Source organism: Hylobates moloch, unplaced genomic scaffold (assembly GCF_009828535.3).
Source record: "Hylobates moloch isolate HMO894 unplaced genomic scaffold, HMol_V3 SCAFFOLD_3, whole genome shotgun sequence".
Lineage (NCBI taxonomy): Eukaryota > Metazoa > Chordata > Mammalia > Primates > Hylobatidae > Hylobates > Hylobates moloch.
Window position 1 is genome coordinate 102838684 of NW_026652278.1, and position 72089 is coordinate 102910772.

General features: G+C 41.6%; 1 protein-coding gene and 1 non-coding gene across 2 annotated transcripts; one reads left to right on the forward strand and one right to left on the reverse strand.

The window, feature by feature from the left end:
- Nucleotides 1–14130: 14130 nt before the first annotated feature.
- Nucleotides 14131–14234, forward strand: LOC116466140 (U6 spliceosomal RNA). Its single transcript, XR_004247393.1, has one exon. It is a non-coding gene; the product is annotated as a U6 spliceosomal RNA (small nuclear RNA).
- A 6401-nt stretch (nucleotides 14235–20635) lies between these two features.
- Nucleotides 20636–30059, reverse strand: LOC131383165 (uncharacterized). Its single transcript, XM_058437031.1, is given in 4 exon segments — nucleotides 20636–21459; nucleotides 21462–21598; nucleotides 29443–29739; nucleotides 29914–30059. Coding segments are annotated over 4 exon segments (1404 nt in total).
- Nucleotides 30060–72089: the final 42030 nt, after the last annotated feature.

Below are 72089 nucleotides of genomic sequence, written 5' to 3' on the forward strand. Positions count from 1 at the left end.
TCTATTCTGTCCCATTGGTCTATGTGTCTGTTTTTATGCCAGTACAATGCTGTTTTAGTTACTATAGCTCTGTAGTAAAATTTAAAGTCAGGTAATAAGATTCTTCCAGTTTTATTCTTTTTGCTCAAGATGGCCTTGGCTATTCTGGGTCTTTTGTGGTTCCATATAAATTTTATAATTATTTTTTATATTTCTGAAGAACATCATTGATATTTCTATAGGGACTGCATTGAATCTGTAGATTGCTTTTGGTGGTATGGACATTTTTAATAATATTGATTCTTTCAGTCAGTGAACATGGAATATCTTTCGTTTTTTGTGTCCTCTTCAATTTCTTTCATCGATGTTTTATAGTTTCCATTGCAGCAATCTTTTGCTTCTTTGGTTATTTCCTAAGTATTTTATTTTATTTGTAGCTATTGTAATTGGGATTACTTTTTTTTTTTCCAAATAAAGAATAATCTTTATTTAGAAAAATCTGTTTAAGAAAATATTATTACCTAACTGCTCACAAATATCTTGAAGTTCTGTGGCAAATCCAAATAGATCCTGGTTTCTCCACCTCGGGCAGACTCTGCTTTTCTAAATTCGTCTCCATTGTAAATACTCTCCAGGGCCAACAATTCATCCTCTTGAGCTTCCTGGTCTTCTGACAACATTAAATTTTCTGAGGAACGGTTAATAAAAATCAGAAGAAAAGGATATGAACACCACAGTCTGTATTTCAGTTCAGGAGGGAGTTCGGGCAAATCCCATTTATTCTCCAGCTGGTGGAGCTGAGACTGCTGAAGCTGGGTAAGAGGCTGAGATGTGGAACTCATAGTACATATGCAGTGGAAATCCTGCCATCGCCACCAGCCGAGCAGGCCTAGAGACACCCTGTGCAATCTGCACACTGCCTTTTCCGTTCTGGGGAACTGTCAGCTCAGGATTACGTTCCTGATTTCTTTTTTAGATTGTTCGCTGTTGGCATATAAAAAACAAACTGATTTTTGTATGTGGATTTGTATCCTGCAATTCTACTGAATTTGTTTTTCAGTTCTAACAGTTTTTTTTTATGGAGTCTTTAGGTTTTTCCAAATATAAAATCATATCATCTTCAAATAAGGATAATTTGACTTCTTCCTTTCCAATTTGGATGTCCTTTGTTTCTTTCTCTTGTCTGATTGCTCTAGCTAGGACTTCCCCCTTTATTTAACTCTTTACTACATAAATAAATGTTTCATTTTGACCAACTAAAGAAACATACAGATATATTTCACTTACCTCAGACAGGGAAGTTACTCTTTCATTTAGTAATATGTGTATAAAGCTCCTCCATGCCTTTTTATGGCTTGATAGCTTTATTTATTTATTTTGTTAGAGTCTCGCTCTATTGCCCAGGCTGGAGTACAGTGGTGCAATCTCAGCTCACTGCAACCTCCATCTCCCTGGTTAAGTGATTCTCCTGCCTCAGCCTCCCTAGTAGCTGGGATTACGGTGCGTACCACCATGCCAAGCTAGTTTTTTTTTTTTTTTTTTTTTTTTTGTATTTTTGTAGAGATGGTGTTTTGCTATGTTGCCAGGCTGGTCTTGAACTCCTGACCTCAGGTGATCCACCTGCCTTGGCCTCCCAAAGTGCTGAGATTACAGATGTGAGCCACTGTGCCCGGCCAGGTCATTTCCTTTTAGTGCTAAATAATAGTTCATTGTCTAGATGTACCAGTTTATTCATTCACCTACTGAAGGACATTGTGGTTGCTTCCAAGTTTTGGTACTTATGAATAAAGTTGCTATAAATATCGGTGTGCAGGTTTTTGTGGAGACATAAGTTTTCAGCTCTTTTGGGTGAATATCAAGCAGTGAGATTGCTGGATCATATGGTAAAGACATGTTTAATTTTGTAAGAAACTGACAAATTGTCTTCCAAAGTGGCTGAACCACTTTGTAGTCCTACTGTCAATGAATGAGAGCTCCTGTTACTTTACACTCTCACCAGCATTTGGTGTTGTCATTGCCAGATATGGCAAAGTACAAGTTGCAAATCAAAGGTCAGTCTTTAGGACATCAAAGTTGCAAATCTTTAGGGGTTTCACAGGATTGAAATTTCATAAGGCTGAAATCACACCTCGTATGATACATGATATTCCAGATCAAGGGATGAGAGCCATGAAATTAATTGAGCTGCTTTCAGAATGCATCAGATATCAAAATAAAGAACTCCTGAGTGTTTATTTTTTTTTTTTTAAGTTAGGGTAGCTAGTCTTTGAAAAGGATCAGGTACTATTTGGCTTGATTTCCCCAAATCAGACCACAGGTCAGACTATTAAATTAGTTATAGATTATATACCCCTGTTAAAAATGGGCACATTGAATTTGCTCCTAGATAAATTGATCTATATGAATCTTGAGAAGGGTTAAAGAAAAAAAATCCATTCATACATACACAGAAGAATGATTAGAAGGATATATGCCCAAATATTAAAGTAATTATCTTTAGGTGATAGGATTATGAGTGATTTTTCTTTTCTCTTTCTTTTTTTATCGATATTTATATAAGATTCTTTAATAGGCAGGGACTAATACATTTTATTTAAAATACATGCCAAGGCCAGATGTGGTGGCTCATGCCTGTAATCCCAGCACTTTGGGAGGCTGAGGCAGGCAGATCACCTGAGGTCAGGAGTTCAAGATCACCCTGGTCAACATGGTGAAACCCCGTCTCTACTAAAAATACAAAAATTAGGGCTGGGCGCAGTGGCTCACACCTGTAATCCCAGCACTTTGGGAGGCCAAGGGGGGCGGATCACGAGGTCAGGAGATCAAGACTATCCTGGCCAACATGGTGAAACCCCATCTCTACTAAAAATACAAAAATTAGCTGGGCATGGTGGTGCATGCCTGTAATCCCAGCTACTCAGGAGGCTGAGGCAGGAGAATCACTTGAACTCAGGAGGTGGAGGTTGCAGTGAGCCAAGATCACAACACTGCACTCCAGCCTGGGCGACAGAGCGAGACTCTGTCTCAAAAAAAAAAAAAAAAAAAAAATTAGCAAGGTGCACACCTATAGTCCCAACTACCTGGGGGACTGAGGCAGGAGAATTGCTTGAACCCAGGAAGTGGAGGCTGCAGTGAGCCAAGATCGTGCCATTGTGCTCCAGTCTGGGTGACAGAGCGAGACTCTGTCTCAAAATAAAATAAAATAAAATACATGCCAGACCACTGAACATTTTTTAGAATGGCAAAAATTCAAAACACTGACAATATCCATTGCTGGTGAGAATGTAAACAGGAACTTTCATTGACAGTGGGAATGCAAAGTGGTACAGCCACTTTGGAAAGACATTTTGTCAGTTCCTTACAAAACGAAACATATCCTTACCGTATAATCCAGCAATCTCCCTCCTTGATATTTACCCAAAGGAGTTGAGAACTTACGTCTCCACAAAAATCTGCACATGGATATTTATAGCAGCTTTATTCATAATTACCCAAACTTGAAAGCAACTACAATGTCCTTCAGTGGAAGAATGTGTAAACTGTGGTATATCCAGATGATGAAATATTATTGAGCACTAAAAAGAAATGAGCTATCCAGGCATGAAAAGGCAGAGAGGAACTTTAAATACATATTACTGGCTGGGCTCACGCCTGTAATCCTATCACTATGGGAAGCCAAGGCAGGAGGATCACTTAAGCTCAGTTATTTGAGACCAGCCTGGACAACATAGTGAGACTACATCTCTATTTTAAAAAAGAAAAAAAAAACACATATAAATACATGTTACTAAATGAAAGAAGACAATCTGAAAAGGGTACGTACCATATGATTTCAGCTATGTGACATTCTGGTAAAGGTAAACTGGTGAAAATTGGCTGGGCGTGGTGGCTCACGCTTATAATCCCAGGACTTTAGGAACCCGAGGCAGGCAGATCGTTTAAGGTCAAGAATTCGAGACCAGCCTGGCCAGTATGGCAAAACCCCATCTCTACTAAAAATACAAAAAATAGCCGGGCATGGTGGCGCATGCCTGTAATTCCAGCTACTCAGGAGGCTGAGGCACAAGAATCGCTTGAGCTTGGGAGGCGGAGGTTGCAGTGAGCCAAGATGAAGGATCAAGCCACTGCACCCCAGCCTGAGTGATTCAGTGAGACTCTGCCTAAAAAAAAAAACAAAACAAAAAAAACCAACCAAACCCAAAACAAAACTGTGGTGAAAGTGAAAAGATCAATGGCTGTCAGGGGTTGGGGGAAGGATGTGATGACTAATAGGCAGAGCACAGAAGATTTTTAGGGCAGTAAAACTATTCTCTATGATATTATAATAGTGGATACATGTCATTCTGCCTTTATCAAAACTCGTAGGATGCATAACACCACGAGTGAACCCTAATGTAAACTCTGAACTTTGGGTGATTAAAAAAAACCATGCTGGATATATATGCATGTTATCTATCTGTCTGTCTATCTATCATCTATCATCTCTCTAGATATATATATATTGAAATAGCCGTATCTACTGTCACTCTCCTCAATGCCTTTCCCTTTAGAGACAGAATGAGGAAAAGAAATAAGACCAATCTTGCTTTCCCAAGAGAATGTGGCAAATTTCTTTATACCCGCCCCATTCAGCCACCTGTGGGTCTCACTGGGGCTATTTATGTGCCTCCAATTCTCCATAGAGCCTTGTAATGGAGGCTTTGGGCCCCACTGTCCACTGTCCTACGCACTTACAAAAGTACGCTGGGTTATTCACAAGTCTGGCTGTGTTTTCTTTTTTTGGGAGGGGGGTGGGTGGGGTGGAGTGTGGAGGGACGGAGTTTTGCTCTTGTCACCCAGACTGGAGTGCAATGGCCTGATCTCTGCTCACTGCAACCTCCGCCTCCTGGGTTCAAGTGATTCTCCTGCCTCAGCCTCCCCAGTAGCTGGGATTACAGGCACCCGCCACCACGCCCGGCTAATTTTTGTATTTTTAGTAGAGATGGGGTTTCACGATGTGGCCAGGCTGGTCTCAAACTCCTGACCTCAGGTGATCTGCCTGCCTCGGCCTCCCAAAGTGCTGGGATTACAGATGTGAGCCAACGCACCCGGCCAGTTTGGCTGATTTTTAGCGCTGTGCTCAGCACTGATGTAGGCTCATGGAAAGGACTGCACTCAGGGAATGCTCACTGACTGGCACTGGGGGAAGAGCCAACCCTATCTGCTTACTCTGTGCATATTAAGTATATCCAGGAAATTCAAAGACAGCAGGCAGGGCTTAAAGAGAATGTCCACAAGAGGAACAAAAATCAGGCACTTTAAGATTAACTCAGGCCGGTGTGGTGACTCACGCCTGTAATCCCAGCACTTTGGGAGGCCAAGGTGGGTGGATCACGAGACTAGGAGATGGAGACCATCCTGGCTAACACAGTGAAACCCCGTCTCTACTAAAAATACAAAAAAATTAGCCAGGCATGGTGGTGGACGCCTGTAGTCCCAGCTACTCGGGAGGCTGAGGCAGGAGAATGGCGTGAACCCGGGAGGTGGAGCTTGCAGTGAGCCGAGGTTGCGCCACTGCACTCCAGTCTGGGAGACAGAGCAAGACTCCATCTCAAAAAAAAAAAAAAAAATTTGCAACAATCGCTCTTTTTTTTTTGGAGACAGAGTCTCATTCTGTCGTCCAGGCTGGAGTGCCCTGGCGCAATCTTGGCTCACTGCAACCTCTGCCTCCTGGGTTCAAGCAATTCTCCTGCCTCAGCCTCCTGAGTAGATGGGATTACAGTTGCCCACCACCATGCCCAGCTAATTTTTGTATTTTTAGTAGAGACAGGGTTTCACCATGTTGGCCAGGCTGGTCTCAAACTCCTGACCTCAGGTGATTTGCCTGCCTTGGCCTCCCAAAGTGCTGGGATTACAGATGTGAGCCACCGTGCCCAGCCTGTAACAATCATTAATTACACATAAGCTTTTACATTAATGTTAAATAATTAAAATATTATTAAAAGCTTATTTTACATTATTTAATTAATGTTAAATTAAAGGTTAGTGTTAAATAATGTAAAATAAGCTTTAACATTAATGTTAAAATCTTCAAAAACACACAGGTCAAGAAATATTAGAAAACCATTCTAGCTGTTCCTAAAATTTTCAGAAGTTCTTATGCAGGTGCAAATTAGGAAAAGTTTTCTGAACAGTCATATTTTAATTTTTTTTTTTAAGAGATGTTGCTCACTATGTTGCCCAGGCTGGTCTCGAACTCCTGGGCTCAAGCGATCAACCCACCTTGGCCTCCCAAAGTGCTGGGATTACATGCTTGAGCCACTGCACCCAGCCCCAAACAGTCATATTTAAAAAATTCAGTTTTTCTTTCCTTAGATGCTCTCAGTCAGGGTTGGCCATCCTCAACTTGCACTTCTTCCTAAAGTTGTTTTAGTTTTTGAGGAAGATTTTCTTTCCTGTCAGTAAATGTTTATATTTTCAGGCTGATTAGTGATTAGAAGAGTACGTCTGAGGCAGTGTAGATAAAAAGAAAGTTGTATATTTAAATTTGGAGAGGCTTTTGATATAGATATTCTTGGAGTTGTGCTGTCTCCCCCAGCCACTGTGGTGATGGATCTTGCCCAAAAGTCTCACAGAGGTGACTCACTCAGGCAAGAATTGCTGAAGTTCACATGCGTGTATGTAATGGGCACAGGCGTCATGTTGATGTAGCCAGTACACCAAGGGGAAGCTTCAGTGCTCTGGTGGTCACTACAAAAGTAGGTGGCAGAACTGGAGGATCCCCCCTGCATTAGTATTATTGTTATTATTCTAACAATTTTGAGTTCTTATTGATTTCTTTAATTTTTAATGTAATTCTATTTATTTATTTTACTCATTAAATTTCATAACTTTATGTAATAAGTACCGCTTATATTTTCTTTGTTCACTTGAGGTTATACCAGTTTAGCCCCTGGCTTCCTTGTAAAGCCCAAGAAATTACTGATTGTACTGTACTTTAATCCAGGGGTCCCCATCCTCTAGGCAGTGGACTAGTACCAGTCCATGGTCTGTTAGGAACCGGCCGCACAGCAGGGGGTGAGCAGAGGGCGAGGGAGCATTAACCCTGAGCTCCGCCTCCTGTCAGATCAGTGGGAGCATTAGATTCTCATAGGAGCCTGGACCCTATTGTGAACATGCCAGGGATCTAAGTTGTGTGCTTCTTATGAGATCTAACTAATGCCTGATGATCTGAGATAGTACAGTTTCATTCCAAAGCCATACCCTCTACCCCTGGCCCGTGGAAAAATTGTCTTCCATGAAACCTGTCCCCGGTGCCAAAAAGATTGCAGACCACTGCTTTAATCCACCAAATTGGTTAGATTAAATATATATTGTATTAGGGTTCTGCAGAGAAACAAACGAACAAGATTTATATCTGTCTATATCTATACCTATATCTATATATTCTATACAAGGAGATATATATATATATCTATTCTATACAAGATATATATATATCGTATATATATACACAAGATATATATATACAAGATATATATATATCGTATATATATACACAAGATATATATATATCGTATATATATACACAAGATATATATATATACAAGATACATATATAGGTATAGATATAGACAGATATAAATCTTGTTGGTTTGTTTCATATATATATATATATATACAAGGAGATATATATATATCTCTATTCTATACAAGATATATATATATCTCCTTGTATAGAATATAAAGATATTTTACATATGTGTGTGTATATATAGATATAGATATATCTCCTTGTATAGAATATAAAGATATTTTACATATATGTGTGTGTGTGCGTATATATAGATATAGATATAGATATAGATAGAGATATATCTCCTTGTATAGAATATAAAGAGATTTTACATAAGGAATAGGCTCCCGGTGATTATGGAGGCTGACCAGTCCCATGATCTACAGTCAGGAAGCTGGAGACCCAGGAGAGCCAAGGGTGCAGTTCTAGTCTGAAATCCAGCCAGCTTGAGACCCAAGAAGAGCTGAGTTTCAGTTTGAGTCTGAAGGAAAGAAAAAAATCAGTTTCAGGCCAAGGCAGTCAGGCAGCAGGAGTTCCCTCTTACTCAGCCCTTTTGTTGAGTTCCAGTCTTCAGTTGACTGGATGAGACTCAGCCACATGAGTGAGGGCCATCTGCTTCCCTCAGTTTCCTAATTCAATGTTAATCTCAGCCAGAAACACCCGCACAGCTGAGAAAAATGTTTGACCAAATGTCTGGGGACTCTGACCCAGTCAAGGTGACACACAAATTAACCATCACATATGGCTACATAAAAGGCCTGGAAAAACTTCCACTGATTGACAGTTACCACACCACAAAGAACAGATTGTAAATGGTTTGACAAGCTATAAGAGCGGTCAGAATGACCTTGTGACATTTGAATGTCACACGGGTGAGGCCCTCAGTTTGGACCATGATGAAGGGTAATCCTCAGAGCACAGAATGGGGTAGGAGAGGGAGGTGTGGCTCCTGTTGTACCTTTTTAGGTAGAGGGCATTGGTAGTGGTGCCAGCCTAACTCTGTCCAGTTGCTTACACCCATGGCTGTACCTGAGGAGTATCTGTGTCACAAGAGGCTTTTAGGCTCTGAGGAAGCCAAAAGCAGAGCTCTGGGGATAGGAGGGGAACCAAGGGGTTACATGTCCCTCTGCAATATTCCATCTGCATGCCCTCAGCCCTGGGGGAAAATTTTGTAACTTTACAAAATTAGATAGAACATGAGAACACGAAACCCGACAGCAGATGCTATATGCAATTGTGGAATGTAAGTTATAGTTTTGTTTATTCCACAACAATGTAAAAATCTTGGATTTTTCTTCAAGATGGAAACTGTATTAATTTGCTAGGGCTGCTATAACAAAATATAAACTGGGTGGCTTAAATGACAGAAATCCATTGTCTCACAGTTGTGGAGGCTGGAAGTCTGAGATCAAGGTGTCGGCAAGATTGGTTTCTTCCGAGAGCTGTGAGGGAGTAACCTGTTCCATCCCTCTCTACTGGCATCTGGCGCTTGCTGGCGTCTCTCACATTCCTCCGCCTCCGCAGCATCACCCTGATCTCATCACCCTGATCTCTGCCTTCACCTGCACATGGTTTTTGCCTGTGTCTATGTCTGTGTCCAGATTTCTTTTTTACAAGGATATCAGCTGTTTTTGATGAGGGGCCGACCCTACTCCAGTATGACCTCATCTTAACAATTCCATCTACAATAACCCTATTTTCAAGTCAGGTCACATTCTAAGGAACTGGGAGTCAGGACTTCAACATATGAAATTTGGAGGGACACAATTCAACCTCAACAGAAGCTAATAACAAGCAAAGCCATCTTTTGTAGAGAATTATCTTTATATTATAAGCTTGCTCTCTCTCCTCTCTGTTTAGTCATCTTTGTTGTATTCCACTTAGAGAGGAGCACAATCTTCCCAGTGATCCTTGCAGATATGTGGTGTGGTTGATGTCAGGCCTCTGAGCCCAAGCTAAGCCATCATATCCCCTGTGACCTGCACGTATACATCCAGATGGCCTGAAGTAACTGAAGAATCACAAATGACGTGATATTTAAATGGCCTGTTCCTGCCTTGACTGATGACATTCCACCACAAAAGAAGTTAAAATAGCCGGTCCTTGCCTTAACTGATGACGTTACCTTGTGAAATTCCTTCTCCTGGCTCATCCTGGCTCAAAAATTTCCCCCACTGAGCACCTTGTGACCCCCACCTCTGCCCACCAGAGAACAACCCCCTTTGACTGTAATTTTCCTTTACCTACCCAAATCCTATAAAATGGCCCCACCCCTATCTCCCTTCACAGACTCTCTTTTCCGACTCAGCCACTTGCACCCAGGCGAAGTAAACAGCCTTGTTGCTCACCCAAAGCCTGTTTGGTGGTCTCTTCACACGGATGCGAGTGAAAGTTGATACCATTAAATATTTATGTAGGTTGGGTGAGGTGGGTAGACCGGGTGCCGTGGCTCATACCTGTAATCCCAGCACTTTGGGAGGATGAGGTGGGCGGATCGCTTGAAATCAGGAGTTCGAGACCAGCCTGGCCAACATGGTGAAACCCCATCTCTACTAAAAATACAAAAACTACAAAATGCAAAATACAAAAAATACAAAAATACAAATATATATATATTTATTTATTTATTACTTAAAAGTTTCTTGGCAGTGTGTAGTGGCTCACATCTGCAACCCCAGTGCTTTAGGAGGCCAAAGGTTTGAGACCAGCCTGGGCAACATTTTTAAAGAAAAAAAAATTAGCCTACTTGCGAGGCTGAGGTGGGAGGATAGCTTGAGTCCAGGAGTTCTAGGCTGCAGTGAGCTATGATTGCACCACTGCACTCCAACCTGAGTGACAGAATGAGACTCTGTTTCTAAAAAAATATAAAAATAAAATTATCCAAGTTAACCTGGTTCAAAATATTTCATTACCTGTGCTTCATGCAAGTGCACGAGTCATGAAGTCATTTTATTTTCTTAGCATGGAGCTTGATCCTATTGTCTTCCTTGCATTAACAGTGCTTCTGACCTCATTCCTGTCCCTGTCACCTAATGTGTGGGTGAATGTAGTTTTTCCCCACTCCATACCCTATTTTAAGATTTTGGTCTTATAATATCATTCACTGGTCATAGAACTTCAGTGGATCCTTTGCATCAATTGTACAAATAAAGCTCCTGGCATTCAAGGATGGCTGATATGTATTCTTATCCTATTTATTCAATCCCCTGACTTCCTATAACTGGACTGCTGAGTACTGCTGAAGAAACACATGGATTGGCACTATTTTTTTTTTTTTTTTTGAGACAGAGTCTCGCTCTGTCACCCAGGCTGGAGTGCAGTGGTGCGATGTCTGCTCACTGCAAGCTCTGCCACCCGGGTTCACGCCATTCTCCTGCCTCAGCCTCCCAAGTAGCCGGGACTATAGGCGCCTGCCCCCATGCCTGGCTAATTTTTTTGTATTTTTAGTAGAGACGGGGTTTCACCATGTTAGCCAAGATGGTCTCTATCTCCTGACCTCGTGATCCACCCACCCTGGCCTCCCAAATTGCTGGGATTACAGGCGTGAGCCACTGTGCCTGGCCATGGATTGGCACTATTACAAACTCATTATCTTCATCTAACCTTATGAACTTTCCTTACCACCTGTAAATACATGGCTTTCTCTGCTCCACTCCTCGGTAACTATTTGAAATCTTCCTCAAGCATTAACCTAACATACTTTTTCTCAGGAGCCCATGTAGTTGTTCTGAAAAATGGAAAAATTGGGTGTGATTTTTCTCACGTATCTTCCCATGAGCTTACAAACTTATTGATGCTCAGTCATCTACAGCATGTAGGATGAGATCCACATCCTCATCGTCCACAACTAGTGTTTTTCTTTTTTTTTGAGATGGAGTCTCGCTCTGTCATCCAGGCTGGAGTGCAGTGGTGCGACCTTGGCTCACTGCAACCTCTACCTCCCTGATTCAAGTGGTTCTCCTGCCTCAGCCTCCCGAGTAGCTGGGATTACAGATGTGTACCACTACGCCTAGCTAATTTTTGTGTTTTTAGTAGAGACAGGGTTTCACCATGTTGGCCAGGCAGGTCTCGAACTCCTGACCTCAAGTGATCCACATGCCTTGGCCTCCCAAAGTTCTGGGATTACAGGTGTGAGCCACCATGCCCGGCCCTTCCACAACTTTTTCTATGACACTTACCCTTGTTCCTTGACCCTACTCCCTTGGCCTCTGAGCAATTTAGTTTATTGGTCAATTCCCCTTCTCTGCCAAAATCATCAATCTTTCTCTCATACTATTCTTCTGATTTCAGCATAAAAATAAATAAGCATTCACATCCTAAAGCATGAAAAGCTTTAGGATATAACAAGATGAATTTAAGATGCTTTGTAAACTTGGTGGAAGTGCAATTAGAAGTAATATGTAAATGTTTGTGTTGGCAGTTGTAATCAGAATTGTTTTAGGGTTGAATGTACACGAAAGTTTTAGAATGCAGGACTGTGGTAAGTACTTTACTCATTACTCATCCTCTCACTGTGTTTAAGAGATGAATTCAGGGTGCCTTAGAACAATTAGCATTTCTAGATATAAACTACATATTACCAAGAGATCTATACAAGCCAGCAAACATCTGCAGCTCTTCAGCATGGAAGGTGGCGGCTATAAGAGCAATAGCATACTCATAAGCATCTCTCCCAGGGAATTATTTTCTGGTCTTGAGCACTTTCTCCCTCTAAGGCCTACTAAGGGATCAAGAGGGCAAAAACCATGTACCTGTTAGCAGGTTTTGTTTGTTTGTTTTTTTAAATACAAGGTACAGGTCTTTTCTCAAAGGAAGAGATAACCAAACAAAGCCCTCACCAAGGTCTTCGTATACTCCACTAGCCCAGTTCTTTAAGCCCATCACTGTCCGCCTAGATTGTAGCTTCTTTAGGACACAAACATGTTCTACAGATTTTACTATGCCTTACGCACCTACACTTGTTACTAGCTGCTCAATAAAACTGAGATGCAAAAAACATGAATACAGGCAAGGCTGATGACTGACAGCCATTTGTGTAGCTCAAGAAGGGACTGCAGAGTGTATTGTTGAAAAGTAAGCATTTGTTTTCAGCTAATATTTTAATATAATGGCCTGAAAAGTTATATAATTGGTTGATACCTATGAGTATGCAGAAAAAGTATGCATAATCCATTTTGAGGCTAGGAGAACACTTTTTCTTTTTTTTGAGATGGAGTTTCACTCTTGTTGCCCAGGCTGGAGTGCAATGGGGCGATCTCGGCTCACTACAAACTCCACCTCCCAGGTTTAAGCGATTCTCCTGCCTCAGCCTCCCGAGTAGTTGGGATTACAGCACCCACCACCACACCCGGATAATTTTTTGTATTTTAGTAGAGACAGGGTTTCACCGTGTTGGCCAGGCTGGTCTTGAACTCCTGATCTTAGGGGATCCACCCGGCTTGGCCTCCCAAAGTGCTGGGATTACAGGCACGAGCAATTGCGCCCGGCTGAGAACACTTTTAATAAGCTCTATGCACATAAATAATTTTGCAAACTTGAAGAGTAAGTCAACACAATTAAGATTTGTTAAGCATGTATTGGGCCCATTAAGGAAGAAGTAGCCATTTCTAAATAGGCAGGTAGGAAAGCTCTACTCTGACTAGGAGAAAATCTTTTTCATTTCATATTGTCTTTGGAATCTGGTGTTTATATTATATTGATAACGTAGTCAACTTGGACTATTTACATTTCAAGTGCTCAGTGGCTATTTGTGTCAAGTAGCTACGATTTTAGACAATATAGGTGAAAAGGCACCTTAATATTGTTTGTTGACGGAACGTTCTAAAGACACTTATCAAGTTGGCTGGGCATGGCTGTGTGTGCCTATAGTCCCAGATGCGCAGGAGGCTGAGGTGGGAGGATTGCTTGAACATAAGGGTTTAAGGCTGCAGTGAGCTATGACCACCCTACTGCATTTCAGCCTGGGAAACAGAGTGACACCCTGTCTTAAAAAAAGAAAACACTTAACCCCCATTGTGCCCACTGCTTAAAGATTTTCTCACGGGGATTAATACCTTGCAATTCCAGTTTTGCACACGTGTCAGTGGCCTGCAGCTTCCCACAGGCATCTCTTTACGTGACACCAGGGAAGCTCCAAAGCAGGTGAGGCAAGGTGCTGTCAGATTACACTTGCTTAAAGTCTGGATATCACAGCAAAAACTAGAGTAAAACTGGGCAGAGAAGAAATGAGACAGGTTACAACATATAACTAGCAAGTCAGGAAGTTAAAATTAAAACAATGAAGAGATACCATTTTTTATCCTATCAAATTGACCAAGATTGAAAAGCAATAGCCCATATAGGAGAAACCGAACAAGAGCCCTGGGAATGAATGCAAAGGAGTCCAGTATCACTAGGTGGATAGGATCGACAGGGTGAGGCTATTGATTACATATGGGAAGTAAGGGAAAGGCAGGTGTTCTACCTGCCTCCAGCCTGAGTCACTGAAAGGATTCTTTTGCCATTAGTTTAGTTAGGCAGAGAATACAGGAAAGAGAGCTGGTTTTTCAGAAGCAAGAACGGATTGGTAATGTTGAGTTAAAAATTTGTGTTTGGGTGCTCACTTCGGCAGTGCATATACTAAAGTTGGAACGATACAGAGAAAATTGGCATGGCCCCTGCACAGAATAACACACAAATTTGTGAAGAAAAATAAAGTTGTATTTGAGACTTGTTAGTGAGATACAGGTTGTGAGTCACTGCAAATAAACAGCAGCTGAAACTTTCTCCAGAAGGACAGTGAGGTTTTAAAAGGACTTAAGAGAAATCATCAAATGCCAATTTTAGAGGGTTGTCTGAAGATTGGGGGCTAGTGGTAGGAGGAAAATGAGGACACCAGAGCATCATAGATTAGGGAGATACTTTCAAAGGAGTGAGTTTAACTCAGCTGAATGCTGCAGAAAGGTGGAGTGGTAAGAATGCCACAACGAGGTCATTCAACTTATTTAACAGAACATTATTTCAAACTTTTGAGGGAGAAATGTCTAGAATGTAAAATGAGCCAAAAAGACATTACACAGGCTTGGAATAAATAATACCAGCTCATATTGAAGGAATCACAAAGTGATCTTCATGTTAATGAAAGGAAAGAACAATTACAGTCTGTGGTAGGAAGTAAAACTGGTGAGATGGACATTGAAATCTGGAATTTTGAATATGCTTTTCTTAGAAATTTAATAAGAATTAAAACTAATTCTTCTTAATTTAATTTTTTTCTTTTTCTTTTTTTTTTTTTTGCAGTTTCAGTTGCAAGATTTAATAGAGTGGAAACAGAGCTCCCATACAAAGGAAGGAGACCCAAACAGGGTAGCCATTGCCAGCTCGAATGCCTGGTTTATATCCCAATCCTTGTCCTTCCCGCTGTGCTCTCAGGCAATAGGTGATTGGCTATTTCTTTACCTCCTGTTTTTGCCTAATTAGCATTTTAGTGAGCTCTCTTTACTATCTGATTGGTTGGGTGTGAGCTAAGTTGCAAGCCCGTGTTTAAAGGTGGAAGTGGTCACCTTCCCAGCTAGGCTTAGGGATTCTTAGTCGGCCTAGGAAATCCAGCTAGTCCTGTCTCTCAGTCCCCCCTCTCAACAGGAAAACTCAAGTGCTGTTGGGGAGGTTGGCCGACAACCGCTCTAACTGCTTCCTGCTGAATTGGGTCATAGTAGGGGTTGTGCAGTTGAGATTTCCTCGGGAGGGTTGCCTTCAATGTCATTAACATTAGAGCATGGGCTAGCAGGCTGGTCCAGGGGCCCACAGTAGATTTTAGTCATGGACTGCATCTGGGGCTCCATTTGAAGAACATTTGTAGCTTTACAGCTTCAATTATGACAGAGACAAACTTTACAAGGAGGTTAAAGATACAGGGTCCAAAGAGGAGTAACAATATTATAGCTGCTAGAGGTCCTAAGAAGGGGAGAATCCAGGGCATCTATTGGCTGAGGAGGCCCCAGGGTCCAGTGTTTTGAAGCTCCTCTGCTCTACATTGTATTCAATCTCAAATTTCTTTAACTTTCTCGCTGACGATTCTGGACTGATTAACATAATAGCAGCATTCTTCCCCTAAAAATAAAGAGGTTCCCCCTCTTTTGGCGGTTAGCAAGTCTAAAGCTCTTCGATTTTGAAGGACTACTGCTGCTAGGGAGTTAAGTTGATCTTGCAAGGTGACTAGGGAGTCGGCAACCTGTTCCATGTCACCATTTAGTTCTTGAGATAGTTTGTAGAACTGAGTAGAGGTTGAAGCTAGGAGAACACTTTTTCTTTTTTTTTGAGATGGAGTTTCACTCTTGTTGCCCAGTACTGCCAATGCCAGTACCTAGTCCGCTTAGCACTCCTGCTCCAATAACAAAGGAAGAATGGGTACTCTTTTGTTGCGGGGCTTAGGTACAACATGATTGTATAAATCTTGTTCAGTGTAAATGGTCATGGGGGGGCACCAAGAATGAGACGAAGCACATAGATTCTGAAGAGCCATTCAAACAACGATAGGCTGAGGTACCACAGACAAAAAATATTCCTGAGGGTAGGCAGAGTATTCGTGTGGGAGCAGTTACCCACCTGAAGCATTGGGAGTTGGTTGTGTCTATAGTATTGCTAAATTTTACACAGGTGAGGTTTGAGGTATGGTTTATTTCCAGATTGGAAACAGGAGGTCCTACTAAAACAGAAGTGGTGTTTATTTCTGTGCTGAAGTTGTTCCATTGTTCAGGTACAGGGATTGAAATGTATGGCCTGAAGTTCAGGGGGAGGCACATCCAACAGTTAGTAGGGTTTTGGGCAGAGACCTCATGGAGCCCAGTGAGGGTTACTAGGCCAGTACGGGTATGGAGGGTTTCGTGTAGTTTTGGGAGATCTAGTCCTTTGTAGGGGCTAGGGGTGCTGTGTACCTGGGTCAGTTGGGAGATTACTTCCTGTACATGTTTTTCTCTTGCGTGATCCTGAACTCCACCTCAATCAGACATACTGGTATGGGTGAAGTAAGTCCAACTGACGGTGGCTCCAAGTCCTCCAGGACAACTAGGATTAATCATTTTCCCTGTCCAATAATGAGTATTTACATGCATGCAAAGAGTGGCAGAGTTATAGCAGTTGCAGGGCGTATGGGTGTGGGCAGTGAAGGAGGGTTTCCCTTAGATAAACTTCTATACAATGGGGCATCAATATTTCCAGGAAGCCGAATTCTCCATAGACGCTCTTGGTAAGGGGAGCTACTGGTCATACAGTGGCATGGAGGGGGTGCAGTGAGAGTGAAAGAGGGTAAGAGAACAGTAAAGAGAAAAATATGATAAAGGAGGGTCATGGGGATTTATGACTTTAGTTACTTTCCTCCTGGTTGTCACTTGAAGAGCAGGTGCAGATCCTCTAGAGGTTCACAGGAATAGCTAGCATTGTCTCCTGGATTTTCGGGTTCCTTTGGAGGTATCTAGGGTTTGACTTGAGTGTGATGTATCCAAGACTCCACTCCAGCCACTTTTACTGCGGTTGGGGTAGATAAAATGACTGGGAAGGGTCCTTCTCAGGATGTATCTAGGGATGGAGAATTAGAGGGAAGGGACTTGACTAATACCATGTCACCAGAGTGGAATAGTTCCTTTCCCTTTTCTTGGGGACAGCCTCCTTTTAATGTTTTAAGAACTTGTTGATATTTGGCTAAGGAGGTGATGTCTGCAACTAAGTTGGCCGTCTCTCGGTCAAGCACAAGGTCATTGGTTAGGAAGGGCTGTCCATATAGCATTTCGTATGGGCTAAGTCCTGCTTTTTGGGGAGAGTTTCGGATTCTTAGTAAGGCTATGGGCAACAGAGCAGGCCATGCGAGGTGGGTTTCCTGGGTTAGCTTTTTTAGATGTCGTTTGAGTGTTTCGTTCATTTTCTCGACCTTCCCTGAGGACTGTGGCCTCCAGGCGCAGTGTGAGTGATATTGTATACCTAACGCCTGGGATACTCCCTGGGTTACTGTAGCCTTGAAAGCAGGGCCATTGTCACTCTGTAAGCCTTGGGGAAGTCCGAATCTGGGAATTATTTCATGAACTAATGCCTTTATTACCTCCTGGGACTTTTCTGTCCTACAGGGGAAGGCCTCCGCCCAATCAGTGAAAGTATCTGCCCAAACTAGCAGATACTGAAATCCCTGCGATTTGGGCATGTGGGTAAAATCTAGTTGCTAGTCTTCTCCTGGGTAATGGCTTGTTTTTTGTTCTCCTGAAGAAGCTTGGTGATAAGGCAGGGGATTATTTCTTTGGCACACTTCACAGGCCCTGACCATCTGCTTGATAGTTTTGAAAAGGCCTGGTCCAGTAAATAATGATTTGGCCATCCGATGGGTGCTATCAATGCCTAAGTGAAAGGCTTGGTGAAGGGTTTTAAGTAATTTCCGTTGGTTAGCGGCAGGCAAAAGTATTTTTCCTTCTTCGGTGGCTAGCCATCCTGAGGGGAGGAAACTATGTCCTCGTGAGGTTCCCCATTCGGTTTCTTTTTCTAAGTATTGGGGCTTGGTTTCCCGGAGGGGATTACCCCATACTAGGGGCCCTTCTATTAGCATTTCTAATGGAGGGTCCTGCCTTGCGGCTCTTTTGGCTTCAATATCCGCTTGGCGGTTCCCTTCTATTTCCCTTTCCTTTCCTTTCTGATGACCTCGGCACTGTAAGACTGCCACCTCTTTAAGTTTCTGTACAGCCAATAATAATCTCCTAATGGCTTCCTGATGTTTGATACGTGTTCCCTTGGAAGTTAGGCATTCCCTTTCTCTCCATATTGCTGCATGGGCACGGAGGACTAGGTAAACATACTTAGAGTCTGTACATATATTTACCCTTTTTCTTTCTCCTAATTCTAGTGCCCAAGTGAGGGCTATTAGTTCTGCCAGCTGAGCGCTAGTTCCTGGAGTGAGGGGATTACTTTCAAGTATTCCATTATCACTGACCACTGCATAGCCCACTTTTTGAAGTCCTTTTTCTACAAAGGAACTTCCATCAGTATACAAGTTGAGGTCGGGATCAGTTAAGGGAACTTCTAAAAGGTCCCCTCGAGCGGCCTAGGTCTGAGCAATTACTTGTTGGCAGTTATGTTCTATCTTTTCTTCATTGTCTGGAAGAAATGTGGCTGGGTTAAGAGCTGCACAAGTGCGCAGTCACAGCACTGGCCCTTCAAGTAATACAGCCTGATATTTAAGTAAATGGTTGTCTGACAGCCACAAGTCTCCTTTAGCAGTGAGTATGCCATTCACATCATGAGATGTCCACACAGTAAGATCTCTTCCCTGTATTATTTTAACTGCTTCAGATACTAAGACTGCTACTGCCGCCACTACCCATAAACAACGAGGCCAACCCTTTGCCACTACATCAATTTCCTTACTCAGGAATGCCACAGGTTGCAAGCTCATCCCTCAGACTTGTGTAAGGACTCCTAGAGCTATTCCTGTTTTTTTCTGTGACATATAAAGAAAAGTCTTGCTCCGTTGGCAAGCTTAACACTGGGGCTTGGGTTAGGGCCCTCTTTAGGGCCTGGAAAGCCGCTTCTGCTTCAGGTGTCCATCTTACTAAATGGGTATTCGCTTTCTGAGTTTCCTTAATTAGTGTATATAATGGTCTGGCTATTTTGCCGTACCTAGGAATCCATATTCGGCAGAAACCTGTTATGCCAAGGAACCCTCTTAGTTGCTTTAGGGTTTGGGGATGAGGATAAGCCAGTATAGGCTGGATACATTCCTCACTGAGGGCCCTGGTGACTTTGGATAATTTTATCCCTAAGTATTTAACCTGCTGTGAGCAGAGCTGAGCCTTTGGTTTGGAAACCTTGTAGCCACAGGTAGCGAGGAGATTTAAGAGTGCTTGGGTGGCTTGGTGGCACAAGGTTTCTGAAGGGGTGGATAAAAGTAAATCATCCATGTACCGAAGGACAAGAGTGTCCAGGTATGAGAATTGGCTCAAGTCTTGGGCTAATGCCTGGCCAAATAAATCGGGGCTATCCCTGAACCCTTGGGGTAAAACAGTCCAGGTGAGTTGAAACATTGCATTCAAGGGTTCTTCAAAGGCAAACAAGAATTGAGAGTCAGGATGTACAGGGATGCAGAAAAAGGCATCCTTAAGGTCCAGGACTGTAAACCATTCTGCTTCCTCTGGTATTTGGGAAAGCAGAGTATGAGGGTGAGGTACAGCTGGGTATAGAGGGACAATGGCCTCAATGATAATCCTGAGATCTTGCACTAACCGTTTCTGTACTCCTAAAATTGGAGTATTGCAGGGGCTATTGCATGATTTTACTAGGCCTTCAGCTTTTAGGTCCTTAACAATCTTTTGCAGTCCTTGTTGGGCCTCCAGTCTAAGGGGGTACTGCCTTTGGTAGGGAAAGGAGGCGGAATCCTTTAGTTTAACTTGAACAGGATGGGCATTCTTTGCTCATCCATATTGTCCTTCTGTTGCCCAGACTTCAGGATTAATTCCTTCCTCAAGCAGGGGACAACAAATGGGTGTTCCTTCTCCTATGTTCAGTTGTATAATGGCCCCTGCTTTTGCTAGAATGTCTCTGCCTAACAAGGGAGTGGGGCTTTCAGGCATAATTAGAAAAGCATGTGAAAAGAGTAAAGCTCCCCAGTCACAACTTAGTGGCTGAGAGAAGTATCTAGTGACTGGCTGTACTAGGACCCCTCAGATAGTGACAGATCTGGAGGACAGTTGTCCTGGATAGGAGAGTAAGACTGAGAAGGCTGCACCAGTGTCTAGGAGACAGTTAACCTCCTGGCCCTCAGTGGTCAAGCATACCTGGGGCTCTGTGAGGGTGACGGCATGGGCTGGCGCTTGCCCTGGGCACCCTCGGTCCTACTGCTGGATCATCTGGTTAGTGGCTTCTGACTCAGAGGACCTTCATCCCCTGGGGCAGTGGGCCTTCCAGTGATTCCCTTGCCATAAGGGGTATGGACAAGGGGATGGCTTACTTCTACTTGGACAATCTTTCTTAAAGTGTCCTTGTAGACTGGAAGCAAGCCCTATTAGGTATTCGATTTGCCCAGCTTTTCCCTTTTCCAGAGCCTCCAAAGTCCACTTGCCTGAGGGCCATGACTAGAGCAGTGACCCTTTTTTAAAAATCCCATTTGTCCCATTCTCCCTGCTCCTCCTGATCTCTATTATGAAAAACCAAGGTTGCCAAGTTCAATAGGGTTCCTAAGTTTTGTTCTGGGCCTAAGACAGACTTTTGAAGTTTTTTTCTAATGTCTACAGCTGACTGAGTGATAAACTTATCTTTTAAAATTAGTTGGCCTTCAATAGAGTCAGGTGACAGGGAGGTATGCTTCCTCAATGCCTCCCTTAGTCTCCCCAGAAAGGCAGTAGGATTTTCTTCCTTTCCCTGTGTTATAGTGGACATCATTGAATAATTCATAGGCTTCTTTCTAGTTTTCCTTAGTCCTTCTAGCACACAAGTTAGCAAATGTCTGTGGCACCAATCTCCATGTTCTGATTCTGTGTCCCAATGACGGTCTACACTGGGAACTGCCTGCTGGCCTGTGGGGAATCATTCTCCTTTCTCTGTTGTCATCCTATCATTGACCTGACTGAGATACCAGAGATCGCCAAACTCTCGGGCTGCAGTTATGGCGGCACGTCTCTCATTCAGGGTTAGTGTCTGATTTAGCAGTAACATTATATCTCTCCATGTCAGATCAAAGGATTGTCCTAACCCTTGTAAAACATTAACATAGCCATCAGGGTTATCTGAGAATTTACCTAGGTCTATTTTAATTTGCTTTAAGTCTGAGAGAGAAAAAGGTGCAGGCACTCTGGTTGGGCTGAATTCTCCTCCTCCCACTGCTTGGAGGGGGCATAATCGGGGAATATTGGCACTCTTTGGTTCATTGTTTACCCCTTTGTCTATCTCCTTTTGGACCATTTGGGTTGAAGGGGGTCCTTATTAGTTGGAGAAGGAGTCGGGGGGATGCTGGGGTAGGGAGGTAGACTCTGATCGCTTTTGGAGGTCCCTTTTTTGGTTGCCAAAATGTTACCAGGGGGTCCTTGCTCCCAGAGCTCCCAAGATGGTGGCAGGCCACTTCCAAGACGGCAGCAAGGCTCGTGTTCTCTGACCTGGGGTTCTTGGCCTCACAGATTCCAAGAAATGGAATCTGGGGCCACGTGGTGAGTGTTATAGCTCTATTAGAAGCCGTGAGTCATGGAAGAGAACCGTGGAACCTAGTGACTATTGTTCAGCTCAATTAGGACGAACCCAGGCACTTAGCCGTGCAGAAACAATGGCAAGCCTCTAGCCTGATCAGGAGTGACAATGGGCACCTCGCTGGCTCAGGAGCACAGCAGACACCCTGCTGGATCCAGAGGGATGGAAGTCAGCGGTGGGTCTGCGACGGCAGCAAACAGCAGTGGTGGACGGTGAGCGAAAGCTCAGCTTAAGCCATAACAGACACGGACCAGAAGTGAGTGCAGTCGCAAGATTTAATAGAGTGGAAACAGAGCTCCCATACAAAGGGAGGGGACCCAAAGAGGGTAGCCCAAATTTTTTAAAATTAAAAAAATTTAATTTAAAATTTAAAATTTAAAAAATTAAAATTAATTAATTTTAATAATTACAATTTCAGGTAATTAAAAATTTAGCCAGGTGCAGTGACTCATGCCTGTAATCCTAGAACTTAGGAAGGCCGAGGTGAGAGGATCACTTGAGCCCAGGAGTTCGAGACCAGCCTGGGCAACATAGTGAGACTGCTATCTCTACAAAAAAAAAAAAAAAAATTAACCAGATGTGGTGGTAGGCACCTGTAGTCCCAGCTACTTGAAAGGGTGAGGTGTGGGGATTGCTTGAACCATGGAGGTAGAGGTTGCAGTGAGCCAAGATTGTGCCATTGCATTCCAGCCTGGACAACAAGAGCAAAACTCCTTCTCAACAAAACCCCCCAAACAACAACAACAACAACAACAATAACAACAAAACACATGGAGCTATATCAAACTGAAAAGCTTCTACACAGCAAAGAAAACAACCAAATGAAAAGATAATCTACAGAATGAGAGAAAATATTTGCGAACCATTAATCTGGCTAATATCCAAAATATATAAGAAATTCATACAACTCAATAGCAACAAAACAAAACAAAAACCCAAATAAGCTGATTAAAAGATGGGCAAAGGACCTGAAAGACATTTTTTTCCAAGGAAAACAAACTAATGGACAAGTTATGAAAAGGTGCTCAACATCACCAATCATCAGGAAAATGCAACTCAAAACCACAATGAGATATCGCCTCACATCTGTTTAGGATAGCTATTATCAAAAAGTTGAGAGGCAACAAGTGTTGATGAAGGTGTGGAGAAAAGGAAACCTTTGTACATTGTTGATAGGAATGTAAACTGGTATAGCCATTAGGCGAAAAACTATGGAGAGTTCTGAAAAAATTAAAAATAGAGGCAAGGCATGGTGGCTTATTCCTCTAATCCCAGCACTTTGGAAGGCTGAGGCATAAGGATCACTTGAGCCCAGGAGTTTGAGGCTGTAGTGAGCTATGATTGTGCCACTGCACTCCAACCTGGGTGAAAGAGTGAGACCTCATCCCTAAAAAGACAGACAAAAAGGAAATAAAATCAATATCTCAAAGTGATATCTGCACCTGCTTGTTCATTTCAGTATAATTCACAATAGATATGGAAACAATCTAAGGTTAATTGGCAGCTAAATGGATAAAGAAAATCACACACACACACATACATACACTGTGAAATATTAGTCAGGCTTAAAAAAGGAGTAAATCCTGCCATTTTTGACAACATGAATGAACTTGGAGGACATTATGTTAAGTGAAACAAGCCAGACTCAGACAAATATTGTATGATCTCATTTATATGTAGAATCTAAAAAAGTCCATCTCATTGAAGAAGAGAGTAGAGCAGTGACTACCAGCTGCTGTGGGGTGGGGGAAATGGGAGATGTTGGTCAAAGGTTACAAACTTTCATTTGTAACATGAGTAAATTTTGGGGATCTATTGTACAGCATGATAGCTATAGTTAATAATACTGTATTGTTTACTTAAAATTTGCCAAGGGACTATGCCTTAAGTGTTCTTATCACACACACACAGTACATATATATGGTGATGGATGTGTTAATTAATTTGATTTTGGTAATTATTACACAAAGTGTATATATATATATATCAAATCAACAAGTTGAACATGTTAAATAGGTATAATTTTTCTTTGTCAATTATACCTCAATAAAGCTGAAAAAAAAGAAGTATAACATGAGTCACAAATGTGAGCCACATTGTAATTCTAAATGTTCTAATAGTCACATGAAAGAAGTAAAAAAAGGTAAAATTAATTTTAATAATATATTTTATTTACTAGTATATTAAAATCATTACCATTTAAATATGTATTCAATATAAAATTATTAATGAGATAGTTTACTTTTTTAAAAATATTGTCTTGGAATAGGTATGTATTTTACACTTATAACACATCTCAATTTGGACAGGCCTCACACTTCAAATGCTCAGTGTGTACCATATAGGACAGTGTATCTTTAGATCACTGTTGTCAATAGAAAAACAAAATATGTGAAAATCTTTATTACAAAAATTGAATTCATGATTTTCCTCAAATGAAGGCAAAGAAATAAAATTTTATGAAATAAGTATACTATAAAATGATTTATATGGTGTATGTGTCCTTATTTTATTATTCAACCACACATCAATAGAATAGTCAGATATACACATGTGTGAATATATTAGTTGTTTTTGATGTTTTTCAGGCACATAAAAAGCATAGCTTTACATGTTTTTTTACTTAGTCACTATAAAGTTATATTTATCAAGAGAGGCACCTAAAACATTTTATTTATTTATTTATTTTTAAAGTAACCAGTTTATTTTGTTTTATTGGAGGGTGTTGATTGGGCATTTTGTTTTGTTTTGTTTTGTTTTGCTTTGATTTAGAGTCGGGGTTTCGCTCTGTCATCCTGGCTGGAGCGCAGTGGAACGAACATAGCTTACTGTAGCCTTGAAATTCTGGGCTCAAGGGATCCTCCTGCCTTAGCTTCTGGAGTAAGGCGGACTAGAGGCCCATGCCACCCCACCTGGCTAACATTTTATTTAAGAGTTAACTAGGCCAGGCACAGTGGCTCATGCCTGTAATCCCAGCATTTGCGAGGCTGAGATGGGAGAATTCTTTGAGGCCAGGAGTTCGAGACCAGCATAGTGAGACCCCATCTCTAAGAAAAAGAAGTTTGCTAACTTGATTTCCAGCATTTAAATATTTGGGCATATAGTAGGCATTCATCTATAACCTTGCCACAGGCCCTGCAAAAGTTGGACTTCGGCCTGGCTTGGAACTCTGCTTTCAAATGTTGGCATGACTCATTCCCTCACTCCTTTGAGAATGAGCTCAAATTTCGTTTTGTCAGTGAGAACCGAAACTGTATACACCCACATAGCTTACTGTGTATATTTACAGGCCTTTGTTATTCTATGTTTCATCAACATAGCTTTACCACTCTAGGAAACTCTTGCTGAAGAAGATGAAAGTTGTGAATAACATTATCATTCATTTCATGTCCCAAAAGGCCATCAACTTTTCATGAAAAGCATCAATTTCTTCCTCCAGTCATGGGAGCCATATCAAGACTACAGCTGAAACCCCAAGACTGCTTGAACCCAAGACTCTTTGAAAACCTTGCCTTTACGTCTTCACTTTGCTGTGACCACAAATCTTAAACTATTAAGTCATAATCCTTACAGAGTGTTAATTAAGCACTGATATCGGATAAGATCTGTCTTAAACTGACTCAGAGTCCCAATAAATATCCCGACTTTGTTCTCCCTCTTCTGAGATGCTCTAAGATTCTGTGGAGGGAGTACTCCCTTACCAAGATCAATATAAGCTCAGCTTTGTCTTTTCGACAGGTTGTCAGTGATACTTTGGGGAGCCAGCATTCAGGATCAGTAAGTCTTTCTCTGAACATTCTTTTTTTTTTTTTTTTTTTGAGAGGGAAGTCTTTCTCTGTCACCCAGGCTAGAGTGCAGTGGTGTGATTTCGGTTCACCGCAACCTCCTAGGTTCAAGGGTTCAAGTGATTCTCCTGCCTCAGTCTCCTGAGTAGCTGGGATTACAGGTGCCTACTACCGCGCCTGGCTAATTTTTGCATTTTGAGTAGAGACAGGGTTTCACCCTGTTGGCCAGGCTGATCTTGAACTCCTGACCTCAGGTGATCTACCCACCTCGGCCTCTCAAAGTGCTGGGATTACAGGCATGAGCCACCATGCCAGGCCTGGTCTTGAACTCCTGACCTCAAGTGATCCACCTGCCTCGGCCTCCCAAAGTGCTGGGATTACAGGCGTGAACCACTGCGCCCAGCCTAGTCAAACTGTTTTATATAAGAGGATGTTAATCAAATTTTCTGATCAGGTGATCGTTCAAAAGCTAAAGCATTATATCAGAGCTTATATCAGTAAGAGTAGCCGGGGGTGTAGAGGATATTCTAAGCATAAATCTTTCTGATGATCTGGTTTGATCCCAGAGATGTGAAATTAATAACACATCAGGGTATAAAGAGAATATTCTTTCCACATGAATATAATTTCTCATAAAGGAGTTTTTACAGAAAGTTAGCAACTTCTCTGGAATTAAAGGAACATCACTCTGTTACCCAGGCTGGAGCACAGTGGTGAGATCATAGCTCACTGCAGCCTTGACCTCTCAGGCTTAAGCAATCCTCCTGCTTCACCCTCCTGTGTAGCTGGGACTACAGATGTGCACCACCACACCCAACAAATTTTTAAATTTTTAATTTTTTGTAGAGACGGGGTCCAACTATGTTGCCCAGGCTGGTCTGAAACTCCTGGGCTCAAGAAATTGTCCACAGGCTGCAGCTTTAATTCATACAGAATTGTCCTCAAAGAATGTCATATTCTGGGCTACATTTTGGACTTATTTCCCTGTCTTCTTTATGGGGGATGTTCAATCTGTGATTTTCTGAGTTCCTCAGATGAAAGGCTTCTGCAAGTCTGTCAAGGTTTTTTAAAGTCTTGAATTTAAGATGAAGAATTGTTGAAATTAGTCTGGGACATCTGCTTTGATGAAGAGTCTTGACAGCCAATCAAAAGATAGCAGGTTTTCAGCTTCTCTTTTTAGAACCAAGACTATCTTGAACTTACTCTCTTTCAGCAGGATTTTTCTGTTCATCATTTAACAAAGAAAGACAAAAGGGATGGAACAGGGTGAATTGAAGCTCACAAGGACATCCTTGAAGAATTATGGGTGTACAAGCAAACTTCGGGGTAGGAGAAAAGAATTATGGGCGAATGCTTCCTTTAACATTTTACTAAGTGGGGTTCTGAAGGCAAGAGAGAGGTGAGGAAAAGACTTGAATCAATAGAATGGATGTAGAGTATGTGTTACTCAGGGTCCAATAAGGAAAGGAGAAACCATAACAATTATTTTAACAAGGAAGTTTAACATAGGGAATTGAGCCAGGTGTGGTGGCTACGCCTGTAATCCTAGCACTTTGGGATGATGAGGCGGGCAGATCACTTGAGGTCAGGAGTTTGAAACTAGCCTGGCTAACATGGTGAAGCCCCATCTCTACCAAAAATACAAAAAAAAAAAAAAATGCCTGGCATGATGGTGGGCACCTGTAATCCCAGCTACTTGGGAGGCTGAGGCAGGAGAATTGCTTAAACCCAGGAGGTGGAGGTTGCAGTGAGCCAAGATCATGCCACTGCACTCTAGCCTGGGTGACAGAGTGAAACTCTATCTCAGAAGAAAAAGGTTGGTGGGTGGAATTGGTTAAAAGGATATTAGAGGGAATTCAGATAACACAGAGAGTAACTGCAGGAAGCAGCTTGAATCCCATAGTAGTGGTAGAACCAAGAGGAAAGATTGGGGTTCTCAAAAACTTATGGGCTTGGAGGAGAGGCACTGTTAGAACTGCTTGGCTTGTGCTGATATCTCTTGGCTTGTGATGGGTATCATTATGAGGCTAGTTCTAATAGGTGGAAAAAAACTAGAATCTGGAATCATTTGCTTCTGCAACAAACTGTGCTTCTGGGGTGAGGATGCATTTCTGTGGTGACCAGAGAATAATAGAAAGCAAATAGAAAATTGTGAATTCCTTCTCCCTCCTCCACTTTCTTGTCTCCCTCTAGTTTCTTCTACCAGAATAACCTAACAGGAAAACAGATGGCAAAGGAGAAAAGTGTTTGCAGAATCCTAGTCCCAGCATCACAGAGCTAGAAGAGAAGGTTTGAAGCTGAGAGACAATAGCTTAGTAGCTAACACAGAGATGCCACATGTGGATTAAAAAAAGAGAAGAAAAATCTGAAGACTGAATTACGAGAGAAAAGCTGGGAGCTAGAGAGGAGATACATTTAAAGATGTATTTAAGAAAACTGCATTAACTGACAATGCATTTTGGAGTAGGGTTGCAATAAAGTGCTGTGATTTTATTTCACTCTGAGTATGGAGTAGAAGTTCAGCCCACCCAACAGGGTCAGTCCAGTCACAGTTGCCTTACTTGTGGATAAAATGAAGTAAGGTAAGCCTTAGCTAAAACAAAGCAACCAAATAAAAAAAAAACTGTAGAAACTATTAATACATTTAATAGATTCTCAAAGGATCAGGGCTCTTTCTGCTTTTTTTTTTCTAAAGTAAAAGCAACCAAAAAAAATAGAAAATACTTGTATTGTTAAGACTAAGGTGATAGTGAACAAGTCCACTCATACTAGAGAGTATTTATGGGAAATTTTTTTGTATGGAACCAAATAATTTAATAATAGCCACTGTAACGGGTGATCTCAGACAAATTACATCTTTGGGTCTTTTTTTCTTCTTTGTAATACATGAATTGAACTAAATGAGTTTTACCCTCTCTTTTAGCTTTTGACTGTTTATGTATATTAAAATGACTGCTTTTCCCCCAAAGAGCTATTACCTCAGGTATTTATAGTCTAAACCCAGAGAACTGGAGATTCTCTTTTAGTTTTGATTTTATCATTCTTGAGAAACATTTTTGTTAACACTTTGGAAAATATAGCCACAGTGTGCGGAACTGAGCAATAGCAGGCTTCTACTTCATTCCCAAATCCTTGGATAACAGGATTCAGTGAGCGGTAATGGTACCAAAAATTATGAAAGTGATGAGTCAAGACAAGAACACATGGCACCCAAGGAAAGACTCAGTTTTAATTTCATGATGTGACAAGTTCCGTGCCAATTTTCTCTGTTAAGATAATATATTCAGTATTTTGAGAATTCCAGGCACTTGAAAATCTTTTCAACAAGAACACTATAAAAAAAGGACACAAAGCCATTTGAAAAATTATTTTTTGACTACAAAAATCTTAACTATGTGAGGTAATAAATATGCTGATTGGCTAGATCTACTCATTCCATAATGTACATATACTTCAAAACATCATGTTGTACATGATACCTATAATTTTATGTCAATTAAAAAAATAAGGTGTTTATTAAATAAATACATGGAGAGACATACAGTGTTCATAGATTGAAATGTCCAGAATAATAAAGATGGTTTTTGCTGTCTGCCTGGGATGGCCCTGCAGGTCTACATAGCTGGTGCCTTGGTGATTGTGGCACAGCTGCCTGAGGAGCTGCCTGAGGAGGGGTGGTGCCTTCCCAGAGCCGGGTCCCCACGAGTGAGTGGAAGTTCAGCAGGCAGGGTCTTGTGGAGAGGCAATGGAAAATAAAGGCCTGGAAATCTCTCAGATAGGCCTGAAGTTACAGGCCCACCCCTACATCCACGGCAAGATGTGGAAGTATTGCAGCTTGGACACCAATACCAAGTCATGAGTCTTGCCATGGAATAAAATCTTCTGCATCTGCCTGGCACAGATCACCTATTCTGAAACACCTCCAACCTGTCCTACCACCCGAAGGAGATGACCTCCAAGAGTTTTACAGTCACCCAGCAGATTTGGGAAGCCTTCACTCCCACCTCCTCCAAACCCAAGCCCAAGTCATCCCAGCAGTTGGCGCAGGACCCAATGGCCACAAAGGCTGGCCACAGTGATGAGAGCAAGCAGTAGCAGGAACTGATGGCCACTGTCCTTGGACTCATATGCAAGGGGCAAGGACATCCAGAGAGGACGAGCCCACTTCCAAGGTGCTGGCTGACCCCAGGTACCAGCTCCTGATCAGGAAGTACATCTCCACCAAGGCCATCCCTGAGAAGCATGGAGGGTCAGAGAGGTGATCCCGAAGAAGCTGGCCAATGCGTTGTGGTGTGGCATCTCCAGGGGCAAGTGGAGGAGTGAGAACCAGAATCGAGCCTTGGTGATATTGGCTGTCCACTTCCTTGGTGTTAGCTCCCCCAACAGCCTGTCTGTGGGTTCCGGTGCCTGAAGACGTTTGAGGTGCTCGAAAAGAACACAGCAGAAACCATCATGCCGGTGCTCTTCATCAAATGGGGCATCAGCACCAAGGAGTGCAGGGCCACCACTGACCACGGCAAGGACATCATGAAGGCGTGCTCCTTGCTCAACATTGCCGTTCAAATGCCTTACTTGTGCAGACCTTCTATGCTGGCATCCAGCAGGCTTTCCAGCTCCCTAAGCTGGAGAGCCTACTCTCTTGGTGCTGTCCACTGGTGGACTACTTCCAGCAGCCCACCATGGCCTTTGACATGCTCTCGTGGAGAAGCAGACACAGCAAAACATGGGCACTGCATGCTGGTGAGCAATCATCTCCTGGTGGGGAAGCATACTGGCCATGCTGCAGCCGCTCAAAGAGCAGCAGTCTGTCCTCCCTGTTGTATCTGAAGACAGCAACAATCACAACCTGATGTTGAAGGCTACCAAGTGGTCCACCATCCACAGGCTGGTGGAATTCCTGCAGCTCTGCAAGCAAGTGGCCGAGATACTGTCTGCCTTGAAGTATCCTACCATCAGCACAGTGAAACTGCTGTTTCACATGCTGCTAAATACCACGTTCAACAACAAGGAGACTGACTCCAAGGAGATCCCCATGGCCAAGAAGGTGATTGCCAAGGAGCTCTACGAGAACTGCCAGGAGATGCCTGAAATGGGCATGTTTCCAAATGCCACCATCTTCCTGGACCCATGCTACAAGAGGCTGCCCTTCCTGCTTGTCTTCGAGAGGCAGCAGATGGAGAACTGTGTGGTCAGGGGCCAAGGCCTCCTGGACAAGGTCAAAGACGGCAGCTACTGGCTAGCCAATGCAAGATATACCCTTTGACGGAAAAACGTCCCATGAAGCTCATGGGGATGTCGATGCCTCAGCCCTCCCGCATGATCAACAGCATGCTGGCTGAGATCTGCTGCCAGACCAGCGGCCTGGAGGACCAGGAGGAATGGCATGCCCAGGTGGTGGAGGAGATGAGGAACTTCAAGTCTTAGAAGGCGCTTGGCCACCTGCGTTGTGCTGGAGCATCTCTTTCGCTCCATGCCCAAATTTTCAACACCAAGAGGAACAGGCTGGCCCCCAACAAGCAGGTCTTTCTGTACCTGAATGACCTTAACCAGGCAGAGGCAGAGCCCGAGGCCCAGGACAAAAAGCAGTGGGGCTTGGCTAGAGAGTAGGTGTTCCCTTGGGAAACGGTGTCAGCCAAGCTTCTTTGGCATCTGGGACAGTGGCTTCCTGTAGAAAGGAAGCCTTGTCTTATGAGTCATAGCCTTGAAGTAGTCTGTTGGATGCATTGCTTGTAAATACTGTGAATACAGCTTGGTTTTGAACCTTAAAGACCAACCGTGGCCTTTGAAATCTAAAGGGAAAGGCAGACAACAGAAAGAGACGTTAGAAGAAAGAGATAAAGGCTTTGGGTTGATGGGTCCTCTTTTCCTCTGGTCCATCAGGCAACTCCTGCTTGAGAATTGCCAAGGAGAAACTCCCCAAGGAAAGCAGAACCTGGAGGAGGTTTTGGATCACAGATACTTGGGACACGGCACATGCGCACCATTTGCGATTTCTGATTGAAGTTCATCCTGGGAGGGTTTAGAATAAAGCCAAGAAAATTCTGAGTGGAATCATCTGAGGGATTTTGGAGATTTCTAGATGAATGAATTCATGTTTACTTTTTTTTTTTTTTTTGAGATGGAGTCTCACTCTGTAGCCCAGGCTGGAGTGCAGAGGTGTGATGTCCCCTCACTGCAACCTCCGCCTCCCAGGTTGAAGTGATTCTCATGCCTCAGCCTCCTGAGTAGCTGGGATTACAGGTGCTTATCACTACACCTGGCTAATTTTTGTATTTTTAGTAGAGGTGGGGTTTCACCATATTGGCCAGGTTGTTCTCGAACTCCTGACCTCAAGTGATCCACCTGTCTCAGCCTCCCAAATTGCTGGGATTACAGGCATGAGCCACCACGCCGGGCCATGTTTGCATTTTAATGGAAGCAGAGATCATGCTTCTGGGAGATTTGAAAGAAATCCTTTAGCCCAAATGTCTTTGCTGCAAAAGAGAGATCAGTTTTATGTTTGGTTAAACGTGTGAATAATGAGCAAAAAATGCAGGCACTTTTAAAACACAGGGGAAAAAAAAGGCCGAATGTGTTGTATTTTTGGCTTGTTGCAGGCAATTAGTCTTTTTTTTCCTCAAAATTCACTTTGTAGACTTGGTTCCTGAAAGACAAGTCAGGCTGGGCGCAGTGGCTCATGCCTGTAATCCCACCACTTTGGGAGGCTGAGGCGGGCGGATCACCTAAGGTGAGGAATTCGAGACCAGCCTGGCTAATATGGCGAAACCCTGTCTCTACTAAAAAATACAAAAATTAGCTGGACTTGGTGGCGAGCGCTTATAATCCCAGCTACTCGAGAGGCTGAGGCAGGAGAATCACTTGCACCTGGGAGGCGGAGGTTGCAGTGAGCCAAGATCATGCCATTGTACTCTAGCCTGGATGACAAGAGTGAAAAACTCTGTCTCAAAAAAAAAAAAAAAAAAAAAAGTCTCTTTTGAGATCCTGGTTTTCTTGTGTGTCTGGTGCCTGAATGATCCAGTGTCCCAAGAATCATATTTTTTTTGGGGAGTTGGAGGTGGCTGTGTGAGAATAAGACCCCTCCTTTCAAGTACTATTTTAAAACCTGCACGCAGCCGGCTTTTTGGCATCAATAGGGGTGTTTTAGATTTGATTGCTGGAAAGAATTCTTGAATTCTCTCTTTTCAACTCAATACTATAGGGGCAAACTACCACTGATGGTTTCACTATGGGGGGTCATTATGGGTTGCTTCTAATGATGCAGGGAAATAGACAATTTCCAACATTCAGAAATACTTTTTAATCTGGAGAAAAAAAATACTTCCACTGAGTGACAGCCTTGCTCCACCAGAATCAGCACATCCCTTCAATTTCCATGTGGGATGATTCTGTGCCTCCGTGAATACAAGCCAGGTTGGAAAGGTCAGTGTATAGAGAGGAACGCAGTTTAGAAATGACACATTTCAGGTATTGGCAATATTCTGCTGGAACCCCAAGATCTGATTGGATCATGAAGTTTAAGCAGGAAGCACCTGCGTTTAATGCCTGGTGACTTTCCGTGGCTGCAAGCAGTGGAGAATTTTATGTCCCCAGTGGCTGTGTGTTTTTAGAAAATTGTGTGGAAGAAAGTTACTTAACCTGTGCCTTCTTTTTAAGGAAAGTGATTTCTCCACAAACTTTCAACCATCAGCTCTGAGTGTTCTCAGTAGAAGGGTTGCCAGAAGGGACATAATGGGGCACGCTTTGGGATTTGTCTCCCTTCTGCTCAGAGGCTGGAAATGCAGGGCAGCACACGCCTCCGTGGGCTCTATTTTGTAGTATTGTAAATGTTCCCTTCAAGTTTCTTAAAATCATTTGCTTTTTGTAATTTATTATGAAAATGTGTATTGCTCCAACGAGATGCCTCTGTCTCATTTTTATTTTTAAGTCATTGTTGCCCTCCTTATTGGTTATCTTTTCTTTTATTTAATGTTTTAAAATTTGACTCATTTGATAAACCAGAGAAATAAATTAGATCCTAATTTCAAAAAATAGCAAATATAATAATCCCCACCCAAGTAAAATTAATTTTTGAACTTCTGAAATAGAAATTCTGGAGAGGGAAGATGTTATTCTATCAGTGTTCTGTTGTTTTCTGTTTGCTTACAGCATCATTTGTTTTCCTTAAGTTACTATTTCTTAAGTCTGAGAACCACGGACACCTGAAACTATATCTGCAGATTCCAGTATGAGAAGTCCATTTTAAGTCATACCGTAAACTTATCAATGAATCAGAGGAGAGATTATCCTGATGACCCAGCAAGAATCAATGAGATTTTTTGCACTGTCACAGATAAGTTATTGATTTGTTACTATCTTTGTTTTGTTTGTTGTATTAATTTGTTACTATTTATTGTTGGCACGGAGGAATGGAAAAACAGAATAAAAGTTATTTTTCCTGTTGTGTTTCTGGATGTCAAGCCAGCTCTCTGTGTTCTGAATGTGTCATGTCCACTGAGATATACTGAGATTGTTTTGAAGAAAAAGAGAAAGGAAGCATTCGCTTGCCCAGAATAAGAGAGCAATGTGGGGTTGCTTTGGAAAGAGGGTTGTGGGCTCACCTTGGGAAGATACATGGATTTACAGAAACTAGAAGGGGCAAGGGGTGGTGGGTTCTGTGGAGACCAGTGCACTGGTCTGAAGGTGTTGACTGTGTGGATGCCTGGAAACTTGGCATTCTCATCTGGGACAGGTAGATGCAGACATCAGCAGTGACCATATGGACCGCACACCAGATCTTCCTCAATTTTCCCAAGCTGTATAAATACTAGGAGTCTTGTACAATATTAAGAGAGAGGTAGGGGACCCAAAAGTGATCCATATTGGATTTCCTTCCAACAAGTGCTATTAACAACTAGGGAAATCAAGTTCTATGAGCAACAAATTCATACCTTACAAATGGTACACACTTGCTGAAAGGCACAGAGAGGTGTTATAATCTAACTGTAGAAAAGTTTTCTTACTAATAATTTTAAATTTATAAATCTATCCATAATTATTTCTGAACTCATACCATGCGGCTAGTATGATTAGACACTTATGAAAAATAAATTAACAACAACAATAATAATGAAAACAATAATGGAACTTTGTGGTTTGCAGAATACTTTCACAATCATCATCTCTTTTCATCTTCCAACAATTATATGAAGTGTCATTGTTCCTCGCTTATAAGTAAAAAAGATGAAGGCCAACAGGTTACTTGAGCTACTTTGCATAGTTATAAAGTGAATAAATCTATGAGTCAGATGTTGTCAACCAGGTATCTTTGAAGTCAATACTGTTAGGGTTCTCATTTTACAAAAGAGGAAACCAAGGCTCAGAAAAATGAAATACCTTTCTAGAGAGATCTCACAATCCCTTGCTCGTGGCGTAATTGGTATCTATGACTCTAAACTTTACCACGATGACAAACTCTGGACAGAGGGTGAAGGGAAAGACTTCCAGGAGAAAGTACAGCTTGCAGGAAGTACTGAAGTGAGAGAGAGAGAGAATATATTCTGCCTCCCCTCACCAGCTTTTTATTTTGAAATGTTTTAACTCAGAGGCAAATTATGACTCTTTCAATGAGCATCCTTCCCTTAGATTCAAAACTTCAACATTTTGCCAAATTTGAAAACAAGTTGAAAAGGTGTACAAAGATACAGTTAGATGGAATAAGTTCTAGTATTTGATAATACAGTGGGGATGTTATAGTTCACAATAATGTATAGTTCAAAATAACTAAAAGAGAAGAATTGCAACGTTCCCAACACAAAGATAAATGTTTGAGATGATGAATATACAAATGATCTGGATTTGATCATTACACATTGTATACAGGTATGAAAATATCATATGTACCCCCAACATGTATAGCTGTTATATATCAATAAGAACTATAAAAAAGAAAATAAGTTGCAGATGTAATTACATTTCACCTTTGAATACTTCTCCATGCCCTTTTAACAATATGGCTATTTTTGTAAAAGAAAGTTCTGAGCTGAGTTTTGAAGAAGAAAAAGAATGTATTTTAATTTAAAAAAGTAGGGACACATTACTATACTACTGCTTTAATCACTGATATATGAAACAGAGTAAGTCTGACTTTTTCAGGGTGTTGGTTAGCTTTTGGGAAATAATAACTATTTTACCTTAATTTTAATGTGTGTATGTGTATTTGCGAGTGTGTGTGTGTGTGTGTGTGTGTGTGCATATGCGTAATTTGTACACACCATTGCTATTGATTTTCTTAATAGGCTTTGAAGACAATTAAGGCTGATTTTTTTAATCATGTAAGAAATCTGAGGTGCTAGAAGCTTAAAAAAAATCCCAGGTCATTCACATATTTGGCAAATACGTGAGCAAGCTAGGTCTTAAGTTGTTGCAAACAACATTTCTCCAAATTTTCCCAGCTTCTGTAAATGTACAGATTGTATCCAAAAAGAATTCTACAAACCAGGAGATTTTGGCTTAGTTATGTCTCTAGATGCATACTTCTTGGTTGACTGCTTACTTTTTAAAACATTTTACTTAGCTTTCTGTTAACTCGAAACATTGTATGTATGTATGTATGTACGTATTTATTTACTTATGACAGAGTCTCGCTCTGTCACCCAGGCCAGAGTGCAGTGGCACGATTTCAGCTTACTGCAACCTCTGCCTACTGGGTTCAAGCATTCTCCTGCCTCAGCCTCCCGAGTAGCTGGGATTACAGGCATCCACCACCACGCCCAGCTAATTTTTGTATTTTTAGTAGAGATGGGATTTTACCATGTTGGCCAGGCTGGTTTTGAACTCCTGACCTCAAGTGATTCGCCCACCTTGGCCTCCCAAAGTGCTGGGGTTACAGGCATGAGCCACTACGCCTGGCGGGAACATTGTATTTTAAACTTCAGTCTTTGAGCTGGTGTCATAGCTCTTGCATGCAAGCACAGCATTCCCCTATAGCTGTCAATGCAATTGGTTCTTGAGGTCTTTATAGTAAACACAATACACATGCTGTGCCAGTGTGGGGTTTTAACAGCTCTGGGTAGCTCTTTGCATATAGATGTAGAAAGGTGAAAGAAAAGTGGAAACATATCTATATTTCTGGGTAGATATTTAGAGATGAACAATGAATCAACTGTTCAATGGACAGTTGGCATATGTGATAAAAATGTTTCAATAGAAATAGGATGGCTAGACACTTGCCAGAGAATCTGATGGCCTGGGTTCTCTTAAAGGCTTGTAATTGACACCTAATGTTTCTTCAATTTTGTCATTTGTCTCCAAATAAGGAAACAACCAACATAACATTTTCTAATTGCTATAGACACGTGGAGAGAAATCTTATTTTTTTTGCATAGAGTTTTTGAGGTCCTGATAAAGGTATTAAGAAAGGTCTCATTCTCCTCACATTTTTTTTCCTGAATTAGGTATAGAGAAATAAAGTATTGAATCTTTTTCTTTCATTTTTAGATAATTCAGTGAAACTTAGTCCTGGTCATGAGGGACAATGAGCTATGAGTAAGGAGAGAAAAAGAGGAGCTAAAAATACCCAGTCTTCTGGATTTCTTAGAGGCACAACTTTTCTGACTGGTTGTAAACCCTGCCAACTAACCATAGTCAAAAAAAAAAAAAAAAGAGAAAGAGGGAGGAGGAAGAAGAGAGGAGGAGAGGAGAGGAGAGGGGAGGAGAGACAGAGAGAAAGAGAACACAACAAGGAGGATATTTTCTTTTATGGACCAAAGAGGATGGCCTTGTAGGCGAGCCTGAGGCCAGGCAGGGAGCAGTGATGAGCTGGATAACAGAGAGGAGCCATTGTGGAACTACCAGTCTGATCCATAGAATATATGGATGAAGAATTCAATCTAAACCTGAGGTCAAGGACTGTTCAGTGCTTTAGAGCACCACGCGTTCATGCCTGCCATGAACTAACTGTGAGATTGTTCCTATTGGATTTTTACCATTTCTTTCTTTCACAAATATACTGAGGCAAGGAATAGACCTAGGATCACAATATAGTACATGCCTAATAAGGGGAAACATTCACTTCATCCTTTGGGTTTGAGGGTGGGAAGAAAAAGATCATGGGCATTTAAAATCAAGCATAAGAAATGGCAAGGAGGAGTCTAGGGAGGTAGGAAGAGGCCTGGTAATACAAGATCTCACATGCCGTGCTCAGGAGCTCACACTGTTTTCTATAGGTAATAGGGAGCTACTCAAGGGTTTAAAGAGAGAAGTAGCAGGGTTTAGTTTTAGGTATTCAGTTGGGGGAAACATGTGGGAAAGTGGACTGGAGTCTGGTGGCTAATGCAATAGTCCAGATGAGAAATAAGGCCTGTGGCTGAGCGTGGTGGCTCACACCTGTAATCCTAGCACTTTGGGAAGCCAAGGTGAGTGGATTACTTAAGGCCAGGAGTTCAAGACCAGCCTAGCCGACCTGGTGAAACCCCCATCTGTACCAAAAAAAAAAATTAGCTGGACATGATGGTGCTCCCTTGTAGTCCCAGCTATGGGGGAGGCTGAGGCAGGAGAATCACTTGATCCCAGGAGGCAGAGGTTGCAGTGAGCCGAGGTTGTGCCACTGCACTCCAGCCTGGGAAAGAGCGAGACTCTGTCTCAAAAAAAAAAAAAAAGAAAGAAAAAAAGGAAAAAAGAAAGAAGGGCCGGAATTGGGGGAAGTGTAGTAGGTTTACAAAAGAGGAAGAAAACACTAGAAATAATTATGGGGTAAAATTACAGACCTTTATGATAAAATTATTTTAATTTTATTAATAGGGAATTAATTATAATCATAACATCAATGAATAGAGAAGAGGGAATTTTTTAAAATGACCCCAGCTTATCGGGTAAAGGAAGTTGTCACTTACCCAGACAAGACAGAAAGACTAGCTGTGCTCACCAGGGTAAGGAGGTGGGAGGGCAGTGGAGGGAGTGGGTAGAGATGATGTATTCAGTTTTGGACCTGTTGAATTGAATGTATTAAATAGTCACATAGAGATGTCCATCAGGAAGTTGGGGATGAGTCTAAAACTTAGAGATGAGGTCAGAATTGTAAATAAGAATTAGAAGTCATTTGCACTACGCGTGCTAGTTAAAATTATGAGTATGGATAAGATCAGCTAGGGAGATTATTTTTAGCAAGAAGCATTATATAGACTGAGGAATAAAACCTGGGATAAGATTATTCCAACTATGTTTTAAGACTGACTATAGGATAATGAAGTCCATATAGTGACTCTGGAGAGCAGTCATTTTTCTTTTTTACTTTAAACACTTTTTTTGAGGTATAGTTTATATACAGTAAAATGCAGTCATTTTAGGTGTTGAATGCAGTGAGTTGCAAGACTTGTATAAACCTGCATAACCATGACCCAAACAAATTATAGTATGGTGCCACTGTACCCACCCTGAGTGATCTGCTGCCCTTTTCTAGCCAATCCCCCCACAAAAGGAAGCCACGTTCTGATTTGTATCACCATAGATTGATTTGGCCTGTGCTATAATTTCATACTAATGGAATACAGTTTGTCCTCCTTTGTTTCCAGCTTTTTTTGCTCAACATAAAGTTTTGAGATTCGTTTTCATTGCTCTCATGTCTTAGCAGTCTTTTATATTGCTGAATAGTAATCCTTGAATTAACACACCACAAAATGATTTGTCATTTAAGTTTGGAAGTCTGGCACATTTTTCATTATATTTATTCCAATGTGTTTCAGGTTTTTTGATGCATATGACAATTATCTTTTTAAAAATTTTGTTTTCTAGTTGCTATTGCTACTAGGCAGAAATAAGATAGATTTTAGAGGAAACAGTTTTATAAGATATAATTCATATTCCATACAATTGACTAATTTAAAGTGTATAATTCAAAGGTCTTCAGTATTTTTACAGAGTTTGCAACCATCCCCATGATTAATTCTAGAATATTTTCATTGCCTCAAAAAGTAAGTCTGGGCAGGGCATGGTGGCTCACGCCTGTAATCCCAGCACTTTGGGAGGCCAAGACGGGTGGATCACTTGAGGCCAGGAGTTAGAGACCAGCCTAGCCAACGTGGTGAAACCCTATCTCTACTAAAAATACAAAAATCAGCTGGGCATGGTGGCAGGCACCCGTAATCCCAGCTACTCGGGAGGCTGAGGCAGGAGAATCACTTGAACCTGGGAGGCGGAGGGTGCAGTGAGCCGAGATCGCAGCATTGCACTCCACCCTGGGTGACAAGAGTGAAACTGCATCTCAAAAACAAAAAAAAAAAAAAAAAGAGAAAGCCTGTACACATCATTAGCTATCACTTACCAATCCCCTCCTTGCCTCCAGCCCTAAGAAACTGTGAATCTACTTTCTTTCTGCCTATTTTGGACATTTCATGGAAGTGGAATCATATACCAGGTAGTCTTTTGTGATTGGTTTCCTTTACTTAGCATAATGTTTCATCCATGTTGCAGTATGTGTCAGTACTTCATTACCTTTTATAGACAAATATTCTATTGTACATATACATCACACTTTGCTTATCCATTTATTAGGTGATGGACACCTTGGGTTGTGTCTATCTTTCGACTATTATGAAGAGTGTTACTGTAAGCATTGGTGTACAAGATTCGGGACGGACATATATTTTCATTTCTCATGGGAACATACCTAGGTATACATAAGGATTCTCATGGGTGTACATCTAGAAGTGCCAGGTCAAATTGCAACTCTATAAACTTTTGGAAGAACTGCTGGACTCTTTTTTCAAAGTGGCTGCAGTTTTACATTTCTATTTTATACTTCCATTAGTAGTTTATGAAGATTCCAACTTCTCTACATCCTTAGCAACACTTGTTATTTATTTTTATTTTATTTTTTGTAGAGCGGAGTCTCACTATGTTGCCCAAGTTTTTCTCCAACTCCTGGCCTCAAGTGATCCTCATACCTCAGCCTCCCAAAATGTTGGGATTACAGGCATGAGCCACTGCACCCAGCCAACACTTGTTATTTATTTATTTTTGGGACAGTTAGATTTCACAGATGCCAAAACTTGAATGAGATCTGCAGAGGCTTCTTGATGAGCATTTGAAAACCACTTTCACTGCTTTTGTGGCAGGAAAATAGGGTCTGGAGGCAGGGAATATAAGGCCAATTCACACTTCAGCTATGACAGGAAATATTCTCCTCATAGGGTATATGCCGAGTAAATGACTTTGTACCTTTACTTCATCCTCTCAAATTACATCGGGTGTATACCACATTGTGCAGTGTACTTACTTTCTTTATTTTTTTTTTGAGACAGAGTCTTGCTCTGTCACCCAGGCTGGAGTGCAATGGCATGATCTCGGCTCATTGCAACCTCCGCCTCCCAGGTTCAAGCGATTCTCCTGCCTCAACCTCCCAAGTAGCTGGGATTACAGGTGTGTGCTACCACGCTGGGCTAATTTTTGTACTTTTTAGTAGAGACAGGGTTTCACCATGGTGGTCAGGCTGGTCTTGAACGCCTGACCTTGTGATCCGCCAGCCTCAGCCTCCCAAAGTGCTGGGATTACAGGCGTGAGCCACTGAGTCCAGCCTGTACTTCCATTTTCAATAAATCTCTTTGCTCCTTCCTTGCTTTGTGCGTTTAGTCCAGTTCTTTGTTCAAGACTCCAAGAACCTGGACACTCTCCACTGGTAACACTTGGAAGTGAATTCACTGATGGAAGCGTTTTCAACTTCAAAATTCCACGTTTTGTCGTGAACTTTAGATGGATAACCTGTTTCCTTAATGCTTCAGGTTGTGGTCATGAGTGTTTGTTTCACCTTTCCTGACCTTTGGTGGTGAGTTCCCTGAAGGTGGCTCCCTCAGCACTTCTACTCTTCAGGTAAGTCCTAATTCTTATATTAAACCCTTTATTTCTGGCATTTTTGGAGTGGATTTGCTTTCTTAACCAAATAGACAGAAAAAGATTCAGTTCCCAGAGCAGATGATTTGATAGTTGTTGTTCAGGTGAGAGAGCCTAAATGCCAACAAGAAAGATGGAGGTATTAGAAATAAGAATGTGAGAGGCGTTGAGGTCCTGGAGAAGGCAATACAGGTAAAGTCAAGAGGATCGTTGAAGGGATTATCCTTGAGCAGGAGGAGGGAAGGAAATAACCTTCAGATGAGAAAGAAGCTCAGAATGGATGTTGTGTTACGTTGGCTCCTTTGGGGAGCAGACATCAGGGTGCAATTAAATGTGCAAGATATTCATTAGGGAAAATGCTCATTAGAGAAAATAGGACGGAAGGGAGAGGAGACTCGGAGAACTTTGATTTGGGTATGACTCCTGTGAAGGAGAGATGGGGAAAGAGAGGTTGAGTAGAAGGTGTCTTCGAAGCAGTACAGTTCTGAGAAAGTTTTGACAAGAGAAGTCCTCCAGTCAAAGTCAGAACAATCCTGCTTTCTTATCTCTGCCATTTCCATCATGGGCTGCCACGTGGGAATCATAGCCACACCTCAAACTCTGTGGTAGATTTGGAGTACAGCAGTTGGGACCATCAGCCAGTTATGCTCCCTGCAGTCAGGAAGCCAAGAGGCACATTTTCATGTTCACTACAGGTGGAAATATCGATGTTGGTGTAGGTTTTGAAGTGAGGAACAAGAGGTTGAGGTGGTCTATGCCTCAGTTTTTTCATTTATGCAATGAGTTAACTGGAATAATAATCTGAAAAGTTTCTTACACTTCTAAATCCTAGTATTTCCAAGTAAGTATTTTTTTCTTTTTTTTGAGACAGAGTTTTGCTCTTTTTGCCCAGGCTGGAGTGCAATGGTATGATCTCAGCTCACTGCAACCTCCGCCTCCTGGGTTCAAGTGATTCTCCTTCCTCAGTCTCCCAGGTAGGTGGGATTACAGGCGCCTGCCACCATGCCCAGCTAATTTTTTGTATTTTTAGTACAGATGGGGTTTCACCATGTTGGCCAGGATGGTCTCGATCTCTTGACCTCGTGATCCACTCACCTTAGCCTCCCAAAGTGCTGGGATTACAGGCGTGAGCCACCATGCCCGGCCTAGTCTTTTTTGTTTTGCTTTTTTTTTTTTTAAATAAAAAAAGCCAAAGTAATTAATCTATGGTTTAAATGATATCAAATACATAGACAAGCCTATAATGTTAATATAATGTTACTAACAATAATGATGGTGATAATAATGATGTCTAACTTGTCCTGGGTGCTTTCTAAGCAGTTTTTATGAAGTTACCCAATCTAGACCCCACTCTTTTCACACATAATTTTGCTTTCTGGGGCAATTTCTTTTAGCCATTTCTATTTTGAGTTCTCCTAAGGGTGACTTCCATATCCCTAAAATAATATGTTTAGATGGCTATTTCTTGGTTTATCAAATTTATCTCTTATTTTATGATAGGTGATCACTTTTGAAAGCTACTTTGATGGTTCCGAGCATTAGGTGCTATAAAAAGGCAGCTTACACTGAAGGAAGATGGATCAAAAGGATTTGGTGTGTGCAAATAAGAAATATGTAATAGATTTAGGGCTACAGATGAATACATATCAAATACATCTAAAACGGTCACATCTAGAAATAGCCAAATACAATTAACTAATCCTATTAGGTAAGATGCACCAAAGTGTAGATTTTCCTTATTGCCTTGAGGAAATAAAAGATTGCACAGAGCTGTCATTCCAAACCTTATCCATGATATACTATAAAGGGTCTGGGATTAATTAAATACAGGATTGATGTGTGCCACGTGTCACGAAGGGCACATGTTGAGCATTTGTAAAATAATGAATGTCTCTTTATAAATTAGTTTTAACTATATGTTCATATTTAACCTAATTACTGAGTAATACATTTATAAAAGTGTTCATTTCTTTTTTGAATTATAAATATTAAGACTTACTCATGATGTAGTTTGTGTACTATATGGAACTATTTTGTTTTTTCTTTCTAATAAAGGTAAAGGATTCATTAAAAACAAAAAACATCAAAGAAAATGTGAAATAATTATACAAAATTTTAAATTATTTATATTTAACCTTCTCTCACACAATATAAAATGGTATAAATAATTTTCCTCCACTGGAAGTACAGCTTCTAAAAGAGAGGAGGAAAACCTTTCTATATATTTCTAGCCAAATTGCTGGCAATTGAGGCACTACTTTGCTCATTTAATTTTTAAAATTTTTTTTAGTTTTGTTCTTTTTTAAGTTTATTAAGAAAGTAAAGGAATAAAAGAATGGCTATTCCATTGGCAGAGCAGTGTGGTCATTTTAAAACTGTCATTTAAACTGATTTATGCAGGGAACATTTTGAACAATTATGCTGGCTGTTTAAACTAAGCTCTGTCAACACTGAACTGCATTATTTCAATAGTTTATTTTCTCTCTGTGTGACTTTCTTTGTGCAGCTAGCCAAAATGGGGAGGATAAGATGGGCCCAACATTTACATTGAAATTATTCCAATTAGGACTCTGGCAGCAGAACTACAATCTCTCCAGCCGTGGGTTAAGTGTTTTAGAGATATTTGCATGTGGTCTAGGCATGCACATGGAACGCCTTTGGCAATGGGTAGAGGCCATCCAGAGCATGATAAATTAGCCCGTGATCTTTATTCACTCTGGGTTCATGGACTGAAAATACTTTTGTCAGCTAGAGGACTTTACCATGTTCACTGGAGAACTGATGATATCAAAGTTTGGTCATGCCCTTTTCCATTTATGCCAATGCCATGCTGTTATCCATATTGATATAAAGGAATCCGGATTGTTAAGAATAGCAAAAAAAGTCTTAGATTCTGACTTCTGGTGAATACACTCACTACTCTTTGTAGTGGCTTAGAGCTCCTGATTTTAGGTGCACACAAGTGAATTTTATTTGATTTAATGTATAATAACGGTACATTATGAAGACCTTGTCAACAATAGATCCTGCCACTGGAAAAACTCCTGAATAGGTAACATAACTGTAGGCAAATTACAACGTTTGTTAACAGTTCATTGTTTTTTTCTTGTTCCAAGTTCGTGTTTTTCAAAAAATTTTCTTAAGGCTAATAAAGGAGAGTATATTTCAGACTTAACACTATTCAGTATGATAGCCACTAGCCACATGTAACTGTTAAGCATTGAAATGTAGCTAGTTTGGATTGAGATGTTCCTTAAGTGTAAAATACACCCTGGATTTCAATTTAAACGTGTAATTTTTTTTTTTTATTGATTACATGCCAAATTGGTAATATTTTAGATATATTAAATATTATACACAAGTTAATTTTTTTTTTTTTTTTAGGCAAGGTTTCACCTGTTGCCCAGGCTGGAGGGCAATGGTGTAATCACAGCTCACTGTAGCCTCCACCTCCTAGGTCCAGGTGATTCTCCCACTTCAGCCTCCTGGGTAACTGGGACTACAGGCACACATCACCACAGCTGGCTAATTTTTTGTATTTTTTTTTTTTACAGGCAGTGTTTCATAATGTTGCCCAGGCTGGTCTCAAACTCCTGGGTTCAAGCAACCCATCTGCCTCGGCTTACAAATTGATTTTAACCCTTTTTTTACTTTAACTTTAGGCTGACTTTTTACTTTAACTTTAGAGATATTTAAGTGAGGGAAATGTGCTCACGAAAGAAAGAATATGTTTTTCCATTTTTCAAGCTATTCTGTGTTTTGGATGTTGGCATGTTGTATTTAGTCTCCTCTCCTTATTCTAGAGTCACTGACATACTATTCTGGAGTGAGGCAGGTGGAGAAAAATTTTAGAACTAGACTGGGGAGGAAAAAATAGATTTCATTTAAAATCATATTTTATTGTGAGACATAAGGAACTATATAATAGCTAATCATTTCAATAGTATTATCACTCTGAATAGTATATTACTACACTACCAATTTCAAAGCCTTTTCTTTTTAATTTCTGAGATTCTATTCCTAGAAGATTAACTTGCAGACTAGCATTCTGAAAATATGCAAGGAATTATATGAATAATTGTTCAGTTGAATAGGAGAAAGGATTATATTTACTCATGTTTATTTAATATGTAAAAGAGTCGGACCCGATCGGGCTCAAACCAAAGACACGCTGGTCGCGGTCAAAAGATTTTTATTGGAGGTATCGAGCGAAGAAGGAAGAGAAGAGAGAGAGGGCTGCTGGTGTGCTGGGTTTTATATCCCTTGGGCTTGCATGGATTGGGTTAGGGGCAGGCCCAAGGGAACGCGGGAGATGCTTCTTTCTGATTGGCCTTCCTTTGGCGGGTTCAGACAGTGCCCGGTCAAGGAGAGAAGAACCCGGAACTGGCCCCATCTTAAGGTACAGTGCCATTTTAAGGTACCCCATGTTACCTAACATTCCTCCCTTTTTGTTTTCTTAAATGGGGGAAAATGGGTGTCGTGGTTCATCTGGCTGCTTCCTGCTGAGTGGGGGCGCTGTGGGGAGGGGGCACAGGGAGAACTGCCAGGGTTGTGCATGGGGTACAGTATGAGTATGAGGCCAAGCAATAGGGCGCTATACATGAAGACTTCGTTAGACGTGAAGTCCATGAATGTTCCTTGTCCTCCAGTGCCGTGAGCCAGTTGAGGGGCAGGGACGGGTTGGCGATGAGCCAGCTGTCTGAGAGAAGGGTGTTTAAGAATTGGTAGAATCGGCTTGCTGTAGCCATCTGGAGTACTAGGGGTAGAGATTGTTCTGCCCGAAGAGAAAAGAAGGTGGTAGTTAATTTAGGGTGCGAGGGCAGGCCCACCCCATCCCTCCCCAATCCTGGGTATCTGTTGCTGGTCGTTGGCCGTTTAAGAGGTCAGCAGGGTGTGAGACTGTCTCTGGAGTCTGCCGTGTCTTCACAAGTCGCTAGGAGTTTCTGAGGAGAAGCTGGTTAAAGGTTTGGTTAGAGATGGACTCTTCGAGGGAACGGGAAATAGTTACGGTTTGAGTTGGCTATGCCCAGGCATTGCTGGGATATATGCCTCCTGTAACTGACTGGCCCCAGACCGGGTCGGCGGGGTTGTCCATATGCATGGCTCAGAAGGAGGCGTTATTTTTAGTGGTATAATATAGGAAGGGGGTGTGTTTGTTGATGTGGAAGCCAGACGGCGAAGTGGAACATGAGGAAGAGAGAGTCCCAGCCGTTTTCTATCATAGTGAGCCTGGGAAGGGGAAGATCCACCGTGGGGCTGATGTAGTTGGTGTGTGTCCTCCTGTGAATGTTGTATGACTCTTTAACTGTGAAGAGATAATAGGGCTGGGAAGAGGGCCTGCCGGCGGAGGAAAGTGTAAAGATGTGAGAGGCAGAAAGCCAGAGAAGAGCACCTAGGAGATGCATGAGGGCGCGGCGTAAGCAGTTTGGTTCTTCGTGTGGTCCGGGTTGGTAGCCGGCTTCAACCGGTTAAGCGGAGACCAGAAGAGGAGGTGGAGGGTGGTGGTATGGGGGGGCGTTCATCGGCCGGATCAAAGTCGGGAGCGGAAGGAGAGGTTGGTAGCTTGAGAGCAGCGATAAGGTGTTGCAGCTTGCAAGGGAGGCAGAGGTTGGGCTTGTCCCGTAGAAGAAAGAAGCCATGAACGTAGGGGATCTCCGCCCATTTTCCTGCTCGCTCACAATAGTTGTAGAGATCCTGGAGAAGGTTGGGATCAAAGGACCCATAAGTGGGCCATCTGTTTTGGTTGTCTAGGGGGTAGGTGGGCCAGTTTTGAGTGCACAATTTAATGAAAAGGCATTGTCAGGGAGAGTCGGCCAGCAGGGATGCAGAGGCTCCCATTACGAGAAGAGGGGGTTTACGGAAATATATGGCAAAAGGCTGGGCAGGGCATCCCCTACCAGTCGATGACCATGCTGTGAGTCAGACCCTTCAAGTCGGTCGTCACCGAAACAAAAGGACTGAGGGCCTCTAGGAGGCCGAGGGCCGTGGGCCACCTGGTACCAGGATTTTCAGAGCGAGAAAGGGGAAGGGGCCCAGGCCTGGCGAGTGAGGAGGAAAAGGAGGGAACACTGCTCCCTGGAGGCCGAGTCTAAAATAGGATTTACGGCAGCCCTGTGGGCGGCTGAGGCGGGAGCCTGTCGACTGGTGTTGGACACTGGAAGGGGAGACTTACTGAGATGAGGCCGGTGTTGGGCGTAGAGGTCGGCGAACAGAAAAATGAGCGAAGACCGGCCAGGGTCTGGACTGAGCCCGAAAGGGATCGGGGTCCCACCGAGGGGGATGAGGAGTCCCGATCCGAGTCACGGCACCAGTGAAAGAGTCGGACCGACTCAAAGAGTCGGACCCGATCTCACTCAAACCAAAGACACGCTGGTCGCGGTCAAGAGATTTTTATTGGAGGTATTGAGCGGAGAAGTAAGAGAAGAGAGAGAGGGCTGCTGGTGTGCTGGGTTTTATATCCCTTGGGCCTACGTGGATTGGGCTAGGGGCGGGCCCAAGGGAAGGCGGGAGATGCTTCTTTCTGATTGGCCCTCCTTTGGCGGGTTCAGACAGTGCCCGGTCAAGGAGGGGAGAAGAACCTGGAACTGGCCCCATCTTAAGGTACGGTGCCATTTTAAGGTACCCCATGTTACCTGACAGTATGTTGTAAGTTAAACATGCTTATCTGTAGGAGGCGATTGGTAGCTAGTGACCTTAGACAGTTTACACTTTTAGTTTTGACCAAAATCATCCAACATGTGGCATTTTTGGTAAAACTAAACAGAGTTATAATTTGCAGCAGTAATAGAACTGATGATTTATTAGCTCAGTAAAATTTTCATTTGGATTTAAAAGGGGGAGAATGTCTGAATACCATAAAAAGGACATTTATAACCATCAAACCCCTTAAAAATCTAATGAAGAAGTGGTGTTTCTGGAAAAAACATGACTTGTAAACAATTCAAAATATGTAGTTGAAATGTCAAGACCAGTTATAGAAAAGAAAGGCTTTGACAGAGGAATTGTTTTTGGATAATTTCTTGCTTATATAGTAAATTAATTTTGAATTTAATATTATAAAATAATAAAACTGTTTACTCCAAATAACTTACTTTAAACCTTGTCATCAATTTACTTTATGCAGAGAATAATACCATAAAATGCCATTTCTATTAGATTTTTTATTCATTTCTTCATTCAGTAAGTATCTACCACAAAATATCACATGTACCCCATAAATATGTGCAACTGTTATGTATCAATAAAAAAATAAATATTTACCTATTATGTGCCCATAACTTAATACTGTTCTGTGTTAAAAATTCAGAACAGCAGAAGACATGTTTCCTGATGTCACATTGCTGTGAATCTGGTGGAGGAAATAGTAGTATAAGCTGAGAAGTCAAATCCAATTAGGGAACGGGTGAAAGAGGGAGCTGAGCCAAGCACAGTGGGCACAGAGGAGAGCAAGTTACCTGCCTGGTGAGCAGGAGGGAGGGGCTTCGAAGAAGGGAAGCCATTTGAAGCAGGTCTGGAAGGATGAGTAGGAGCTGGTCATTCTTGCCAGGAGAGGAGTATAGTCAAAGCAAGGAGACATGAAAGAACTTAGTGTTGTGGGGAAAAGACGGGTGAGAGAGTGGTCGGTTTAGACCTTGTATGCCACAGATGAATTTATGAGCTATCAACAATTTTATAAAAGACAGAAAACTTCATTTTCCTTAAAAAAAAAAAAAAATTCCTGGCTGAGTGCAGTGGTTCATGCCTAGAATGCCAGCACTTTGGAAGGCTGAAGCAGGAGGATTGCTTGAGGCCAGGAGTTCAAGACCAGCTTAAGCAACAAAAGGAGACCCTCTCATGACAAAATATTTAAAAAGTAGCTTGGTGCGGTGGTGTGCACCTGTAGTCCCAGGTACTAGGGAGGCTGAAGTGGGAGGATCACTTGAGCCCAGGAGTTCGAGGCTGGGAGGCTGAGGTGGGCAGATCACCTAAGGTCAGGAGTCCGAGACCAGCCTGGCCAACATGGTGAAATCCCACCTCCACTAAAAATACAAAAATTAGCCTGATGTAGTGGTGCGTGCCTTTAGTCCCAGCTACTCAGGAGGTTGAGGCAGGAGAATCCCTTGAACCCATGAGGCGGAGGTTGCAGTGAGCCAAGATCGCACCACTGCACTCCAGCCTGGACGATAGTGCAAGACTCTGTCTCAAAAACAAACAAACAAACAAGATTTCTAATTAGATGCTATAGGTGGGCCTGTATTTGTGAATAGATAATTTCATTTCCTTCTATGATGTACATTGTAGATTAAGAGTACATATAAACAGAAGGAAAATCCCTGTGTAGCAGGAGGAAAATAATTTCACAGAGAGCACAGTATGCTGAAGCTGAGCTTCCTGCTCCCAAGTAGCAAAGAAATGGTTACAAAGAAAAGGGCTCCAGTCAGATGGCTTATACAAGTGGCAACCAGCCAACATCTGCTTTCATTTATGTTTACATAGTAGTGAAGACCACAGAGTTTGGTGCCAGTCAAGCCTGGGTTAATGTGTTCTGGTTTAGCCATTCACTAATTGTGAACACTTGGGAAAATCAATCAATTTCTTGAAACTTTTGTTTCCTTAAATGAAAAATGAGAATATTAATAATACTTCATAAAGTTGTTGTGAGGATTAAATGAAATGATTTCAGTAAGACTCTTAGTACAGAACTTGGGACATATAATGTGTTTAATAAATGGTAGATATTATTATTAATTTTTTGTTAAGTTATTTTTAAAATCTTCACATTAGTTACTGATCATCTGGCACTATATATAGGACTTTTCCTCTTTGAGGCTGGAAGGCGATCAAAAAAGGGGAGGAATTGTGGAGACCTGGCTTCAGATCTAATAGAAGTGACTGCGTATATCATTGGCTTTCTCTGATTCTCACTTTATTTATCTACAAAGTGTTAGATTAAATAATCTGTAGCTCTAATTCTGGATTATATTAGTTAGAATTAGTGTGGCTATTATCAAAACAGAAAAATAAACAACACAAAAGTTTATTTCTCTTTCACCAAAAAAGCTTAGGGCGTTGCCATTAGGGATGGTATGTCAGGTCTGTTCTGCAGAAACCTCCAAGGCCTAAATGTCTTTCGGGGATACCCAAGGAATAGCCCTATTCTCTTCATTCAAGACAGTGGCTGGAGTGCCAGAGCTCCAGCCAGATGTGACATCTATACACCAGGCATCAGGGACACAGTGACAAAGAATAATGGTCAAAGGGCTCACGGGCCATCTCATGAGGAAGGTGCCCCATGACATTTCTATGCACTAGCCAGAGTTACTCATAATACTGCTCCTGGCTCCAGGGGCAGTTGGAGAAATTTAGTCTTTATCTTGGAAAGTCACGTACCAGCAAAAACATATTACCATTGTTAAAGAAAAACTTCAGCCCAATTAAGTGTAAAAGAGTTTAATTGAGCAATGAAAGATTCACAAATTGCGCAGTCCCCAGAATCACAGCAGATTCAGGGAGACTCCAGAACAAATTTGTAGACAAAAAAAAAGGGAAGTGACCTACAGAAATCAGAAGCGGGGTACAGAAACAACTGGATTGGTTACAGCTCCACATTTGCCTTATTTGAACCCAGTTTGAACACTTATCAGTGTATGAGTAGTTGAAGTATGGCTCTGGGATTGGCCAAGACTTAGCTGTTGTCACAGGCTCATACTCCCAAGTTAAGTTTTCAAGCTTGTCTACCTATTAAGTTAGGTTGCAGGTTATCCACAAGAACTCAAATACAGAAGCGTGGAGTCCTACTCAGGCCACATTTAGTTTGCTTTAATACCATGGAAAAAGTGGAGAAGAGTTACTGGGAGATAATTAGCACTCTCTGTCACATAAAATATAGGACCAGTTATTGTTTCTGCTTCCAACAGGCCATGATGTAGCCACTGAAATCTGCGTTGCTTTGACACCTTTGGGCTAAACAGATCAGCTCTTCCTATGCAGTTGGGAAGTCGCACTACTGCATAACAAATAAGGATCCTAAGGGGAAATCACTTCAAATTTAGTGCCAACATCCTTTTGATCCAGAAATTTTTGTTTAAGAAACTTATTGAGCTCCTGTCCTCATTTTCTGCCCACCTAAAGCTGCTTCTCTACAGTGGGTCTTATCTTGGTTAAGGACAATTCCACTCTTCCAGTTGCTCAGCTCAGAAACCTTGGCATCAGCCTTGCATCCATCTCTCTTTTATCGCATCCAATTCACCAGCAAATCCTTCTCACTCCCTTCATTGCTATCACCTTGTCTCTTACCTGTGTGATGGCAAAAGTTACCTAAGTCTTTATCTTTTCCTCCTTTTCTATCAATTCCCAGCATAGTTGCCAGAGTGATTCTGTAAATACGTAAGTCAAAAGGCTTATCTTTTAAGAAACACAATGAAGTATTTACAAGCAAAATTGTATGGTGTTTGGGATTCACTTTAAAACACTGGAGCAAAAAGCATTGCACCACTGCACTCCAGCCTGGGTGACAGAGCCAGACCTTGTCTCAGAAAAATAAAAAATTGTTTTAAAGTGTACAGCTTAGTGGTATGTAAGACATTGACAATGTTATACAACCATCACTTCTAACTAGTTCTAAAACGTTTTTTATCACTCCAAAAGAAAACACTCTGTCCCCATTAAGGCAGTCGCTTACTCCAGTTTAAATCATAACTGCCACACTCTGTATCCTCTTTCCCTGCTTTAATTATTTCTGTGTAGAACTCATCACCATTGTAGTAGTTTCCTAGGACTGCCATATCAAAGTACTAAAAACGAGGTGGCTTAGAACAGAAATATATCATCTCATAGTTCTGCAGGCTACCAGCATGAGATCAAAGCGTTAGCAGGGTTGGTTCATTCTGAAGGTTTGAGAGAGAATCTGTCTATGCCTCTCTTTTAGCTTCTGGCTTTGTTGACAATGTTGGTGTTCCCGGTTTGTAGGCCCATCACCCTGATCTCTGCCCTCATGTTCACATGGCATCTCCTTATGTGCGTGTATCAGTGTGCAAAGTTCCCCTTTTTATAAGGATACTAGTCATATTGGATTAGGAGTCCACCCTACTCCATATGACCTCATCTTACCTTAACTAATGAAACCTGCAATGACCCTATTTCCGAATCAGGTCACTTTCTTAGGCTCTAAGGGATAAGACTTCTACCTAGGAATTTGGAGAGGACACAACTCAACCCATAACACCATGCAACATGATATAGTTTTAATTAATTATTTTATTTTATTTTTGGAAATGGAATCTCACTCTGTTGCCCAGGCTGGAGGGCAGTGGTACAATCTCAGCTCACTGCAACCTATGCCTGTCAGATTCAGACGATTCTCCTGCTTCAGCCTCCTGAGCAGCTGGAATTACAGGCGCCTATCATCACACCTGGCTAATTTTTGTATTTTCAGTAGAGATGAGGTTTCACCATGTTGGCCAGGCTGGTCTCTTAACTCCTGACCTCAAGTGATTTGCCTGCCTCGGCCTCCCAAAGTGCTGGGATTACAGGCGTGAGCCACCACTCACGGCCAACATACTATATATTTAAATTGTCATGCTTACTGTTTGTTTTCCCCCGATTGACAAGAGGGCAGGGATTGTCAGTCTTCCCAACCTAGCTAAAAAAAAAAAAAAAAAAAAAAGGAATGAATGAACAACCAACAACTGGAACATAAGTTCCCTGAAGACAGGGAATTTGTCAGATTTGGATTCTGTTGAATCACCATCATCTACAACAGAGTGTGGCACACAGTAGGCACCCAATAAATATTTGTTGGATGAACCAATGACATTTAGAGTCAGATAGACTAATGTTGCCTTTATTGAATAGACCCTATGATAAGCAACGAACATAATAATCACTTATGGGGAAAAAAAGGACATCTACGTTTCTAAAAATCAGGACATAAGCACATTTTTACTGCGGGAAATATTCTATTATCTTTACTCAGGACCGTTAAACATTATGTCAAATAACTAATACGCTAGAAGAACTGGGATTACTACCTTAACTCTTTCCTTAAGTTTCCAGAGATGAGATCTGGATGAATTATTTTCTTTTTTATTTAAGTTATAAAAGTCATTATATTATTATATTATTATAAAACTCTATATTTAAGTTATATAATATCAGTTAGACAATTTTTTGGGTGGTGATTACAAACTTACTTTGTATAGAATACATACAGCCAGGCGAGGTGGCTCATGCCTGTAATCCCAGTGTTTTGGGACACTGAGACAGGCAGATCACTTGAGCACTGGGGTTCCAGAGCAGGTTGGGCAACATGGCAAAACCCCATCTCTACAAAAAATACAAAGACTAGCCAGGTGTGGTGGTGCATACCTGTAGTCCCAGCTACTTGGGAGGCTGAGGTGGAAGGATCATGTAAACTCAGGAGTCAGAGGTTGCATGCAGTGAGCCAAGGTAACGCCACTGCACTCCAACCTGAGCCAGACCCTGTCTCTAAATAAATAAATAAATGGAGGTAAGGTAGTTTAGTTCACCTGAAGGATAGTATGCTCAAGGAGACAAAATTTTGTCTAAATTCACAAGGACATTTTCAAGAAAAAGAAACCATTTGTGCTTGGCAACATTGGGGGCCCTTTGATCTAATGTCCGTCTCATTTAGTCATTCATAACTTGAATTATCTTGAAAAACTCCACTGACTAATGTGAACCTGCTAGGAGGTGCAGTCCAGGCCAGAGAATTGTGATTCATGCCCAAGTATTTCCACTGCACAACAGTGTCATTTCACTTCTCGAAAGCAGTTGAAATCAGAAGTAATTTAAACTATAAAATGTTGAAATCACTGTAAAGGTGAGTGTAGTAATGTATTTTGCAAGACGGATAAGGAGAAGAAAAAAGAAGGAGAAGAAGAAAAAAGAAGAAGGAGAAGAAGAAAAAAAAAGAAGAGGAAGAGAAGGAGGAGGAGGAGAAGGAAAGACAGAAAGATAAACTTTAGATTGCCAGATTAAAAAATTTTGTGTGCAGCTAGGCTCAGTGACTCACGCCTGTAATCCCAGCACTTACGGAGGCCCAGGCAGAAGAATTGTTTAAGGTTAGGTGTTCAAGACCAGCCTGGGCAACATGGCAAGACCTCATTTCTACAAAAAAAAAAAAAAAATTGCCAAGTATGGTAATGGCGTCCCTGTGGTCTCAGCTACTTCGTAGGCTGAGGTGGGAGGATCGGCAGGTGATCGAGGCTGCCATGAACCATGACCGCGCTGCTGCACTCCAGTCTCGGCGACAGAGTGAGACACTGGCCGGGCGCGGTGGCTCACGCCTGTAATCCCAGCACTTTGCGAGGCTGAGGTAGGCAGATCACGAGGTCAGGAGATCGACACCATCCTGGCTAACACGGTGAAAACCCGTCTCTACTAAAAATACAAAAAATTAGCCAGGCCTGGTGGCAGGCACCTGTAGTCCCAGCTAGTCTGGAGGCTGAGGCAGGAGAATCGCTAGAACCTGGGAGGCACAGGTTGCAGTGAGCCGAGATCGCGCCACTGCACTCCAGCCTTGGCGACAGAGCGAGACTCTGTTTCAAAAAAAAAAAAAAGAAAAAATTTTTGTGTGATAACATGGGAATTATAACAAAGTTCAAGAAGCTAACAGCCCAAATAAGTAATTCCATTGAAATCAGCGGGCTGACAGCAGATGGCGCTATTCCATCTTGACTTAGCCATTGTGCAAGCAACCGCCTTGGAAACCACTGAAAGGCAACTGAATCAGTCTCCTTTTTTTTAGCATTGGAACTTGGACAGGTGACCCAGAGTTAAAATTTTTAAATGAAGGAATATTTTATTCTAGTATTTTATTTTCATAAAAACGAACTAAGGCAGTGGCTTACGCCTGTAATCCCAGCACTTTGGGAGGCTTAGGCGGGTGGATCACTTGAGGTCAGGAGTTCGAGACCAGCCTGGCCAACATGGTGAAACCCCGTCTTTACTAAAAATAGAAAAATTGGCCGGGCGTGGTAGTGCGCGCCTGTAATCCCAGCTACTCGGGAGGGAGGCTGAGGCACGAGAATCGCTTGAACTCAGGAGGTGGAGGTTGCAGTGAGCCAAGATCCCGCCACTGCACCCCAGCTTGAAGCATAGAAAAATTAAAGTACTGAAGTAGATTAAAATGGGAAAATGTGTTAGAAATTATTGTGTGGGTGTTTTCCTACCATGCCTGGAAAACTTATTCTTGTTTGGCATTTAATTAATTCAGTTCACCAAAAAATAATTGAGTGCTCACATGTATCCAGCACAGTTATAGTTGCTTGGTGTACATTCATGAACAAAAAAGACAAAGATCCCTGTATTTGTGGAGCTTCTGTTGCATCAGGGAGAGAAAGACAATAACAATAATAAATAAGAAAATAGTACAGTGTGTTAGAAGGGGGTAAGTGACACTTTGGAAAAATAAAGGCAGAGCATGGTAAGGGGGCTCATGCATACTGGACAGTGGGGAGGGTTTGATTTTGTATAAGGTATCTTATTTTATTTTATTGTATAAGGTATTTTATTTATTTGTATAAGGTATTTATTGAGGAGATGACATTTCAACAAAAACATAAAGGATGTAAGGGAGTTAGCTAGGTAAATATCCAGGGAAAGAGGAGTTCCTGCAGAGGTACTAGACTGTACAAAGACCTCAGTTTGGGAGCATGTTTGGTTTGTTTAGAGAACTCAGCAAGATGGCCAATGTGGCTGCAGTGGAGTGAATGAGAAGGGGAGCAGGAGAAGATGAGGTCAGAGAGGTGAAATAGTGAGCAGATCCTGGAGGCTTTGCAAACTATTCTAAGAAATCGAGTGCCATTGTCAAGTCTTGAACAAAGGAGTAATAAAATCCGATTTATGTTTTTTTTTCTTTTTTTTTTTTGAGATGGAGTCTCACTCTGTTGCCTAGGCTGGAGTGCAATGACATGATCTCGGCTGACTACAATCTCTGCCTCTCGGGTTCAAGTGATTCTCCTGCCTCAGCCTCCCGAGTAGCTGGGATTACAGACACCCGCCACCATGCCAAGCTAATTTTTATATTTTTGGTAGAGATGGGGTTTCACCAGGTTGGCCAGGCTTGTCTCGAACTCCTGACCCCAGGAGATCCACCTGCCTCGACCTCCCAAAGTGCTGAGATTACAGGCATGAACCACCGTGCCTGGCTTGATTTATGTTTTTAAAAGATCATGCAGTACTGTGATAAGAATAGTAGACTTTAGAAGGTCAAGCATAGAAGGTGGGAAGCTAGAGAAGGGGCTATTACAGCAGTCTAGGCAAAAGCCCAGAGTGGCTCAAACCAGGTATTAATGGAAATAACAATGGAGGTATCAGGAAGTAGCTGGATTCTGGCTATTTATTTTGACATTAGAGTTGACAGGTTTTTTTTTCTCTGATGGATTGGATATTAGATGTGGGGTAAGAGAGGTGTCAAGAAAGATTTGAAGTCTTTTACCCCCAATTAACTGGAATGATGGGGAAGACTGTGGGAGGAGTGAGTTTTGAAACATAAATTGGGTGTTGCGGGCCAGGCGCAGTGGCTCACGCCTGTAATCCCAGCAGTTTGGGAGGCCAAGGCAGGCGGATCACGAGGTCAGGAGTTCAAGACCAGCCTGACCAACATGGTGAAACCCTGTCTCTACTAAAAATACAAAAAATTAGCTGGGCCTGGTGGCGCACACCTGTAATCCCAGCTACTCGGGAGGTTGAGGCAGGAGAATTACTTGAACCAAGGAGGCGGAGGTTGCAGTGAGCCAAGATTGCGCCATTGCACTCCAGCCTGGGCAACAAAATGAGACCCCGTCTCAAATAAATAATAAATAAATAAATAGGGTCTTGCAAGTTGAACACATTGATTTTGAGATGTCTACCATCAACTGCAATAGAAAGGTTATGGAAAATAAGAGTTTGGAAGAAAAGGCCAGGGCCATAGTTTTGGACATACTGAGTTTGGATGTCTATTAGCCATCAAAGTGGCAAGAAAGAGCTTCTGAAAAATTTTGATTGTGAAATTGATAATCCATTTCCATCAGTGTAGGACACTTCAAAACAGGAAAGACTGGACTAGAGAAAATTATATAACTAGAGGCTATTATAACCTGGGCTGGATAGGAAGAGCCTGAACTTGAACTGGCAGTAGACGTGGAAATGGGCAGAAGGACAGTGACTATCCTGCAGGCAGAATGTCCAGGACTTAGTGGCTGGTTCGACTTGTGGGGTGAGAAAGAGGTAAAATGCCTGATTTATGGGACAGTGGTTAATGACAGTAAAAGAGAAGAGATGAATTTCAGAGGACGTCTTTTTCTCTGTGTTTTTATTTGTATATGTCTTCCTAAATTCTCTTGTATCCTGGAAATTAAAACAGAAAATTCTCATTGTATCGTTTCTATAAAGTCTCAAGGTCAAGGGAGGAAACTGGGAAATACACCCTATCAGATTTAAGAGACAAAGACATCTGATACTGTCTTTCCTCCAATGATTCTTTAAAAAATTAATTTTAAAAATTGATAAAGAAAATTTGTATGTATTTATGGTACAACATGATGTTTTGAAATATGCATACATTGTGGAATGGCTAAATGGAGCTAATTAACATATACATTACCTTATATAATTATCAATTTTTGTGTTGAGAACACTTAAAGTGTACTTTCAGCAATTATCAAGAATACAATACATTGTTATTAACTGTGGTCACCATGTTTTTCAATAGGTCTCTTGAACTTATTTCTCCTAACTGAAATTTTGTTATCTTTTCACCAATGTCTCCCCAGCCTCCTACTCCTTCAACCCCCCACTCCTTCAACCCCCCAACCCCTGATAACCATCATTCTACTCTCTGCTTCTACGAGTTTGACTTTCTTAGATTCCACACATAAGTGAGACCATGCAGTATTTGTCTTTCTGTACCTGGCTTATTTTATGTAACATCATATCCTCCAGGTTCATCCATGTGGTTGCAAATGACAAGATTTCTTTCTTTTAAAAGGCTGAATAGTATTTCATTGTGTCTATGTATCACATTTCCTTCATCTACTCTTTCATTGATGGACATTTATGTTGGTTTTATATCTTGGCTATTGTGAATAAAGTTGCAGTGAACATGAGGGTGCAGATACCTCTGTAATATACTGATTTCATTTCCTTTGGATATATACCCAGTAGTGGAATTGCTGGATCATATGGTACTTCTATTTTTACTTTTTTGAGGGAGCCTCATAACATTTTTTTATAATGGCTATACTACATGATTTAAAAAAAATTGTACTTGAGCCATGTATATTTTATTATCACAAGAAATTCACATTGCTTTTTTAAGACAAAGTAACTCATGCTGCTTTTGGAAATGAGTAACATAGGGAATGCATCTTCTACCAAGAAAGCAGGAAATAGCTCAAGATCAACTCTGTTGAGAAGAAATGACAACAGAAACTAGTCCACGTTGGCAGTTAGGTATTTGCCCCTTCAATGCATATATTTGCAAAATACCATCTGCCTTTCTAATTTGCACCTTTCCTGCAATAATTGGTAATGCCTATGTCAGAATATAAGACAGAACAAGGGTGACATTCTGCTGACATTTATAGACATTACCCGAGGAAGGGAGCTCTTGTCTTTTAGATACATTTCCAATTTACAAGGTATTGTAAATTGTAACCAAAGGTTATCATATTAGTTATTATTCAACACATATTCACACCTACTCTGTGACAGGCACTATTCCAGCATGTAACCAGGCAGAATTTTAATATGCATATTTCACTAAGCCTAAGACACTTGGCTCTTGGTGCTTGCTTGATCTCAGTAAATGGTGTCAAGGAAAGGCATTTAAACAGTTACATCAGCACTGCCTCTGGCTGAAAGATATTGTAAGATACCATGGATTATAGGATGCATCCTGATTCTATAAGTTATAATGTGAACAAAACAGGTACATCTTAAAAATTGTTGAAATAGGTAGTAGGTAACATTTATTGAGTGCTAACTCTGTGCCTAGCACTGTGCTAAATGCTTAGCATGCACTGATTTTAGTCTAGAGCATTTGCATTCAGAATAAAATTTTGTCCAGGTAACAGTTTTCCCTAAGAATATGGGAGATGCCTGCTTTACAGTTTTGTAATGAAATCACCTAATCTTACAGTTTGACTACTTGCAGCTTAGAAATGCAAGGTTTATTTTCTTTCATAACTTTACTTATTGAGAACCCTTAAATTCTAGGGCCTGAGTTTTCAGCAAGAAATTTATTAAATAATTGTGTAAATTAAATTCAACCAATGTTTCTTTACTGCTTATTTTATGATAAGAACAATAGTAGATACTTTAAGATTTTGCCAGCAAAATCTTAAAATTCAGTGGAAGCACAGAATCTGTGACACCTATAGGTTGTAAGTATAAGTCACATGTGGACATAGAAAAGAAAAACAATGGGCATGGGGTTGGGGAGGGACATCAGAGAAATCTTGACGGAGACAATGGCAGTTGAGCTGGGCATCATGAACAAGCAAGTGGAAAACTTGTGTGATCAAATACCTTGTGTGATCAAATACCTTTTAAATCCAATAAAATATTAGATGACCAAAAGCCAAGGGCCATATATATGACATTGGGTACACTTTCTTGGATTGAGAAGTAAACACCAAGGAGCATTCTGCAATACAGAAATTAAAGAAACAACTAGCAGCTAACATTGTAGACAGCTACATTGTTCTTGCCAGCCTGTGTCAACCAGCCTGAACTTTAATGATCAGGAGTGGACGCTTTGCAGATTTCTTTCAACTCGGAAGAAGAAAGAGAAGAGGCAATTGCTCAGACTACCAGACAAAAGCCAAATTGGCCCCTGAGTGGTCCTGAATGAGGTCAGACTTCAACTTTTTCAGAAACAATAGAACAATATTTTAGACATGACTTCTGATTAAAATCTGTGCAATTCTAGACTCCACTGAAAATTCTGTACCATTCTGTAAAGTATAAATATGCTTTATTAACATCAATTCTGTTTGTGTAAGTTCCTCTGATCAGAAAAAGTGGAAGATAATTTTTTTCTAAGGTCCAGAGACCCTCAGTAGGGTTTAAAAATCTTAAATTAAAAAAAAATTTAAAGTAAGTATAGATTCACAGAAAGTTTCAAAAATAGTACACATGGGTCTTATGTACCCTTCACTTATTTCTCCCAATGGTTCTATCTTACGTGATTATAGTATAATATCAAAACCAGAAATGTGGCATTGGTACCAATGTATTATGTAGCTCCATGTCATTTTATCACATCTGAGGATTTGTATAACAAACATCAAAGTCAAATTCCATCCCACACAGGTGTCCAATGTGCCTTTATAGTGAAACTCACCCCACTATCCCCCAGCATCCCTAACACCTGGAAACCACTATTTTTCATCCCTACAATTTTGTCATACAGAGAATGTTATATGAATAGAATCATACAGCATATGACCTTCTAAGATAGGGCTTTCCACTCAGCACAATGTCCTCTTGATCCATTCAAGTCATTGTGGGTATCAGTCAATAGTTTGTATCTTTTTATTTTGAGTAGTTTTCCATAGTATGGTTGTAACAATATTTGTGTTAACATTCATCTATTGAGGGGCATTTTTGTTGTTTTCAGTTTTTAAGTGTTACAAATAAAGCTGCTATGAACAATTACTTAGTTTTTTTTTGTTGTGTGGGCATCAGTTTTTATTTCTCTGGGGTAAATGCCCAAGAATGCAATTGCTGGGTTGTATGGTTAAGTGCATGTTTAGCTTTTAAGAAACTGCCAAATGATCTTCCAGAGTAGCTATCTCATTTTATGAGAAATGTATGAGGAAAGACCTTTATTTATTTATTTATTTATTATACTTTAAGTTTTAGGGTACATGTGCACAATGTGCAGGTTAGTTACATGTGTATACATGTGCCATGTTGGTGTGTTGCACCCATTAACTCATCATTTAACATTAGGTATATCTCCTAATGCTATCCCTCCCCCCCCCCTTCCTGTGTCCAGGTGTTCTCATTGTTCAATTCCCACCTGTGAGTGAGAACATGTGGTGTTTGGTTTTTTGTCCTTGTAACAGTTTGCTGAGAATGATGGTTTCCAGCTTCATCCATGTCCCTACAAAGGACATGAACTTATCATTTTTTATGGCTGCATAGTATTCCATGGTGTATATGTGCCACATTTTCTTCATCCAGTCTATCATTGTTAGACATTTAGTTTGGTTCCAAGTCTTTGCTATTGTGAATAGTGCCACAATAAACATACGTGTGCATGTGTCTTTATAGCAGCACGATTTATAATCCTTTGGGTATATACCTAGTAATGGGACGGCTGGGTCAAATGGTATTTCTAGTTCTAGATCCCTGAGGAATTGCCACACTGACTTCCACAATGGTCGAACTAATTTACAGTCCCACCAACAGTGTACAAGTGTTCTTGTTTCTCCACATCCTCTCCAGCACCTGTTGTTTCCTGACTTTTTAATGATTGCCATTCTAACCGGTGTGAGATGGTATCTCATTGTGGTTTTGATTTGCATTTCTCTGATGGCCAGTGATGATGAACATTTTTTCATGTGTCTTTTGGCTGCATAAATGTCTTCTTTTGAGAAGTGTCTGTTCATATCCTTCGCCCACTTTTTGATGGGGTTGTTTGTTGTTTTCTTGTAAATTTGTTTGAGTTCATTGTAGATTCTGGATATTAGCCCTTTGTCAGATGAGTAGATTGCAAAAATTTTCTCCCATTCTGTAGGTTGCCTGTTCACTCTGATGGTAGTTTCTTTTGCTGTGCAGAAGCTCTTGAGTTAAATTAGATCCCATTTGTAAATTTTGGCTTTTGTTGCCATTGCTTTTGGTGTTTTAGACATGAAGTCCTTGCCCATGCCTATGTCCTGAATGGTAATGCCTAGGTTTTCTTCTAGGGTTTTTATGGTTTTAGGTCTAACATGTAAGTCTTTAATCCATCTTGAATTAATTTTTGTATAAGGTGTAAGGAAGGGATCCAGTTTCAGCTTTCTACATATAGCTAGCCAGTTTTCCTAGTTCCATTTATTAAATAGGGAATCCTTTCCCCATTTCTTGTTTTTGTCAGGTTTGTCAAAGATCAGATAGTTGTAGATATGTGGCATTATTTCTGAGGGCTCTGTTCTGTTCCATTGGTCTCTATCCCTGTTTTGGTGCCAGTACCATGCTGTTTTGGTTACTGTAGCCTTGTAGTATAGTTTGAAGTCAGGTAGCGTGATGCCTCCAGCTTTGTTCTTTTGGCTTAGGATTGACTTGGCAATGAGGGCTCTTTTTTGGTTCCATATGAACTTTCAAGTAGTTTTTTCCAATTCTGTGAAGAAAGTCATTGGTAGCTTGATGGGGATGGCATTGAATCTATAAATTACCTTGGGCAGTATGGCCATTTTCACAATATTGATTCTTCCTACCCATGAGCATGGAATATTCTTCCATTTGTCTGTATCTTCTTTTATTTCATTGAGCAGTGGTTTGTAGTTCTCCTTGAAGAGGTCCTTCATGTCCCTTGTAAGTTGGATTCCTAGGTATTTGATTCTCTTTGAAGCAATTGTGAATGGGAGTTCACTCATGATTTGGCTCTCTGTCTGTTATTATGTATAAGAATGCTTGCGATTTTTGCACATTGATTTTGTATCCTGAGACTTTGCTCAAGTTTCTTCTCTGCTTAAGGAGATTTTGGGCTGACACGATGGGGTTTTCTAGATATACAATCATGTCATCTGCAAACAGGGACAATTTGACTTCCTCTTTTCCTAATTGAATACCCTTTATTTCCTTCTCCTGCCTGATTGCCCTGGTCAGAACTTCCAACACTACGTTGAATAGGAGCAGTGAGAGAGGGCATCCCTGTCTTGTGCCAGTTTTCGAAGGGAATGCTTCCAGGTTTTGCCCATTCAGTATGATATTGGCTGTGGGTTTGTCATAGATAGCTCTTATTATTTTGAGATACATCCCATCAATACCTAATTTATTGAGAGTTTTTAGCATAAAGAGCTGTTGAATTTTGTCAAAGGCCTTTTCTGCATCTATTGAGATAATCATGTAGTTTTTGTTATTGGTTCTGTTTATATGCTGGATTACATTTATTGATTTGTGTATATTGAACCAGCCTTGCATCCCAGGGATGAAGCCCACTTGATCATGGTGGATAAGCTTTTTGATGTGCTGCTGGATTCGGTTTGCCAGTATTTTATTGAGGATTTTTGCATCAATGTTCATCAGGGATATTGGTCTAAAATTCTCTTTTTCTGTTGTGTCTCTGCCAGCCTTTGGTATCAGGATGATGTTGGCCTCATAAAATGAGTTAGGGAGGATTCCCACTTTTTCTATTGATTGGAATAGTTTCAGAAGGAATGGTACCAGCTCCTCCTTATACCTCTGGTAGAATTTGGCTGTGAATCTGTCTGGTCTTGGACTTTTTTTGGTTGGTAAGCTATTAATTATTGCCTCAATGTCAGAGTCTGTTATTGGTCTATTCAGAGATTCAACTTCCTCCTGGTTTAGTCTTGGGAGGGTGTATGTGTCGAGGAATTTATCCATTTCTTCTAGATTTTCTAGTTTATTTGTGTAGAAGTGTTTATAGTATTCTCTGATGGTAGTTTGTATTTCTGTGGGATCGGTGGTGATATCGCCTTTATCATTTTTTATTGTGTCTATTTGATTCTTCTCTCTTTTCTTCTTTATTAGTCTTGCTAGTGGTCTATCAATTTTGTTGATCTTTTCAAAAAACCAGCTCCTGGATTCATTGATTTTTTGAAGAGTTTTTCGTGTCTTTATCTCCTTCAGTTCTGCTCTGATTTTTGTTATTTCTTGCTTTCTGCTAGCTTTTGAATGTTTTTCCTCTTGCTTCTCTAGTTCTTTTAATTGTGATGTTAGGGTGTCAATTTTAGATCTTTCCTGCTTAGTCTTGTGAGCATTTAGTGCTATAAATTTCCCTCTACGCACTGCTTTGAATGTGTCCCAGAGATTCTGGTATGTTGTGTCTTTGTTCTCATTGGTTTCAAAGAACATCTTTATTTCTGCCTTCATTTTGTTATGTACCCAGTAGTCACTCAGGAGCAGGTTGTTCAGTTTCCATGTAGTTGAGCGGTTTTGAGTGAGTTTCTTAATCCTGAGTTCTAGTGTGATTGCACTGTGGTCTGAGAGACAGTTTGTTATAATTTCTGTTCTTTTACATTTTCTTAGGCGTGCTTTACTTCCAACTATGTGGTCAATTTTGGATTAGGTGTGGTGTGGTGCTGAAAAGAATGTATACTCTGTTGATTTGGGGTGGAGAGTTCTGTAGATGTCTATCAGGTCTGCTTGGTGCAGAGCTGAATTCAATTCCTGGATATCCCTGTTAACTTTCTGTCTCATTGATCTGTCTAATGTTGACAGTGGGGTGTTAAAGTCTCTCATTATTGTGTGGGAGTCTAAGTCTCTTTGTAGGTCTCTAAGGACTTGCTTTATGAACCTGGGTGCCCCTGTATTGGGTGCATATATATTTAGGATAGTTAGCTCTTGTTGTTAAATGGATCCCTTTACCATTATGTAATGGCCTTCTTTGTCTCTTTTGATCTTTGTTGGTTTAAAGTCTGTTTTATCAGAGACTAGGATTGCAACCCCTGCCTTTTTTTGTTTTCCATTTGCTTGGTACATCTTCCTCCATCCCTTTATTTTGAGCCTATGTATGTCTCTGCACGTGAGATGGGTTTCCTGAATACAGCACACTGATGGGTCTTGACTCTTTATCCAATTTGCCAGTCTGTGTCTTTTAATTGGAGCATTTGGCCCATTTATATTTAAGGTTAATATGGTTGTGTGTGAATTTGATCCTATCATTATGATGTTAGCTGGTTATTTTGTTCGTTAGTTGATGCACTTTCTTCCTAGCCTCTATGATCTTTACAATTTGGCATGTTTTTGCAGTGGCTGGTACCGGTTGTTCCTTTCCATGTTTAGTGCTTCCTTCAGGAGGTCTTGTAAGGGAGGCCTGGTGGTGACAAAATCTCTCAACATTTGCTTGTCTGTAAAGGATTTTATTTCTCCTTCACTTATGAAGCTTAGTTTGGATGGATATGAAATTCTGGGTTGAAAATTCTTTTCCTTAAGAATGTTGAATACTGGCCCCCACTCTCTTCTGGCTTGTAGAGTTTCTGCCGAGAGATCAGCTGTTAATCTGATGGGCTTCCCTTTGTGGGTAACCCGACCTTTCTCTCTGGCTGCCCTTAACATTTTTTCCTTCATTTCAACTTTAGTGAATCTGACAATTATGTGTCTTGGAGTTGCTCTTCTCGAGGAGTATCTTTGTGGCGTTCTCTGTATTTCCTGAATTTGAATGTTGGCCTGCCTTGCTAGATTGGGGACGTTCTCCTGGATAATATCCTGCAGGGTGTTTTCCAACTTGGTTCCATTCTCCCCGTCACTTTCAGGTACACCAATCAGACATAGATTTGGTCTTTTCACATAGTCCCATATTTTCTTGGAGGCTTTGTTCATTTCTTTTTATTCTTTTTTCTCTAAACTTCCCTTCTCTCTTCATTTAATTCATTTGATCTTCCATCACTGATACCCGTTCTTCCAGTTGATTGAATCGGCTACTTAGGCTTGTGCATTCATCATGTAGTTCTCGTGCCGTGGTTTTCAGCTCCATCAGGTCCTTTAAGGACTTCTCTGCATTGGTTATTCTAGTTAGCCATTCATCTAATCTTTTTTCAAGGTTTTTAACTTCTTTGCCATGGGTTCGAACTTCCTCCTTTAGCTCAGAGTAGTTTGATCGTCTGAAGCCTTCTTCTCTCAACTCGTCAAAGTCATTCTCCATCCAGCTTTGTTCAATTGCTGGTGAGGAGCTGTGTTCCTTTGGAGGAGGAGAGGCGCTCTGATTTTTAGAGTTTCCAGTTTTTCTGCTCTGTTTTTTCCCCATCTTTGTGTTTTTTTCTAGCTTTGATCTTTGACGATGGTGACGTACAGATGTGGTTTTGCTGTGGATGTCCTTTCTGTTTGTTAGTTTTCCTTCTAACAGTTAGGACCCTCAGCTGCAGGTCTGTTGCAGCTTGCTGGAGGTACACTCCAGACCCTGTTTACTTGGGTATCAGCAGTGGAGTCTGCAGAACAGCAGATATTGGTGAACAGCAAATATTGCTGCCTGATCATTCCTCTGGAAGTTTTGTCTCAGAGGAGAACCTGGCCGTGTGATGTGTCAGTCTGCCCCTATTGGGGGGTGCCTCCCAGTTAGTTTACTTGGGGGTCAGGGACCCACTTGTGGAGGCAGTCTGTCCATTCTCAGATCTCCAGCTGTGTGCTGGGAGAACCACTACTCTCTTCAAAGTTGTCAGACAGGGACATTTAAGTTTGCAGAGGTTTTTGCTGCCTTGTGTTTGGCTATACCCTGCCCCCAGAGGTGGAGTCTACAGAGGCAGGCAGGCCTCCTTGAGCTGTGGTGGGCTCCACCCAGTTCAAGCTTCCTGGCTGCTTTGTTTTCCTACTCAAGCCTGGGCAATTGCGGGTGCCCCTCCCCCAGCCTTGCTGCCGCCTTGCAGTTTGATCTCAGACTGTAGTGCTGGCAATGAGCGAGGCTCCATGGGCATAGGACCCTCCAAGCCATGAGCGGGATATAATCTCCTGGTGTGCCGTGTGCTAAGACCGTTGGAAAAGCACAGTATTAGGGTGGGAGTGACCTGATTTTCCAGGTGCCGTCTGTCACCCCTTTCTTTGACTTGGAAAGGGAATTCCCTGACCCCTTGTGCTTCCCGGGTGAGGCGATGCCTTGCTCTGCTTTGGCTCACACCGGTGCGCTGCACCCACTGTCCTGCACCCACTTTCCGACACTCCCCAGTGAGATGATCCTGGTATCTCAGTTGGAAATGTAGAAGTCACCAATCTTCTGTGTCGCTCATGCTGGGAGCTGTAGACTGGAGCTACTCCTATTTGGCCATCTTGGCTCCATCCCTGAGGAAAGACCATTTTTAAAAAGGTCAACTCTACTTAACGTTCCCTTTTAAGCTGGAAAAGACTGTAATACCATGTTCCTGAAACAACTGGCTGGCTTTTTCCCCTAGTTGATTGCCAAATCATTTTCCTTCCTGTTTTGTTTTCCTCCCTAGTGCAATTGGGCTTATTCCTAAAGCATGGTGGAAAAAAAAAAAAGATCAATCACTTCCAGAAGCAACGTTCTTAGCTTTATGTTCATCAGGCAAAGGTGAATAAGTTGTCTTAAGCAAAAAGACATTGCTCTGATAAAACCAGCCTAGAGGGTTTCCAAATCTCAGTCTCCTAGCCTCTACATTCTCAGTGTCTTCATACAGTATATCTCTCCACATCTAAGACAAACATAGGTTTGTTATTTTGTACTTCTATTTGTGTCAGGTTGTGTTTAAACACTATCTCAAATGATGGAAAGGCTCCAACCCATTTGCTTTAACACGTACTCCCAGCTCCTGACTTCTACCAAGTACTGTCTTCTCACTGAGATTGGCTCATGGCTTATTTCACTTTGTCCAGGTCTCAGTACAAATGGTACCTCATCTGATAGGACTTCTCTGACTGCCCTACCCCAAAATCATTCTCTGTGCTATTCCCACCTGAATCTCATGTTGAATTGCAATCCCCAGTGTTGAGGGAGAGACCTTGTGGGAAGTAACTGGATCATGGGGGCAGATGTCCCCCTTGCTGTTATCATGATAGTGAGTGAGTTCACATGAGATCTGATGGTTTAAAAGTGTCTTGCACTTCCCCCTTCTCTCTCTTTCTCCTGCTCTGGTCTTGTAAGATATGCTGGCTTCCCCTTCACCTTCCACCATGATTTTAAGTTTCCTGAGGCCTCTTAGCCATGCTTCCTGTATGGCCTGTGGAACTGTGACTCAATTAAACTTCTTTTCTTCATAAATTACCCAGTCTCATGTAGTTCTTTATTGCAATGTGAGAAGGGACTAATACAGAAAATTGGTAACAGGAAAGTGGGGCATTGCTATAAAGATACTTGAAATGTGGAAGTGACTTTGAAGCTGGGTAAGAGACAGAGGTTGGAAGAGTTTGGAGGGTTCAGAAGAAGGTAGGAAGATGAGGGCAAATTTGGAAGTTCCTAGAGACTTTTTGAATGGTTTTGACCAAAATGCTGATGGTGATATGGACAATGAAGTTGAGGCTGAGGTCTCAGAAATGAGGAACTTACTGGGAACTGTAGTAAAGGTCACTCTTGCTATGCTTTAGCAAAGAGACTAGTGGCATTTTGACCCTGCCCTAGAGATCTGTGGAAATTTGGACTTGAAAGAGATGAGTTAGGTCATCTGGCAGAAGAAATTTCTAAGCAGCAAAGCATTCGAGATGTAACCTGGCTGTTTCTAAAAGTGTATGATCATATGCATGAACCAAGATTATCTGAAACTGGAACTTATATTTAAAAGGGAAACAGAATTTACAGTTTGGAAAATTTGCAGCCTGGCCATGTGGTAGAAATGAAAAATGCCTTTTCTGGGGAGAAATTCAACCCTGCTGCAGAAATTTGCACAAGTAACAAGGAAATGAATGTTAATAGCCAAGACAATGGGGAAAATGTCTCCAAGCATTTCGGAGATTTTTGTGGCAGCTCCTCCCATCACAGGGAGGCCTCCTCCTGGAGGTGTAAGAGGGAAAAATGGTTTGGGGCCCCCTGCCCTATGCAGCCCCAGGACATAGTGCCATATGTCCCAGGTGCTCTAGCTCCAGTCTTGGATAAAAGGGGCCAAGGTACAGCTTGGGCCATTGCTTCAGAGGGTGCAAGCCCTAAGCATTGGTGGCTTCCACATGGTGTTGGGCCTGCAAGTATGCAGAAGGAAAGAGTTGAGGTTTGGGAACCTTTGTCTAGATTTCAGAGGATGTAGGGAAATGCCCAGATGTTCAGGCAGAAGTCTACAGTAGGCGCAGAGCCCTCAAGAAGAACCTCTACTAGGGCATTGCAAAGGGGAAATGTGGGGCTGGAGCCCCCAGACAGAGTCCCTACTTGGGCACTGCCTAGTGGAGCTGTGAGAAGAGGGTGACCATCCTCCAGACCTCAGAATGGTAGATCCACTGACTGCTTGCACTGTACACCTGGAAAAGCTAAAGGCACTCAATGCTAGCCCCTGAAAGCAGCTGTAGGGGCTGTACCCTGCAGTGCCACAGGGGCAAAGCTGCTCAAGGTCTTGGGAGACCATCCATTACATCAGTGTGGCCCGGATGTGAGACATAGAGTCAAAGAAGATCATTTTGAAGCTTTAAGATTTAACGACTGCCCCGCTGGGTTTTGGATTTGCGTGGGGCCCATAGCCCCTTTGTTTTGGCTGATTTCTCCCTCTTGGAATGGGTCTATTTATGCAATGCCTGTATCCTCATTGTATCTTGAGAGTAGCTTAACTTGTTTTTTATTTTACAGGCTCATAGGCCAAAGCAACTTGCCTCGTCTCAGATGAGACTTCGGACTTGGACTTTTGAATTAATATTGAAATGAGTTAACAGTCTGGGGGACTGTTGGGAAGGCATGATTGTGTTTTGAAATTTGAGAAGGACATGAGATTTGGGAGGGGCTGGGGTGGAATGATATGGTTTGGCTCTGTGTCTCCACACAAATCTCATGCTGAATTGTAATCCCCAATGTTGAGGGAGAGGCCTGGTGGAAGGTGATTGGATCATGGGGGTGAGATTTCCCCCTTGCTGTTCTCATGAGTGAGTTCTCATGAGATCTGATGGTTCAAAAGTGTGTGGCACTTCCCCCTTCTCCCTCTTTCTCTCCTGCTCTGCCACAGTAAGATGTACTTGCTTCCCCTTCAACTTCCACCATTATTGTAAGTTTCCTGAGGTCTCCTAGCCATACTTCTCAGCCTGCAGAACAGTGAGTCAATTAAACTTCTTTTCTTCATAAATTACTCAGTCTCTTTCTTTCTTTCTCTTTCTTTCTTTCTTTCTTTCTTTCTTTCTTTCTTTCTTTCTTTCTTTCTTCTTTCTTTCTTTCTTTCTTCCTTTTTTCTTTTTTTTTTTTTGAGATGGAGTTTTGCTCTTTTTGCCCAGGCTGGAGTGCAATGGCGTGATCTCGGCTCACTGCAAACTCTGCCTCCTGGGTTCAAGCGATTCTCCTGCCTCAGCCTCCTGAGTAGCTGGGATTACAGGCATGCACCACCACCCCAGCTAATTTTGTATTTTTAGTAGAAATGGGATTTCTCCATGTTGGTCAGGCTGGTCTTGATCTCCCGACCTCAGGTGATCCACCAGCCTCGGCCTCCCAAAGTGCTGGGATTTTAGGCATGAGCCACCGTGCCCGGCCTCAGGAAGTTCTTTATAGCAGAGTGAGAATGGACTAACACACGGTCTTCTTAGTTTAAAAGAATTTAAATAGGAGACACACAGCAAATGAGATGCAGCATAGAGCAATTTATTGCAAAGGAGAAAGAATACTCCAAAAGTTAGTTGCAGAATAGACATCATGCTCTGAGAGAGAGGATTCCAGGCAGGCTGCTCATGAGGATGGCAGCATTGACTGTTACTGGGTAAATGCTCTTTATGGGAGTATTACTTGATTATTCCTAAGAGGGTGGGAGGAAGCGTAACTAGTAAGCATGTTCTGGGTAGCCCTCTGGGTGTACATTCACAGTAGCTATACATGCTTGTTCTAATGACCAAAGGATCAATTTGAGGATAGGCAAAATCAAAATACACTTGCTCTCTATGGAAGAAATCCCCTACTGGACATAGCTGTGCTTGAAGGAGTTTGGCTACGATGCAAATCCTGGGGCTTATTGTGTTGACAGTGCATTGGCCACACTTCTCATATCCTGAGAACGTGGTTACTTCCTTGACTACCTATCCTGCCTCAAGAGTGCATATCATCACCTGACACAGTATATGTCTGTTTGTTGTATTAGTGATCTCGCCTTGTTAGAATATAATCTACCTGAGGGCAGGGATTCTTATGGTTCACTGTTATTTCCAAAGACCTGAGACAGTTCCTGGCACATCATAGACACTCAGTAAATAGGTGATGAATAAATAAATCAACAGAGATTTTACCATGGTTTTTTTTTTTAACTGATCTAGTTTATCACTCTCTTGTCTCTACAATTTATCTTTCACTCAAAGAACTAAAGTTATCTTCCAAAAACACAGAATGAATCAGCTCACTCTTCTCAAGACTCTTAGATGGTCCTTCATTACTTGTTGAGAAAAGCCCAGACTTGTTTAGTGGAGCAATTAAACTCCCCACAATTTATCCACCAGAAGACTTTCTGGAAACATGTATGATTTTTTTGCCCTCCAACTTACAGTCTTATTGGTCCACTTATTTTTTTCTCATCGTACCACACATTTTTGTGTCAAGTAATTTTAGTCTTTTGGCCTTGTTCTTACTATCAGCCAACTTCATAGTTGAAGTCCAGAGTTGGTTGTTTTTTTTTTTTTGTCTATTTATGTAGGAGTTACAATTTTTATTTGCTTTGTGACAGCATTATTTTCTGACACGTTTTCTTCATATTCTTTTAAAGAGTTTCTTTTTTAAACCCGTGTTATTCAAGTTAAAAAAATAAAGAGTTTCTTTGTTTGGATGTTATGCTTACACTTACTTGAATATGTTGGTTTTTTTCCAGTCTAGCCATTAGCAAGATTCCTGTGGAGTGAGGGAGTGCCCAGGGTAGTTCTCCAGATTATTCTGCTCAAATTCTTCCTCTTCTCATGCTGCAGTGATGAATTATTTCTTCAAAACTATGACCCCACTGTGTAGCTCCACCTTTCCTTGTTCTCAC